The sequence below is a fragment of the Cupressus sempervirens genome, chromosome 3, assembly GCF_028749045.1.
Source record: "Cupressus sempervirens isolate cs-2001-9-10 chromosome 3, ASM2874904v1, whole genome shotgun sequence".
Lineage (NCBI taxonomy): Eukaryota > Viridiplantae > Streptophyta > Pinopsida > Cupressales > Cupressaceae > Cupressus > Cupressus sempervirens.
The window spans coordinates 956,802,819-956,874,907 of record NC_143120.1 but is presented as its reverse complement, the minus strand read 5'-3'; positions in this window follow the sequence as shown (position 1 = coordinate 956,874,907).

The window sequence follows — 72,089 nt, the reverse complement described above, 5'->3', positions numbered from 1 at the left end:
ACCGAGCATCAAGACACAGTTTTAACCGAGTAAAGTTGCACTTAGTATTAACCGAGTGAGGAAGCACTCAATGATGGCTAAGTGGAGATGCACATAGTATTAACCGAGTGAGGAAGTACTCAGTGATGATCGAGTGAAGATGCACATAGTATTAACAGAGTGAGGAAGCACTCAGTGATGACCGAGTGAGGAAGCACTCAGTGATAATCGAGCTCAGGAGGTTATCAAAGAAGTTAGTTTTTATCAAGTGACACTATATCTACCGAGTCACCAATGGTTACCGAGTTCCAGGCAACATTGTATGACTAGTATGAACCGAGCCCCTACCTCTACCGAGTGCATGACGATGCTGAGTAACGTAGTGGATGCCACGTATCAGAAGGTCATCAAGTCTGTCTGAAGAACCCAAGTTTATTTTACCATTTGGCCAACTCAGTTATATTTTGTTCACTTGTGTTTGGCCGACCTTGCATGAATAATTATAGGAATGATATATATATATATATATATATATATATATATATATATATATATAATATATATATATATATATATATATATATATATATATATATATATATATATATATATATATATATGTAATGTATTATAGACATTCAAGCATAGAAATATAGACATATAGATTTTCAAGAAGACATACAAGATATCTAGATGATAGTGCGAATTCATCAGCAGAAATGAATACTCAGCAAGGTCTACCAGAAGTAGAAATGATTTCATCAATCACAGAAGGCGATCTACAATAAAGAACTCAGTCAAATTGTAAGTTGATCTGTTGGTTCATTCTAATAGGTGAATCATTTTTGTAAATCCTTTAACAGGGTAGATTTAACCGTCTTTATTCAAATCTCCTAACTGAGTGCATACTTATAAAGTATGTTTGTAAATCCTCTAACAAGGTGGATCTAGCAATCCTCTATGCTCCTAACAGGGCAGATCACCAGAAGTGATCACTGTAAGCCTTAACTGGCCAACTTCATACTGCAGTAATGAATCTTTGTGGGTATCATCCCCACCCTAGTTTTACTTTCTACTTTGGAAGGTTTCTGGGTCACCAAATCTCTGTGCATATATGGTTTTAATGTTTAACAGTTTTTATGTAGTAGGATAGATAAGTAAATGTTGTGTATGGTTGACTTAAAAAGGTTTTATTGTTACTGATTCACCCCTCCCCTTTTAGTAACCTATTATATCTTGAATATTTCCAACAATTGGTATCAGAGATTTTTGGTTCTCAAGACAAAGTTTGACAACTTGAGAAAATATCTAAGTAATGGAGATATTCAGACTGGAGAAAGTTATTGAAAATGAAAAGCTAGATCTAGAAATGGCCATGGTTCAACTCAAAGAAGCAAAGGAACATCTTTCTCAATCCCTAAAAATAAGAAAGGAACTTGCAAAACAAATGAATGACCATCACTATGTTGAAGAAAAGATTGAAGATTTGTTACCATCAAGTAGTTTAGAAGAAGCTGACAAGGCAATCAAAGAACTTCTAGAAAAGAATGGATCTCTGCAAGAAGAGGTAAGAAAACTCAAAAGAGAACAAGAAGTCTAGTCCATCAGGTTATGTGAAGTTTTGGAACAGAAAAAAAAGAAAATGAAGACTTAGAGATAAGGAATAATCTATCCCTTTAGCATGAAGATCTTATAGGACAACTATCTAATGCAAATGAAGAAATCATGATTCTAAGATCTGAGAATGAAAGTTTGAGAAATGATTTAATCACTGAGAGACAAATGAATGTAAGTTTGCATAGTGATCTGAGAACTGAGAGACAAATCAATGAAAGCTTGAAAAATGACCCAATCTCTATAAGGAAAGTCAATGAAAGAATGATGAAATCCCAAGCAGATATGAATCAATTGAATTTGCAAAATGAGCAGAATCTTCATAGACAAAAAGGTAAAGCTGGTCTTGGATACAATGAAGAAGGTGAATCTTCAAAACAAAGTACCCAAAAGAATCAAAAACCTACTTGAAATCACTGTGGAAAGTTAGGTTATACATCAAAAAAATGCTGGAGCAATGGAAAAGCAAAATTCAATGGTAAATGTTTCAATTGCAATCAGCATGGTCACAAAGCAAATGAGTGCAAAGACAAACCAAAATTTGAAGGCAACTGTCACAAATACAATAAACATGGTCACAAGGCATTCCAATGTAGATCCAAATCATTCAATCCAGTTGAAAAACTTGTCAAAGCCATATTTGGATGGGACTACAACACTTGGTGCAGATGTCACTATTGTGGAGAATATGGACATACTGGCATAAATTATGCAAGACATCACCTAAGGAAGAAGGACACTACTGTAAGGTGCTATACATGTACAGAACTTGGTCATATAGCTAGAAATTGTATGAATATAGAAAGAATTGAAGATGAAAAGAAAATCAAAGCAGACAACATCCGGAAGCAAATGAAGCAACAATGGATTCCTAAATCTACTGAACAAGATAAGTCAAGCAATGGCAATGTCACTCAAGAAATGAGTGACTCCATCATTTCCAATTAATATTCATAAAAGAAAGTATGGAACTGCATCCTCCAAGAATCATCCTAAGTAGTTCCAAAGGAAGAAAAATGATCAGATCAGTATGTAGATACACTTTGATCCCAAATCAGTTCAAGACTCAACTAAGTTCAGTCGGGTGCAACAAAGTTTCACTCACCGAGTTGTATCTACCGAGTGAGGTTGGTTCATGACCTTACTGAGTTAAGTCGGTACATCAATATTTTGTTTTGATCGCTGAGTTGATAGTTTCTACCGAGCAAGTGGATGACAACTTGTCATTTCATCTACCGTCATACCAAGCATTTATGACAAATGTTTCGTCAAAAGGGGCAAAAATTTGATCTCATTCTTCACTACGAACTTTGAGCTAAGTTATCTTCTGCGATTCCAGAGCAAGCTTAAAGCAATTTCGAGCGAATTTTTTTTAAGAGCGAAGAATCTGTTCAAAATTTCTCTTCACCTATCGAGCAGCAATGGCATCTAGAAGTAGCAGCTCCAAGGCAAAGAGAGGCTCAGAAATGCTGGTTAAAGGTGTGGAATGGAAGGCGCTGAACTTCAAATTGACACCAGCAATTGCAGAATCACTTGACCCTAACAGTGTTCAGTCTCAAATTCCTTCAAAGGTACTCCTTATAAATGACATTCGCTCTCATTTCAAATGTTCCATTCAAGAGCTTGGAAACCTAGAAATTGATAATGCCCTAGGTGAAATGAGTGTAGATGGGAATTTGAAACCCGAGCATAAGCATCTTGAAACAAAAGGGTTAACCCACATTTCACATTTGCCAAGAAATTTTCAAATTAAATGGGTTAGGTATGTACTCAGCCGGGTTTACAATGGGCAATTGTGGTTAGAGCAACCAGTGCTTATCACAAAGAAAATGATCAACAAGATTACTGGCCTTCCCATGTTGAGAAAAGATAAGACTACCGAAACCCTAGGTCGGGAAGAATTGCAAAGGCTAACCCAAGTAGAATGGGATGGTAGAGGACTTAAGCTCAGTACAATAACTGACGCTGAATTAAGATTTGGTATTCACGTCATTGCTCATAAAATTTACAGTTCCAGCCATCCAAACAGTGAACCCTGCGAAGTAGTAGATTTAGCATATAAGATAGTAAAGAAGAATGTTGAGTTTGATCTGTCTAAATTTCTTTTGTCTCAATTTAATAAAAATATGGAAAGCATAAGGACTTCAAAGAACAATTCCTGCAAATTTGGTTCACTTTTGATCTGTCTATTTTTCTATGTTCAAAAGTCTTTTCCATCAAAAGGATCAGTAGTATGGAGAAAAGATATTCCCATTCTCTATCAAATAAATGAGCTTATTGCAGAGTTAGGAGAAAATTTTGACAGTGTTTTGGATAATTAATTTGAAGATTTTAAGGAAAGAATGAACAATAGGTTCCGGATTCCAGCAAAACTGGTTGAGGAATATAAAGAAGATGTATGCTTTATGGTAGATCATGACAAAGTATACATACAGGAAGTCAGGCCCCGAGTTGCATGGGTGAAACCTCTACCTTATGAGGTTAATATTGATGAAACTAAAGACATCATAGAAGCACTGGTGAATGAACCAGTAGACCCAAAGAAACCAGTTTTTGGAACTTATGATGAAACTAAAGCCAAAATTGAGCTTTCAATCAAAATCCCTCAGGTCATTAGCAAAAGAAAGAGGAAGATTGCAAAGCTAAAAATAGAACTTGGTCCTCTGATGATTACTGAAGGGAAAGGAGAAGATGATGAAGAAGAAGAGGAAACCAAGTCAGAAAAAGAAGAGGAGCCTCAACGGAAGAAAGGTAAGGTGATTATCACCAAACTTAAAAAGCAAACTACTACAGTCTTCTCCAGGAGAACAAGACAAGGGAAGAAGGAACCTGTATTTTTCAAGACTCCACTCACATTTGAGGCAAGGATGAAGCAACTAGAAGAAGGTACTAGCTTCACAAACTTCAAAGCATTGAAGTTTGAGACAAGAACAGAACAGGAGAAAATGCAGATTGAAGAATTGGTATTGAATAAAATGGGAAGATGGAAATACTCTCCTGAAGAGATTGCCTCTCAGATCCCTATAGAGCTATTGGAGAGGTTACAACCAAGATGGGAAATTGCAACCAAAATTGTCAAAGATATCTTTGAACAAACCCTAAAAAATCTCCTGCTGAGTCTCACTGATATAGAAGTGAAGAAATCACTGAAAGATCATGAAGGTAATATGATGATTAGATTTCACACTTGTTTGATACTTATCAAAGACATTGAGCATGTTGTTAATGATGCAACAAACATGTGGAAACATATCTATCATCTACATAAACCAAGTGATGATATTGTTGAAATCAAGGACAATGACAGCAGTGATGATGATATTGAAGATATTCCAGGGGATCTGCACTCAATGATGATAAATGTTGAGGAAGAATTCAAGGAAGATGAAATGGAGGAAGATGATCCTGTAAAAATTGCAGCCAAAGTCATTGCATCTCTTCCTCACTCTCCACCTAAAGCAGCTACATCAACTATGGAGATAGCCTCTACTAGTGAGATTGTGTGCACAACAGCTTCATCAATTGCTCAATCTTCACCTGTCTCCTCTCAGCTCCAGGCACCATCTATGCAAGTGTCTACCACTTCATCAACCGAGCTGCAACCATCTTCATTGACCTAGGCATCATCAGCTACAGCAGTAAGTTCATCAGGCATATCAATTTCTACTACAAAGTGTTCAATAAGTGTACCCACTAGTACTTCAATTTTGACAACTTCATCTGCTCCAATTTTTGCATCTATTAGTTCTCCCATTCCAACTTGTACATCAATCTTGGGAGGAACATTAATTTTTGATACTGTTAGCACTTCTCTCAATTTTCCTCTAGCTAGTCCTATTCCAGTTTTGTCAGCCAGTCCAGCCTCATCAACTATTGTTTCAGTCTCAAAGGGAAAAGGTAAAGACACTGCAGGAAAAGCAAAAAGATACATGATTTCCAGCAAGGCAGTGGATGAGGAAATAGACTTGGATAAGGACATTATCATTCCTAAGATAGATCTGGATAATGCATCAATTGATGAAATGAGAATGGTCAGTCAGCTTTTAGATCAAAAGGCAAGACAAAAACAACTGAGGCATGAGAGAGACTAGGAATATAGTATTATTGAAAGTGCTAATAATATTCTAACAGAGGCTATAGGTGTTGAAGTAGATTCTACTCAACACATTTTGATTCAGTTAGAAGAGGATGTATATAAATTCAATGAAGATACCTCCGGCCAAGAAAAATTGATTGCAAAGGCAGAGAAGAAATTTGACAATAAGGTGCTTGAGCACATTGCTCAGCATATTGCATTAAAATAGGTAGAACTATCTACAATTTTGAGTAATTTTGAACATTCTTTTAATAATGTAACTTCACTTTTTGGAAAAATTTGTGATGTTACTGAGTGTACTAAGGAAATCAAAGAAAAGTTGAATAAAATTGATGAAGATATGAAGGTCAGTGCACAAATGTTGTAGCTTGACCACAGCTCAAGTTCATCCCATCATCTTAGAATAAGATTTTTGTCAAAAAAATAGGCAGAATTGTTGAGAGAGGAAGCAAGGATCAGGTGTACCCTGATTGACATCCAAAATATGATCCTTCCTGTCATGGACACAATGCAGAAACATATTGCCCATTCCAAAACATTGATTCATGACAAAAATTTCTCAATTGCAGATCATATGATTGAACTATCTATAGAAGTTCAAATAGCACTCTCCACCAGCAAACTTTTGCAAGAAAATTGGGATAAGACATTGGCTCTTATTCTCAAGGTACATTCTAAGTTTATCTCTCATTTTGGACTCTCTGTGTAAATATACATTGTTTAATTTGGCATTATTGTCAAAAAGGGGGAGATAGCAAACTTCCATGAGATAATTGTGAAAGAGATATGTGTAATAACTTGTAAATACTGTGCATATTGTATGGGGGAGATACATGTAAGAAAGATATGTGTAATAAGACTTGCAAAGATCAATTTTGAAAATTCAGAACTGTATGTCTATTATTTTTTTCACATAATTGTTTTTGTCACTAATGCCAAAGGGGGAGATTGTTGGCATAAAGTTATTTTCCATTAGTGACAACACTCATCTTATAGTTCTAATCGAGTTATACAGTTCTAACTGAGTAATACAGTTCACACCGAGTAATATAGTGTAGACCGAATGATGGCAACACAGTTCAAACTGAGCACTGGAGACACAGTTCAAACTGAGCACTGGAGACACAGTTCAAACCGAGAACTGAAGGCACAGTTCAACCAAGCATCAAGACACAGTTTTAACCGAGTAAAGTTGCACTTAGTATTAATCGAGTGAGGAAGCACTCAGTGATGACCGAGTGAAGATGCACATAGTATTAAACGAATGAGGAAGCACTCAGTGATGACCGAGTGAAGATGCACATAGTATTAACCGAGTGAGGAAGCACTCAATGATGACCGAGTGAGGAAGAACTCAGTGATAACCGAGCTCAGGAGGTTATCAAAGAACTTAGTTTTTACCGAGTGACACTATATCTATCGAGTCACCAATGGTTACTGAGTTCCAGTCAACATTGTATGACTAGTATGAACCGAGCCCCTACCTCTACTGAGTGCATGACGATGCCGAGTAATGTAGTGGATGTCGCATATCAGAAGGTCATCAAGTCTGTCTGAAGAACCCGAGTTTATTTTACCATTTGGCTGACTCAATTATATTTTGTTCACTTTTGTTTGGCCGACCTTGCATGAATAATTATAGGAATGATATATATATGTAATGTATTATAGACATTCAAGCATAGAAATATAGACATATAGATTTTCAAGAAGACATACAAGATATCTAGATGATAGTGTGAATTCATCAGCAGAAAAGAATACTCAGCAAGGTCTACCAGAAGCAGAAATGATTTCATCAATCACAGAAGGCGATCTACAATAAAGAACTCAGTCAAATTGTAAGTTGATCTGTTGGTTCATCCTAACAAGTGAATCATTTTTGTAAATCCTTTAACAGCATTGACTTAACCGTCTTTATTCAAATCTCCTAACTGAGTGCATACTTATAAAGTATGTTTGTAAATCCTCTAACAAGGTGGATCTAGCAATCCTCTATGCTCCTAACAGGGCAGATCACCAGAAGTGATCACTGTAAGCCTTAACCAGCCAAATTCATACTACAATAACGAAGCTTTGTGGGTATCATCCCACCCCAATTTTACTTTCTACTTTGGAAGGTTTCTGGGTCACCAAATCTTTGTGCATATATGGTTTTAATGTTTAACAGTTTTTATGCAGCAGGATAGATAAGTAAATGTTGTGTATGGTTGACTTAAAAAGGTTTTATTGTTACTGATTCACCCCTCCCCTCTCAATAACCTATTATATCTTCAATATTTCCAACATGTCCATCTCTTTGCATTGTGTGTCATTCTCTGCAATAGCAATTTCTTTCCTTCTCTTCAATGACTTCTTCAGTTCTTCTTTTACTTTATCTAGTTGATGTAGAATGAGTTGTATTTCAATTCCTTGATTCTCAATAATTTTTCCCAACTTGTAGACTTCCATTTGAAGATCTTTCCTCAAAGTTGCAAAGCTTCTCTTTTAGAGAACAAGGCTCTACTACCAATTGTTGGAATTGCAATAGGAAAGGTAAACTTTTTTTTTTGTGGGGGGGGGGGGGGGGGAGTGGGGTGGGTTAATCAATAGTTTAAACTTGGACCCATAAAATTTTCACCACACTTCCATCTCATACATTCAATGAGTAAATTGAAATAAAATGTAAAACATGTATATCTAAAATATGTAAACATATAAGAAATCATACACATATGACACCAAATATGATTACCCAGAAACCCTCCAATGACAAGGTAAAATTGGGGTGGGGATGACACACACAAATCTTCACTACTGTAGTAATAAAGTGTATCCAATGAAGCTTACAATGTTTTGACCATGAAACATGATCTACCCTATGAAAGGTTTGCTATGTTAAAGGCTTACAAAGACTGTTAGGTCTCACCTTATTAGAGGATTTCAACACCATGTTAGAAGTGTGCCTTTCTAAAGGACTTTAACTCACAATTAAGTAAGCACCTTGTTATAGGATTTCGTATAGCCTGTTAGGACTACTCCGTTAAGATATTTTGACTGAAATCACTTGTTAGAATGTCTCAACTTTGATCTTGAGGTTAGCACTTGATTGCTTGATGATAGATCACCTCTAAATAGATGTCTTCTCAATCCTTCTTGCTCATATGTCTCTTTTGTGTATACTTTTCTCTATCCTTTGTTATGCTCTAATTGATTCTACAATGAAATCTCACTTCATAACTCCTTAACCACCATGAATGCTCTATTTGCACATGCAAACTTCTCTATTTTCTCCTTCAATACCTTACACACTCATAGAGAGTTTAGGGTTTGTCCTCCTTAAGAAGACTTACGTGACTTAAGGTTAGGTATGAATCTATGGCTATGATTCATCTATTTTGTTGCCTAATCCTTCCCATTTTCTAATTGGATTCATGTAATTACATTGGGAATCCAACTTGAGATTTTTCCTTATCTCCAAAATATCAAAATTCAATCTTAAGTTGGCAAAAATGGTTTACATAGTTGTTTGTGCCTTTACAAATAAATATTTTAAAACTATGTCACTCAACATCTGAAATCTTTGATGCTTGGCATATATTGTTCTCAATGGTGTGACTTAGCATCTATATTACTCAGTTATGCACCACTTACTCAACTCATATGTCACTTGACATACACTATCTGCTCAGAACTTGAGTGAATCAACACATGAGTGGCTCAACACTCATTATAGACTCGACATGTTCTATAATATACATGGTGTGCTCATCATGTACTACTTTTTCGACATGAACTAAGTAAATAACTTAAGTGTGTTGACACTCATCAAAACCACTCTAAGATCAACAAGGAAGATGAAAGGTTGATCTTGTTGGAGCATGATAGTAGAGAGTTTATGTGATTTATGTTGGAAATTTGTGTTCCTAGACTTGTCATTTGTTCGTGGTTGTTCATGCGAGGTGGTAACTTGTGATCTAACTTTCAAATAATTTGATTTTTTGTAGAGGGTTTGTGAAGATCTTGGAAGATTCTTCCAAAAATATTGGACACTATGATGATTGTGAATATCCATAATTAGTGAAGATGAGGATTAATGAGACAATTTCTTGGGTGGATGCTTCTTTTTCTAAAAGAGTTGAAGAACTGAATAAGAAAATTGTATGCTCTTGGAGTTGGAATCTACTAATTTATAAGAGAGGTTTTTGGCTAGTTAGAAGGCTTGTTCAAGAGAGAAGATAACATAGCAAGGTAGAGGAGGAAGAATTTGGTTTTGTTGTTTAGTTTGTGGAGTCTGATGTGAAACTTGTAGAGAAACTTGAGGCTGTTGCTAAGGATATTCCTAACTTTGTTGATACTAATGTTGATATTGGTTTTCATGATCATTTGGTTGAGTCTAACACGGAAATTGCAGATCTCTTGGTCATGGATAATCAAGTTTTTTTTGGTGATGAGTTATATGTTGCAGATCCTCTTGTTGTGAACAATGGGATCACTAGCTTTGTGAGTTTGGCATGTGTTTAGGGAGATCTACATATTGTTGTTGATGTTATTGGTATGGATTCACTAGTTGATGATTTGGTTTTGGATCTACATGATGCTATGAATTTTTATGTTCCCAATTTAATGATTGTGGACATGGATGAGGATTTATATGTTGCTAACATGGAGTACATGTTTGAGAATATTACTATTGCTTATTGTGTTAAGTTGTTGAGATTCTCGATGAAAGCATTATGTTAAGTTTGTACTTGGGAGTGAACATGTTGATTGGGTTGCTAAGATCATTTTATTCTAATGTTTTAGTTGATGAAGCATAGATGGTTGATTTTTTAATTTTTTCTATTTTCTTTGATGGAGTGGGAGCCTTTGGTAAAGATAAAGTTGGTTGCAGATTTTTCTTTGGGTATCAAAGTATGGGACATACTTTTCTATCTACTTGGGAAGTCTAATGCAAAAGCATCAAGCTTGGATTTTGGTGGAGTTATGATTTGTGTGGTTGGAGATTCATTCAAGGCATATTGGGTAACCTTTCCTTATGAGTGCATAAGAATTGGATGGATCATGTTGAAGTTAGAGTCATTTTACCTTGCAGTTGGAGCTCTATTTCTATTTTCTGCGTGCTAGTTGTGGGTCATGTAGCCATTGATTCTTAATGAATTAGAATTTTCACATTTGGGGTCTTAAATAGGACCTAAACTAATACCTTTATTTAATTGCACAAGCCCTAATTAATTTGGAGTTGGGAGATATCATTGTTTTCCTCGAGTATCGATTTTCAAATAATTTTTGCAAAACATGTAGATTTTTTTTTGTTTTTGTGCGGTTTTGTATGATGAAATGAGATCTTGTTAAGTTAGGGACATGTTATTGGGTCATGTTAGGACCTAAATATAACTTGGAATTGCATTTAATTCATATTTTTTATAGTTTTGGTTTACTCTTCCAAGGTGGACCTATAATCTAATTAAATGCTTGACTAGCCAACTTGTGGCTTAGCTAGCTATATAAGGAGCTTGAGTTCATGTAGAAATCATTCTTAGAGGATTATTATTGTGCATCATTATTTGGACAATTCAATATCATCAGTATAGGAGTAGCTGAGATAGAAAATTTGGAGAAGTGCTAGTGGCTGCAATTTAGAAACAAGGAGGTTGCTTGGTGGCTTGCGAGCACAAGTTGAGATCTTGGAGGTTTCTACCAAATTACTATTATATTATAGATGTGGGGTAGCTAGGATTTGAGTTGTATCTTGAGGGACCATGCAAAACTATTGTAATTGATTTGTATTTGGCCATAATCAAGAAGGCCTTACAACCTGACACATTGCTTGTAATCAATTATTTTATGAATAAAGAGTTGTAAATTGGTATTAGATATTGCATTGTTGTATTGTTTCCATTGTGTCATTATTTTTTGGGGGCTAGGACATATCCTTTGGGGATTCTCCCACTTGGCACTGCATCAGGGAGAAAGTACAAGAAAATAAAGTAAGGCTTGAGTATGTAAAGACTAAGGAACAAATTGTTGATATATTTACCAAGCCATTGCCTAAAGATGCTTTTGAGTATCAAAGAGGTAAACTAGAGGTGCTATCCCTATCCAAAATATAATAGGTGAAGCTGCATGCTTCATCAATTTATGGATGAACTGAAATATCTTTTGGAGTTGATGCATAAGTGTTCACACTTTGAGAGTATTTCTAAAGTTGTGAAGTTGACTATGATGGAACTAATGTAATATGTACATGCAAGGTACAATGGTAACTATAAGGTTTTATAAGTTTCATGATGAAATTTATAATGACCTTTGGCATTGTTGTCAAAGGGGGAGAGGATATTGAATGAGAGAGAATTATGTCAAATGGGAAGAGAAACAATGAAGATATTGAATGAGAGAAATAATGAAAATACAAGCAGAGAAGTCTACCCAAATGGGGAGCTACTATATATGATAGATGACTAAACCTAAAACAAGAAATCAAAATCAAATGGTGAGAAATATTTGAGATATTGAAGTTTACTGCTAAAGATATAGACAAAGAGCCAATTTGAAGTGTTGACATTCGAGTCATGTTTGTTATAGTGACATACACTTATTCAGATTGTGAGTTCATACTAAGCATATTGTATAGTTAACAGTGTTAACCAAGCATTTTAGTTGCTACTGAATCCTATGGATAGATTTAAGTTTGAACTGAGTAGTTACTATAGAGTTGAAGTTCAGCAGTATAAATCGAGCATCTCAGTGTATGCCGAGTTTACCAGTGTAAACTGAGTTGTGCAGTGCTTACTGAGTTCACAGTTGATGTGATGAGAGTCTAGTGTTGACTGAGCTACTTAGTGTTAACCAAGAGACTTAGTTTATACCAAGCTTGAGGAGATAGTATTTACCAAGCTATGTAGTGTGAATCAAGTGATTCAATTTATATGTCGAGTTTCACAATATTCGCCAAGTCACCAATATGGACCGAGTTCAAGACTACTTGGAGGTGATCAGTATGGACCAAGATTCTATGTCTATCAAGTACATGAAAATGCCGAGCATTGACAATGGATGTTGAGTGTCAAAACCTCACCGAGTTAGTCTTCAGAGCCCGAGTTTCTACACTTTGGCCAACTTTGTAATATTTGTGTAAACTTGTATTGTGGCCAACTTTGTAATTATGTAATTGGATTGATATATATGTAATATATTGTATCAAATCCAAATCATCATAATGAAGTAATGTAATCATCGAAGAAGAGCAAAAGAGTGAATTACAAAGGCTACAACAGTATAAGGAGTAGCAAAGATTCATCTATCACAACAAGGTGATTTGTACACTTAGAGGAATCTCATTCAACAAACCAAGTTGCAAATTAGAGATCAGCTACTATTTCATTTGAATAGGTGGACCAGTTAAATCCTTTAACAGGGTAGACCTAACAGTCTTATGTAAATCTCTTTACCAAGTGCATACTTCATTGTATGTTTGTAAATCCTTTTGCAAGGTGGACCTAGTAGTCCTTATTGCCCCTAATAGGGTTGATCATCAAAAGTGATAATTGTAAGCCTTAATAGGAAAAATTTATACTATAGTACTAAAGCTTGTGGGTATCATCCTCACTCCAGTTTTACTTTCTATTTGGAAGGTTTCTGGGTCACCAAATCTTGTGTTAAAGTGTTGTGTATGCTCTCATGTTTTTCAGTTTCTCATGCATGAAGTTAAATTAGAATTCACATAAAGGATTAAATGCTAATTAAGGACCTAGTGATTAAAGTTTTAGAAGTTACTGATTCACCCCTTCCCTCTTAGTAACTTAGCTTGTCATAATATTTCAACATGAAGAACCAGATTTAAAAAGTTGTATTGTTATTAATGCATACATTTTATTATATTATGTAAATATTTTGTAATGTAAAATGTTATGTTATGTGTTTCCATCAATGCTGAAGGGGGAGATTGTTAGCCCCAATTGATATTGTAATTGATAGTGGGATATTGTTAGGTGATGATTCTATATATGTAAGTAAGAGAGTCACATTAGTTGTTATATTGTCATTGATGTCAAAGTCTTAGTTGGATAGACATTATGCTAACTTAAGAAAGTGCCATATCATTAGATTGATGAAGAGGATTTGAAGAAAGTATGATGAAGTCAGAGTTGATATGTAAGGTATTCAATGGGTACTCAAATGAACTAGATAATGATTATGTAATATTGGTTTGATTATTTTACAATCATGTATTGTTGTAATGTATTTAAGATCACAAGGTTAATTAAGGGAGACTATATTCACCAAATGACTATAGATATGCTTGAGCGATTGGAAAAGAAAGAAGAACATAGTGTTGCCCAAGAGAGTTAGTATTAACTGAGTTATATGTTGTCTGAGTAAATGTAATGTTTACCAAGTTATAGAAAAATGAACAAGATTGGGAAATTGGAATTTGAGGGCAACTTTTGATGGAAATTTGGGAAGTTTGAGAAGGTCTAAAGCAAGAGTCAAAGTTTTTTACAAGATCAATGATGGAGAAAATTCAAGAAGAATCTGATGAAGGAAATTGAATGAAGATAATGATGGACAAAAAGTTCTATGTAAAGTTCTATTTTCTATCTATCTAAGTTCATTGTATGAAGGAATTATGTTGTAAAACTAAGATCTATGATTCTAATTAAGCGACAAAATATGGAAGGATTTGGAAGCATTGAGAAATCTAGTTGAAGACAATGAGATTGTTTTAGGTTGTTGGTTAAAAAAGATGATATCATAATGCTAATTTCATTGATATATTAAAGGCTAATAAGGAGTGCAAATTTGTTCAAGGAGAAGAGTTAAGTGTTGCTCCAAGTGAACTTAGAAGAGAAGAGATAAGAAAAGGAGAAGAATTTGTGAAGGGCATAGTCAACTGAGTGAGTAAAAGACAAAGCAAGAGCAAGAATAAAGATCTGAACAAGAAAAGGTAGTTGCTATTCTAATAGATCACTTTATATTTTTACTATTTAACCATTGTAGTAGAAAATATTAGAAGTACCAAGTGGGCCTAACAAGTCTATGAAATCCTATATGGTAACATCAATTAGTGGTGTTTGACATAAGTCCTTCAAATCAAGCCAATCTTTTTAGTCAAGGACAAGGAGTGATAGAGTCTAGATGATCTTTTAGTGAAATCCTCTAACAAGGTCACTTTAACAAAGTGTATATGACCTTTAACAAGGTAGTCTCTTAAGCATGATCACTCCAAAAGAGTGAAATTTTTGGGTTTCTAGTCCTAGGTGTTTTTTCCCTTAACATGGTTTCCCCATTAAAAATCTTAGTGTCAAATTGTGTGAATGTTATTTGTGTTGCAAGTTGACTTACATGTTTTAACAATAGGTTGCAACTCAATAATAACTAAGATATCACTAGGTAATAACTGGAAATTTACTAATAGTTGGTAATGCAAGGAACAATTTCATAATAATTTGGAAAGAAGTGATTATATGAGTTAAATATTAAGTTGGATGTGTATATCGAGTGGTTAGATGTATTGAAGTTATTTTTGTTGATGTTTATGATACTTTTTTGGTGTTGAAATGTTTGAAGGTGTTGACATTAAGGTCAAATTGTCTATCAGTGACTCAACACTTAGTGAAATGGTTACATTACTATTAAGCTCTATAGTTTCTATCGAGCTTATCATTTAGTTTGCAGTGTTTTCCAAGCTCTACAGTGCTTACCGAGCTTCAGAGACAAAGTTTAGTGCAAACGAAGCATAGCAAAGGCTATGAAGCTATTCAATGGAAGTGAAGAAGATCATAGTGTTAACCAAGATCTATAGTGTTAACCAAGTTCTACAATGTCTACCAAGCTCATAGTGTTAACAATGTGAATCTAGTGTTGACTAAGTCATCTAGTTTCAACCAAGTAATTTAACTACTACTGAGTGTCTTAGTGTTCACCGAGTCACATAACATCGATCGAGTTCAAGCTACTCAGAAGTGATTAGTATGGACTAAGCTTCAAGTTCAATCAAGTGCCAAACTTTTCTAAGGGTTGATAGTGTTTTCCATGTATTAGAATATCACCGAATTTTCCTTTAGAAGCCGAGTTACAATAGTTGGGCTGACTTTGTGAATTATGATGAAATTGGTATTATAGCTGATTCTAGTAAGTTGTGAATTGGATTGATATATATATGTAATGTCTTGTATCATATCCAAATATGTATAAAAAAAGGAAGTATATGATGAGAAGGAGTGCAATAAAGCAGGATACAAGTAGTACAAGGGACATCAAAGATTTATCTATCACAATCAGGTGATCATTGTAATTCAAGGAATCTCATTTAGCAAATTAGAGTTGTAGATCAGATATCAACCAATGGTTCATCCTAACAAGTGCATCAGTTAAATCCTTTAACAAGGTAAACTTAATAGTCTTTTTCTAAATCTCTTAACCAAGTACATACTTCATTGCATGTTTGAAAATCCTTTAACAAGGTGGACCTCACAGTCCTTATTGCTCCTAACAGGGAAGATCACTAGAAGTGGTCAATTGTAAGCCTTAACAAGTTAATTTTATGTTTCACTATTAAAGATTGTGGTTATCATCCCCACCCTAGTTTTACTTTCTAATTGGAAGGTTTTTGGGTCACCAGATCTTGTGTCAAAGTGTTATGAATGTTTTATTACTTTCATTCTTTCATGCATGCAATTAGATCAGAATATTATATGAAGGATTGATTGGTGAAGTAAGATAAAGTTTTATTGGTTCCTGATCCACCCCTCCCCTCTCAGTAACCTTGCCTACCTTATATTTACAATAGAAGGGATTGTGAGATAACTGGACATATCTGATTCACCCCCACCACCAAAAGTTATCTAATAAAAGGAATGACACATTGATAGGTGCAGTTAAGAATTTAGTATACTTTTTTGGTGAAACTTCCATTTCTTCAATAGAGCACATTCAATAATTTTAAAATGCTTGTAGTATAAATGGTGTTAATGAAGATAATGTTATTATTAGGATTCTAGCTTCATCACTAAAAGAAAAGGCCTCACAATAGTATCTAGGGGATAGAAATATAATTCTATTCATAATTGGGATGAGTTAGGTGAGGGTATTTGTAAAAAAGAAGAAGACAAAATTGATCAATTATCACTTTTAGAGAAGCAAAATACAATAAAAAATTATGCCATGAATTCACAATCAATTTTAACTATATATTTCAAAAGACATGGGATAGAATACCTATTTTGGTGAAGCCTTCCCCTAGTAATGCATTCATCTATCATCATAAGACATTTGATAGTAATATTTCTACTATATTACAAACTAGTGTAAGAGCACCTATACCTCCACTCTCCAAGGCATCCACTACAATGAGCTCTTCATGAGTTTCACTCAAGGGAATTCATTCCTAAGAGTCTTTGATAAGTTTTAGAAGTAGTTTTTCATTAAAAATAAGCATATTTGTAAGGCCTAGTCACCATTGGTGTTTTATAAACCATGGGTTTTTGATTGTGGTCATTAGGCACATCTTAATCCTAGGATAGGGTAGGTGTGTTCTTAGGCTTCTAAACATGTGTACTCGGTTAACACAGAGGATCCCTTTGTTAATCGACCCAACTCAGTTAGTACAAATTTCATGATGGCATTCTTTCATTAACCAACCACTCAATCAATACCATCTTTGAACTTGGTTATCATTGAACGCTTGACACATATGGGAAACTATCTCCGATGCTCGAGTGAGCTTGGTTATCAATAATTGCTCCATAAAGGCTTGGAAATTTGTGACTACACTAAACAACTTTTATTTAATCACTCCCCAATGGTCACAACCTTTGAAAACTAGTTGGATTAGTTGGGAAAGGTTTTCATATATCTTTTTCAGGTGAGTGGAAGACATAGAATGGAATAGAATGTAATTTTGCAATACAAGAATTGAGATGTACTCCAGGTAATACTTTGACCTTAGAAGGTATAATTAGTAGACTTACTACTTTTGAGATGTCTAATTTTGATAACTACACACTTGGTATATTGAATCTTCTTTCAAGTCACAATTGGTTCTTAGTAAGAGAAAAGGAAAACATGTGAAGAGTGACAATGGCAGTGATAGTGACAATTCTAATGATGAGATTGATGAACTTGAAGCACTTATTGCAAAAAATATTTGGAAGAGGAAGAGGTAAATACAAATGTAAATTACCTATTATTTATTTTTCATGCAACAAGGTTGGTCATATTGCTACTAGATGTCCTGACAGGGAAGACAAGGATGGACAAAATGAAAGAAAGTACAAAGGAAGAAGAGATGACCGAGATTACAAGAAGAACAAGGATGAAAAAGGTAAGAAATCTTGTTATATTACTAAAGAAGAAATTGATAATGAATCTGAAAGTAATGATGATAAAGTTATCTATGTTCCTATGAAAGAAGATTCTGATGAAGATGAGAAAACTACATTAATATCTTCTGTGAACAAGAGTGATAGATGGATAATTGATAGTGGTTTCTCTAACCATATGATTGGTGATAAAAGAAAATTTGAGGATATTGGGTCATAAAAAGGTGGATGTGTTAAATTTAGTAATGATATTCCATATGTTGTGAAAGGTAAAGGTACTATTTAACTGGCTAACATGATCAAGTGTGACAATGTTTATTAGGTTGAACGACTTAACTATAATCTACTGAGTGTTTCAAAACTAAACAAATAAGGATATAGAGTTGAATTCCATCACATAAAGGCCAAGATATATGATGCTTATAGAAAGTTGATTGGAAGTGGTGAGCAGACAAGAGGTAACTTGTTCTATCTAGATTTATCTAATGAGCAATATTTATTTGCACAACAAGAAGATGTTTGGTTATGGCACAAAAGGGTATGTCATGTGAATTTTGACAAATTGATAAACATTAGTAAAATGAAGAAAGTAACAGGGTTACCTAAACTAAAGAAGCCTAAAAATCCTATGTGTAAATAATGTCATTTGGGAAAAATGACCAAGTCTAGTTTCAAGAGAAAAACCTACACATATAGTGATAATTTGGAATTGGTTCATACTGACCTATATGGACCCATTTATATGGCTTGAAGCAAGAACCTTGGCAATGGTATCTAAAATTGACAGTTTTATGCATGGGCATGGATATAGTAGGTGCCAGTTAGATCATTGTATTTATTTTAAGTGGTTGGATGATGACAACTATATTATTTTATGTTTATATGTTGATGATATGCTTGTAGTTGGGTCTAAAATGGATCACACTAAGGGGTTAAAGGAACAATTAGCACATTCATTTGCTATGAAGGATTTGGGGGCAGAAAAACAAATCCTTGGTATGAAGATTTAGAGAGATAGGAAAAATAAAAAATTGACATTATCTCAAGCTGATTATATTGCGAAGGTGTTGCAACATTTCTCTGTGGAGAATGGTAAAGCTATCAACACACCTTTACCTAGTCATTTGAAATTCACTAAGGAGATGTGTCCAAAGACACAAGAAGAGGAGGCTAAGATGTCCAAGGTACCTTATGCTTCACCTATAGGAAGCTTGATGTATGCTATGGTATTTACAAGGCCATATATTACACATGTAGTGGGAGTCGTTACCAGGTATATGAGTCATCCATGAATTGAGCATTGGAATGTTGTTAAATGGATTCTCAAATATTTGAGAGGAAAATCCAGTAAGTGCTTACATTTTGGGGGCTCTACTATTGATTTATAGGGCTATGTTGACTCAAATTTGGTAGGGGATATTGATACCAAGTAGAGTACTACAAGTTATGTATTTACTATTGGTGGGGTAACAATGAGCTAGATTTCTCGATTGCAGAAGGTTAATGCTTTGTCCACTACAGAGACAAAGTATTTTGCTTCTACAGAGGCAACCAAGGAGATGGTATGGCTTCAATTCTTCATAGAATAATTGGGACACCCACAGAGGGATAATTATTTGTTTATAGATAGCTAGAGTATCATTCATCTTGTGAAGAATTATGCTCTACATTCAAAGATAAAACACATACAATTGCAGTACCATTTCATTCAGTTAGTTTTAGATGATGAAAAGTTAAAGTTGGAGAAGATACATGCAGATGATAATCTAGCAAATATGTTTACCAAGACAGTAACAAGGGAGAAGTTGATCTCCTCTTCAACTTTGGTTGGTCTTCTAGATTAAACAGAATAAAAGAACAACAAAGTCTAGGGTGATTTGATATTCCACTTGGAGCTACAGGTTTAGCGGTGCTATGATTAGTGTCCAAGTGGGAGGTTATTGTTATGGAGTCTGATTGGTGTCCAAGTGGGAGATTTTTGTGATGTGGAGCCTAATTAGACTTGGAGATTTATTCGGTGTGGTTTCTCCCCAGATTATTTCTATGGGGGTTTGGGGGTAGGCCCCTGTAGGGTTAGGTGCACTCCTTGTTGCAGTAAGCAGGAATTTTTTGGGGTAGCGCCCCAGAAGACAAAAATGATATTATATTTTAAAAGGCATTGGCTATTTTTTTTCCTACTGGACAACTTATTCTAGCCCTAATTTTGTAAGCAACAAAAGCCTATATAAAAAGGCTTAGGGTTAGGGATTTCATAATGTATGGTGATATTGTTGTTGAGATAATGGGTGTTGCACACATTGCATAATATTGTTATTTTATTATTATTATTTTATTTTATTTTATTATGTAATGTTGTACCTAGATGGACGTGCAACATGTAAAGATTTCCATGGAATATTTTTGATGAGTTGTATTGTAACATTGTGATAATATTTCATGTAATTATTTAATATTGGAGAAAAAGAATTAAATGCCCAATATTAAATGTGGGGTTAGTGAGTTAGGTAGCACATGGTTTTAGCACATGATTTATGTAATACCACTTAGTGGTTTTGTGGGACTTGCTACTATATAAGCAGCCACAAGGGTAGTTGTTGTAGAGAAAGAGTGACAAGGAGAAGACAAAAGGCAAGAGTCGAGTAGGACAAGGCTTGACAGGTTAACCAAGGAGAGCATTTGTGAAGGTTGAAAGCATGGCATGGGATGTGTGGATTCATGCTTGTTCACATAGTTTGCTCAGTTATGGCTATGGCCATGAAGGCTTCCATGGTTGTATGACAATGGTATTTTTTGCTGAATAATACATGATGATGGATGCTTTTGGAGGCTGGGTTTTTCCCTCAATGAGGGTTTCCCAGGGTATATCTTGTGTCACAATTTTGTGGGTATGTTGTCTATTCTCTTGCATGTGGATTTTAATTCCGTATTTATTTTAGATCTATTATGGGTTATGTGGAAACGGTTATATTCTTTATTGCCAAGTTTCCTTACAAGTGGTATCAGAGCTATGGTTTTATTATTGTAACCCTAGATTGAATCCATGAGAATGCATGAGAGGATAAAAGAAAGGGCAAGATATATGAATGATTTATTGCAAATCTAAGAGCTTTGGGTTTGCTATTGTGATGGGATGTTAAAAGATTTGGGCATGAGAAATTGTTGGACAAAAAGAGTTTTTCAGATGTTTCATTTAAATGAGGGTTTTGGGGGGTAGCATGTAAAAATGACCTCCTGGGTAAAAATAGACCTCACCATTGGATCCGGGTCGACATTTCCATAAAATTTGATATATAATATGCCCTAGTTTGGCCATGTTTAGAGGAAATGAAAGAGTTTTTTAGTTTCAGCCCATGATGGCCGTCAAATTTAATCCCGTCGGAATTTTCGTCACTGAAAAAAAATTAAAAATGAAAAATCGTACTAAAAATGGTAAAAAGGCTGTCTTAGTAAAATGGCCATAACTTTCTCTTAGAATATCAGATTTCAGAGTTCTTACAAGCGTTGGAAAGCTAATTCAGAGCACTACAAGATGGTGTAGGTTTGGTTTTGTGATTTTAAAATTTTGTTAGGTTTTAAGAGCCCTAAATTCAGATGTTATTTATTTTGAGCACGGATTAGGGCATAACTTGGGCATACGGAGTCAGATTTTGGACTTCGAGTAGTCAACAGAAAGCTCTTGGAGAGCTCTACACATTGGTTCAGATTTGGTGTATGTTTGACATGATTTATTTGTTGATATATTGATCTGAACAGGTTATAGATATATTTTGACTATGGTAACATTATGAGTTTATGGCATTAGAGATTTAAGTTTTGATGTCATTGTATACTCAGTTCATTATTCAAATTGGTCTCATAATCATATGGTTATCAGTGTTTGGTTTGGATATGCATGATGACTTGTTGGATCTACAAGTTGTGCAGTGTTGTAAGCGGTCTATACTTACAGGTTGCATTTATAGCTTGGTTATGGGTTGTCTTTGCCCATTGATCTTTCATTATTGATGCATATTCAGATTGGTGGCTTGGATTTGGGTTGTCTATGCCCTAAGTCACATGATTTTATGATTTTATCTTCATGTAGAAGGGATGAGATGTTGTTACCAGGTACAGTCATGGTGGAAGATTATGGTTGACTATTTTATGCTGACAAGTTGGACACTTTGAGAGACAGATGCTCGGTTCATGGATGTGATCATGGTGTCATGGATTTTGGCATGACATGATTGGATATATAGGTACATCCTTGATGTTCATTAGCTTGGATTTCTTATTCAGTTATGGTGGTCTATCTTCTTGGTTGAGGATCATGGTTATTTAGTTTCTTTTGAGGAGCTCATGATGTGCACTTTGATTTTTTTGATGGTTTGATGCCTTGGTTGATTCTCATGGTTAGAGGATGGGTTTTCATCATGATGTCATGGATAGCTTGGATACAAGGTTTAGTGGGAGCTTGTGACAGTGATGGGGTGACAGTGCAGGATTAGTTCCTGGTTTGATTTGGATCTTCATATAGGAGATGGATTTTATGATGCCATAGGTGACTTGGTACCACGGTTGAGTGGGAGTTGTTGGCATTGATATATTTATTGAGTGTTTGCAGATGTTGGAGATTTGTCTTAGATCCTGTTGTTGTAGAAGCGTATTTGACATTTGCATGGTGCACTTGTTATCTTCATGGTGTGTGGAGATGGTTCTTCCTGGTATGTGGAGATGGTTTTCTTCATGGTGTGTGGAGACGGTTGCATCTTGAGGACTCATAGGGTTATTGGAAAAGGTGTGGTTTATGCTTTTATTTGGCATGTTATCCTTGGTATGAGGATGGTTTCATTATTATGTCATGGTATACTCTTGATACGCGTTTAGAGTTGTGACATGTTATGGTGTGTTCATATGGAGCATGTTATCTCTTTAGTTGAGATGGTAAGATCATGTTGTCATGTTTATGTTCCTGAGGCCATGGTTGGAACTTTGACATCGATCTTGGTTTAGTTTCTTGGTATTGAGTACACTGATCATAAGCTGGATACTTCATGATATTGCTATGTTGCATTTGGAGTTGGTATGGATTGATTGGTTACAGGTGCTCATGGATACTTAGAGACAGTGGTGATGCTGATTTCTCTTGGATTAGAGAAGTATTTGTTGGGACGGTTGATGGTTTCAGCAGGAAGTCCAAGGGGCAATCACCTAATATGGACTTGAGAGGAGATTGTTCTTAGATGAGTCTTGGTTGGAGACTTGGGTATCTTGATGAGCATTCTCATTCCCCACTCTTGGTCTACTCAGCGGTTTGCTACTTGAGAGGTATAGCCCATTTTTTTCTCTCAGTTGCATTATATTTATGCTTGTCTTTCATGGATATGGATCTTGAGCTATGGTACATGAGTTAGTTCTAGAGGGTTCATTTGAGAGATGGTTTAGCATTGGTTATCTCCATGTGCATATGTTGTTATGCTGGTTGAGTTTGGGAGATGGTTTTATATTGGGCATTTTCCTTGGATTAGGAATGGTTATTCCTTGGTTTAGGAATGATTTTATGAGTTTGATCTTCTTGTGAGAGGCTTACATCCATGATTAGTTATATGGTATGGTTTGGGTGTTGTTGAGGCTTCTTGTTTGGGTTTTATGGAGGAGATCATACTTGCACAGTTTACATCTAGAGGTGTGTGTAGAAGGACATGATACAGGTTACGATTTGCATGGTTTCTCTGGTCTTGGTTATCTTCCTGGATGTTTAGTTTTTTGCCTACATTGAATTTGAGATTGGTTAGAGATTGTGATCACTGGTTTGTGCTCATGTATGTCATGTGAGAGATGACATGGTTATTTCTTTCTCTTTCCTTTGTTGGTTGTGGTGAACTTGGGAGAGCATTGGAGACTTGTTATGAGAGTTGTTCTTGTAGGATATTGGTTTATGTATTGTGGATGTCCTTGATACTACATGGATTCACTTCTTTGAGATGTTGTGAGTGGATTGGTTATAGATTTGACATTATCTTTTGCAGTGGGAGCTTCTTGGTATATATGTGGCAGGTATTGCTCTTGAGGCTTGTGATTGCAGGTTATAGATTGGATATGTCAGTGATATGAGATTCACTTGCTATACCTTTGAGGCATGGATAGTTGGATGGGTTTGGCACTTTGTTGTGGGTGCTATTTCAGCTATGGATATTTTGACAACTATGGATACATGTGATTACCTTTGGATCAGGTTATTTGTGCTTGGAATTTTAGTTGGTACAGGATTTTATGATCTTCTAATGCGACAGGTTGGGTGGCTTTCTCTTTGGATGGCTTCTATGTATGTCCAGTGGGAGTGGCATAATAGGAGGTGAGATCATTCATGTTTGAGATGCTGGATACTTTGATTTTGTTGTGGGTACCAGGATGGAGCACTTGGTGTATTTTGATCCATGATGGTGGATGTGCTGGGAGGGATTGTTCCCTTGTTCATTTATGAGGCTATGGATTGACCCTATGCAATGTATACAACAAGTGGGAGATTGTTGAGATAATGGGTGTTGCATACATTGCATAATATTGTTATTTTATTATTATTATTTTATTTTATTTTATTATGTAATGTTGTACCTAGATGGATGTGCAACATGTAAAGATTCCCATGGAATATTCTTGATGAGTTGTATTGTAACATTGTGATAATATTTCATGTAATTATTTAATATTGGGGAAAAAGAATTAAATGCCCAATATTAAATGTGGGGTTAGTGGGTTAGGTAGCACATGATTTTAGCACATGGTTTATGTAATACCACTTAGTGGTTTTGTGGGACTTGCTACTATATAAGCAACCACAAGGGTAGTTGTTGTAGAGAAAGAGTGACAAGGAGAAGACAAAAGGCAAGAGTCGAGTAGGACAAGGCTTGACAGGTTAACCAAGGAGAGCATTTGTGAAGGTTGAAAGCATGGCATGGGATGTGTGGATTCATGCTTGTTCACATAGTTTGCTCGGTTGTGGCTATGGCCATGAAGGCTTCCATGGTTGTATGACAATGGTATTTTTTGCTGAATAATACATGATGATGGATGCTTTTGGAGGCTGGGTTTTTCCCTCAACGAGGGTTTCCCAAGGTATATCTTGTGTCACAATTTTGTGGGTATGTTGTCTATTCTCTTGCATGTGGATTTTAATTCCGTATTTATTTTAGATCTATTATGGGTTATGTGGAAATGGTTATATTCTTTATTGCCAAGTTTCCTTACAATTGTAGCTTCTTGTGATGGTATTGAGCTATAAGGGATTCAGATTATAATCACTGGATAATAACAATATTGGACTTGTTGGTGGATGTAGCCCAGGTATTGGGTGAACTGTTACAAGCTAGAGTTGTTGTTGCACCAAAAGATTGACTTGTTAATTCTCGATACAACCACTAGACTAATAGAACATAGGTGGTGGTTAAGCCATGTCACGAATCACAAGGGGGAACATTGGAAGTTATTCCAACAATCCCCTCTCAATGTTACCTGAGGAGATTTGAACCTGTGACCAAGCTCTAATACCACTTGTTACAAGCTAGAGTTTCTGTTGCACCAAAATATCAACCTATCAATGCCCAATACAACCACTAGACTTATAGAACACAGGAGGTGGTTAAGCCATGTCATGAATCCCAAGGGGGAACATTGGCGGTTAGTCCAATATGAACCACGTTAAATCTTAGTGTCTTGTGTTCTCTTTTGTGCAATCTATTATTTTTTGATATTATTTATATTTGTATGTAACTGTTATTTCTATTCATGGTTAATCCTAACATTATAAGCCCAATTAAGATACAAAATTATGCTAAAATAATGAATTGAAATGAAAGATGGAATACTCACCTTGAAATATGTAGAGGAAAGTGTGGTATTGCATTAAAACGTGTGGATCCAGTCCTGTAATTGAAAATTTGACTGTAGATATTAAACAGAATAAAAAACTTAGAAAACCGCAAAAAATGATTTTTCGATCGAGGTCAGAGAATGGATCAATTTTGTGAAAATCCTTCCAAACTCCATGAAGTTTTTATCTTCTCGGGGCACTGCCACTAAGTCAACCCAAATTCATGAGAAAGCTTTCAATGACTTATTTCCATATCTGCAACCACAAATTTTCTATCCTACTACTGCACATGTTAAGCCTTGTCTTGGTTAAGCCCTAGATTGAGGAATCAACTTGAATTAAAATTTAAATATATGTAATGGGAATGCTAACATGTAGTAGGATTGAATACATAAAATGAAAGATAAAACTACCTTCATAGATGCAATTGACTTTGATATGTGACCAAGCATGTGAATGTAATAACCTTGGCTCAAAGAAACCAAAAGGAAATCAAAGAAGACAAAACCTTATGTAAAGGAACACATGTGACATGCCATGGATAAATGAAAGAAGAACTTGAGGAAATTGGGATGATAGATCCCCACCTTGGAAGCCAAACTCAAAGAAGACAAAACCTTATGTAAAGGAACACATGTGACATGCCATGGATAAATGAAAGAAGAACTTGAGGAAATTGGGATGATAGATCCCCACCTTGGAAGCCAAACTCCACGGCCACTTTGAAGGAAGAAGCTTGATGCAAAGATGAAATATTTGGACTTGATAGATGGTTGAAGATTATCACTTTCTTGAACTCCTTGAGCTCTTGAGTACCTTGAATTCTTGATGTCTTATGAATGTGTGATGATGTCTTCTTGTGAAAATTAAGCCCTCAAGTATCCTTATATACTAGTTTTTCGGTAGGAAAACAATACAAGCCAATTAGGAAGCATATAATTAATAATTGGAACCCCATGACATTTTGGGCCCTATGTCCTGCAATCGCCAAGGAAGAGGTTGACCTCTTTTGAAATAGGTCAACTCGAGGTTGACCTCTTGTAGAAAAGGTTGACTTGGATCGATTTGTTCCTAGAGAAGAGAAGAGGAAAGGCCTCCAAAAGTCTTAAAGGGAGTGTAGACATAATTTTGAAATAGTGGGCCTATCAAAAGATGTGACCAAAAAAGTGGTAATGCAACACTTAAAGGACCATATCACAAGACAAGGGATGATATAGAAGTGTGATGTGAATTAGAGAAGGATAAAGAGAGACCAAAATCATAATAAGGAGGGCTAAAAGGTCTCAAAATGAAGTGTTCCCATTTTAAGATAGTACACCCACTTGGGTTTATTGATTTATTCTTGCATGCATACCAAGGCTCTAGTGTAGTGTCTCCCCCTTGTGTATGAACTTGCTTTCAATGAAATTACTCTATGCAAGCATGTCAACTAGAGCATTTGCATGGTATTTATCAAGAGACATTACTTATTCAACTACCTCCTAAAGTTTTATAGGTTGTTCATCTCTATAATGCACACTCTTTTATACTTTGTTACCTATTTTCAAGTCATACATAGATTTTAGTAATGATTAACCTTCATATCTCTCTATACATTTGAAAATAGTATGTGTATATAATTTGAAGGGCATTATTATTGTGGAAGAAGATTTATTGTTATTGAAGTGGTATTATGTTATTAACAAAGATCATATTTGGTTATACAACTGATGATAACTAATAATGATGGATTTTGATAAGAAGTCCATAGTACAGGTTTAGTCAAAGGTTGTTTCATAATGTTGACATGTACGCAAAGAAAATGGGTTGTCTATAGAAGGTAATTTTATTTCACTAATTTTTTTACATTAGACTATATAAGTGTTTATGCTAAAGTGCACTCACGCTTAGTTTGAACTTTATTAATATTGGATTTGGTATCTAGATGCAATTTAATATATAGGATTGAATGATATTGGTTTTTTTTTGTAGTTGTGTATAGTCAATTGTCAACCTCATTTACTTCTCTAATTGGCATTGATAACATTTTTATTTTCATGTATTATGCTTAGTCATGAGAAATAGAGGTGCAAAAGGGAGGTGACAAACTATGTATATAATTGTGTACATCTAAGAAAAAAGTGAAGTGAGAAAACTTGAGAGAGAAGAAAGAGATAAGAAAAAAGGAAAAAGAAAAGTCACATGCTCCATGGTATGTAAAGGGTGGAAAAATATATGTTAGAGAATATTTAGAAAGAGAAAAGGAGATTTTTTCTTGAAGAGAGTACACTTATACATGAAAAATAGGAGAGAGAATAATTACACTCCTTTTATTTTACGTTCTTTTTAATAATTATTGACAAAGATAAAAGTTAGTGTTTTTATCTATCTTCAATTTATTATACTAAACTTACTTGACATGATGCTAATTGTTTTGTGTTTCTTAACTAGATTAAGTGAAATTGCAAAGCTAAGATAACCTACTAATACAAAAGATGAATTGAAAAGTGTTAAAGGTGAGGAGTTACTTGAATACATGCAAGATTTACATAAGCATGCAAGATAGTAGTTGGAATAGAGTGACCAAGAATATAAAAACTATATCTAGATATTGAGAGAAGATACAAATATTTCAAGGTTGGAAATGCAGTGCTTGGTTATCTCTTAAAGAAAAGGTTTTTGAAGATGACCTACAAGTTTAAAAAAGAAGAAGGTCGAGCATTATAGGTTTGTGAGAAAGTTAATTGGATAGCGTTTGGTTTACATTAATTCAACTTTTAGTTAGAAGGAAGATCTCATTAATTCCATTAACTTAGAAGGTCTAATGTGCGTCCATCTAAGGCTTTTACTAGTTCATAATAGAGATCAAAGATGTGTGCTTACTTGTATTATTAATTATGTATTTTGTATTTTACTAATGAAATTAAAACTTGCTATAAAATTTATTTATTGGTTATAAATTTGGTTATCCTTGCATAAGATGGTAATTGGTCATTAAAAATTATACCTTCTTGAGGAAATGCACAAGGGCTCATGAAGTGCCTAATTGTTGTCGAAGATTCAATGCTATTGAAGTTTTATTATGTTGTTAACAAAGATTATATTTGACTATATAAGTGATGTTTACTAATAAAGGCAGGTTTAGATAAGAAGCCCACATTGATAACTTAGTCAAAGGTTATTGAGAAAATTGGAAAGTACACACCAAAAAAAGGGTTGTTTATAGAAGATAATCCCATTTCACCCAAGTTTGTATAATAGACTATAGAAGTGCTTATGCTAATAAAGTGCACTTGGGCTTATGTTTGAAATTTACTAATCTTGGTTAAATGGTATCTAAATCTAGGATATGATTATTTGAAATTAACTTCTACATATACTTGTGCATGGAAACCCACCTAAACTCATTACTTCTCTTCTAAGCGTTGACCATTTTTTTTTTTTTTCATTTTTTGCCTAGTATAGTTAGACACGAGAAATAAATATGATAAAGGGAAGTGAAAATTTACTAGTAAATTAAATTTGTGTACATCTTAATAAAATGTGAAGTAAGAAAATGCAAGAGAAAAGAAAGATAGAAGGTAAAAAGGAAAAAGAAGAGTCACATGTTACATGATTGAAAAGGTGCAAAAAGACGTGTTAGAGATATTCAGAAAGAGAAATTGAAATTTTGCTAGAGAACATACCCTTATACATGAAAAGAGGAGAGCTGAGAGCTATAGTTGTTTCATTTTATGTGGTCTTTAATGATTTGTCCACAAAGAAATGAGTAAGCATTTTTATCTCTCTTCAATTTGATATGATCATTTAGTTGATATAATGCTAATTGTTCTACATTACTTTAAGCTAGACCTACTATAACATCTTTTATTTAGGTAAACTTTTTAATGTGATTTATGATGCATGCATGCAAGTACCACATGAAATGCTTTGTATCAAGAGCTAATGGACTAGTGAGGCCACAAATGTGGGATCTCATCCGAGATTATCAATCTTAAAGTTCAAATCTATTAACATCAACAAGAACACAAGCTTGTAATAAAGAATAATATTATAGAAATTTGAACCTTAGACATCACATCAACACCCCACACCTTAAACAACTTTGTCTACCTTTGATCCTCTCTTCATTCATTCATTCCATTTGACGGGCCTTTTATTACCTACAATGAATGATGTAGTGGAGAAGGTGTTAAAATATACAACTGATTAGAAAGGAATAATAAGTAAAATAAAATAAAAATTTCAAGAGTGATGGGCAGCGAATGGTTTGGGGGCACCAAATATGATAAGACAAAAGCAATGGTTGAATGGCAGAATAAAATGTCATTTTCTAAGCGGCGAAGTGACTGCCACAAGGCATTCATTCATTATTCATCTCAAGCATGGGGAACAACTCTTCCACGTATCATAGCAAAGCGAATTCGCTGACACGTGTTGTACTCGTCTGAAATATCTTGGTGGGTAGTAACTAATGTAACGTCCCGCCAATCATAGTGCAGCTTCAGATATATTTAATGTATCCAATCCAACGGCTGCGCTTCATGACTCATCGATCTTTTGACACGTAGGTAATATGTTTACTGCAACTCCCAATAATAATAATTATTAACATTACGATGTATTGTTGTGTTTTCGTTCTATTGGCTGTCGTACTGAAAATTTTGAAAGGTATTGATTTATTACTGGACGGTTTGCATCTGTCACTTCCCAGCGGACGTGTGCACTCATTATTTGCTGATGTTTAATTGATGTTTAATTCCGTATATACTCTATCGTTTTTGATGTTTGCCTTATTTTGACCGTTTAGACGTTGGAACACGCAACCTTGGGAAATTTATGTATTGAGGCAGAAACGATCACTTATCACCATCGTTCCACCGTAGCACGTGGCCGCGAGAAATTGGAAGGCACGGTAAAAAGATTTGCCAAATATTAAACATATGAATGAATGGAGCCGCTGGGAGTCCGTGGGAGCCCATTGAGGGTTGGATTTTGCGGTGGTGTATAGATGGATACTGCTTTGTCAGTTTTGTGTGGTGGTTGTTCACTAAATGGATGGATGGATGGGTAGTCTAAGAGCAAAAGCTAGTTTTGTAAAAAAAATTACACAAACAAAAATAAATCTATATGTATGTGCTTACATATATGTTCACTATATAATAATAATAATAATAATATCTATTATTCTATGATTTACAATTTAAAACATAGGATTTGATGATGACGACTTTTGTGTCATACTTTTCTTTAAGATTTCTTCTGCTCAAAATAATTTGAATAATATTGATTTTAAAATTTGTAGACCATAATTGAAGGTGATTCAAACACACTAGCGAGATTTGATGGGGAAGCTCATAAAACAGGCTTGGAGAGAGGGAGGTGCATCACATAGCCAAGCAAGATGCTCCTGTAGAAAACATGGATGCCCTTCTTCCCACTATTTCATTCAAATTTATGTGCATTTGTTTTTCCCTATTTTTCTTTGATTTCATTTTGATTCTCTGAAATTTAGTTATCTTTGATGGGCTTCCAAAAGGCCATCTTTCTTAGTTCTTTTTATCCTCCTTTCAAACAATTTTCAAGCATACATGAATTTATGGTTTTCAAGCATATGAATTTGTGGTTTTTATGTATATGTTATATACATGTGAAGAAATGAAATAGAAATATGGATAGTTTAAAGACATGATATTTTCTTGAATTCGTGAACCAGAATGGTATAATGCAGTAGTTATACATGCTGATAAATGTTTCCCTGCCTATGCTATGTTTTGGGTAGTCTTCCTCTTGTAGCCGCAGGACTTGCAAGAGTGTTAATTGGAACTTTACACCTATTTCCTAATATTGATGATAAGAATATATATGTATATGGAAGATTGTGTGCACATTGATTATTTTGCAGGTGTTTACTGCGGGCATTCAAGGACCAACATTGTGGCGCTAGAATAGTCAAAGCCAACCGTGAATTACAAGACCTTTCCAAGCGGGACAAATCAATTATTACTTTCTGTTGCATGCAACACGCGGATGTAGTTCCCTCAACATGCTATATTCCTAGAAGATTTATTCTTGTTTAATGTTGTTTCTGTTCTGAAACTTTATGAATCTCTAATTGATTGTCATTTATGGAGTGATCTTAGATTTAGGAGGTAGTTGTAAGTTTTTCTTCAAATAAACAACTATCATAACTTTTTAGAAGTAAAGTCGAAGGAGTTGATTTTCATAATAGAACTATTGTGATACTATTTTTCAATCAAGTGTAATCTTTCTCTATGAGTGAATAGAATGCACAATTCAAGGTTATATCTTTTATCTTGATTGTATTTTCTGTTCACTCATCCAAGGGGGGCTACTTGGTGAGTGAATTGTTCTATTAGAGTATAATTCATTTTCCTGTTCATTTCTAAGTAAGGTAGAACTCTACGTTAATCTCAGATTGGTTTTGACATATGAGTGACAGTATACTTAAGTCATTTACTTTGTTCATGTCGAATAAATAATACATGCTGAGCATAAGTTGTTAGATAGTGTATGCCGAGCGAGAGATATATAGTACCTGTCGAGTAACTAGTAAGTGTCGAGCAAATAGTATGTGCAGAATTATTCAGATCTCAATTGATCAATGGGTGTCGAGTCATTTAGAGGCCAAGTTACAACATTGAAATTGAAGTTGATGTCGAGCAACAGGGACTTCAAGTGCTGAGTAAGATAGTTTTGACATAGTTGTTTTTAATGGCACAAAATTCTATGTAAACCATTTTTGAGCCAACTTAAGGATTGTTTTGCAATCTTAGATGATAAGAATGAATCTTTATTGTGAATCCATATGAATTACATGCAAAAAATCAAAAAAGGGAAGGTTTAAGAGGCAACATGGATGAATCAAAATCGTTGATTCATACCTAACCCTAAGTCACATAGGTCTTCTTAAGGCTAAAAAATTTAATGAATGTGTAAGGAGAAAAGAGAGAAGTTTGCATGCACAAACAAAGCATTCGTGGTGACTAAGGAGTTGTAATTTGAGATACATTGCAGAACCAGTTAGAGGAGAACAGAGGAAAGGAATTAGAAGATAGTAGAGATACATTTGATCAGTAAGGATCATGTACACATCAAGAAAGATGTAACCTATTATCTAGTAGCAGAGTGCTAACTGTAGGATCATTGTTAAGACATTCTAATAGGTGAATTAGTTAAATCTCTTGATAGAGTAGTCTTAATAGGCTATTGTAAATCCTTTAACAAGGTACTTACTTCATTGTAAGTGTTAGGAACCTGTGTGTTCCTTCTGTTTATTTTGTTAGAGTAGAGTTGTTGGACGCATATGCTTTGTAAGTCGTCCCGTGAGTTTATTTTATTATCCCACATGCATAGGTAGTATTACTTTTCTAGATCGTACCCAGTATATAAGAATAGGTTGAGGCCCTTGATGGGTACGGACGAATTTATTGTATTGAGCTTGCTCAAAGGAGGTTACCCCCTCGAAGTGGCCTGCGATCAGTAGATTTATTTTGAGTTCTGCTATCACTTTGTATTCTGTTATTTCGAGCATTCTCACGATATTGCTATAAGGAGGTTCTTCTCATCTGGTATCAGAGCACTCTCTTGGGCTCGCTGGGTGGAAATTACATCAAATTTTTTTCTGTCGTGGCCTTCAGGTTCCTCTCACTTCTAATATCTTTTGTTATTGCAATAACTCTTTTCAGTTGTTCTGTCTGTGAGTGAATTTTTTTTAAGTCAACTGTTCAGAAAAAAAAAAAAAAAAAAAAAAAAAAAAAAAAAAAAAAAAGAGTAAAATTTTTTCTGTTTTTTAGTCGTAGCTTCCTTGTTTGCTTTCTGTTTCTGCTCATACTTCCGCAGAACGTCTGCAATATCATTTCGCATACTTCCTTCCTTGGCGACCCAACCCCAAATTTTACATATCAAAGCCCTAAAACCCTCATTTATCTAATTTTAGGGTTTGCCCTATCTTTTTCACCTCTCATCCAATCGCCACCAAACTGAGCCACAAGATTCAATTCCTCATTTTGCTCCCTTATCCCTCTTGGACTGTTCGCCTCATTTCGCCTCCCTACCCTTGAAACCCTCATTTTTCTTTTTCCCTTGTCCCCAGATAGTCTCCCACCACCCGTCGAACACCCATTTCCTATATGAGTTTTACCCAAATCCAAGTTTGCCGTAACTAAAAAAGTTTTTGTTTCTCATCTTCTACCCATTTCAAAAAAAAAAAAAAAAAAACTTGTTTTATGGTTGTTACGCGTACAGGAGCAAAAATCATGGAAGAGGAAATTGCATCCCTCAAAACCAGACTTCAAGATCTGGATGACAAAATTCTGGGTCTTAACTTTCAGCAGTCAGCCATGAGCCGAAACCATTCAGGAGATACTGGGTCCTCTTCTGGCAATTTCCGTGGACCAAAGCTTGATTTTCCACGCTTCGATGGTTCTGATCCGACTGGATGGATCTATAGGGCAGAGCAGTATTTCAGCTTGCATAATACTTTGGATAACCACAAAGTCTCCCTTGCATCTTTTCATTTGGAACATGAAGCTCTTCAATGGTTCCGTTGGTACATCAAGGCTAATGTAGGCCCAACGTGGAGCGAATTGTGCACCCTCATTTTGGAGTGCTTTGGCCCTAGTTCCTTTGATGATTTCACAGGAGCACTCACTAAACTGCGTCAAACAGGCACTGTAAGAGAATACCAGACAGAGTTTGAAAAATTAGCTAATCACACAGAGGGCTTGTCTGATGAATTCTTCCGTAGTTGTTTTGTCAGTGGTCTGAAGGATGCACTTCGCTCAGAAGTCAAAATGTTTCGACCTACTACAATGATGGAAGCCCTTGGGTTGGCTAAGTTAGCGGAAGACAAGATTAGTGCTCTACAACGCTCCAGATCTAATTTTGTTCCATTCAGAAATACAGGTTCTCACAACCCTCCAGTCATACCAGCTCCCAGAACTACTCCGATCAAGCACTTGTCTGAAACAGAGATGCGAGTTAGGCGAGACAAAGGGCTTTGTTATAATTGTGATGAGAAATGGTCTCGGGGCCATAGATGTGTTCAGCAAAAGCTCTATCTCTTGGATGTGGATTCTCCACCGGAACTGGAAGAATATGTAGATGCTCAGGAAACAGTGGATGCTGAGGTTGAGCCTCACCAGCCTGAACCTCCTTCCCCAGAAGCTCCACCAGAGATATCTGTCCATGCTTTGGCAGGAGTCACTACTCCACAAACCATGCGGGTCCAGGGTTTCTTCAAGAAGATCCCTCTTACTATACTCATTGATTCTGGTAGCACTCATAACTTCATTGATCCACGCATAGCCAAACAGGCTGATTGCTTTATCCATCCCTGCTCTAGCTTTGAAGTCATGATTGCCAATGGGGGCACTTTACCTTGTAAAGGGAAATGTCGCAATGTGCGTCTCTCTATTGGAGATTATAACATGCGCTCTGACATGTTTGCCTTACCCTTAGGTGGCTGTGATGTGGTTTTGGGTGCCCAATGGTTACGCACTCTTGGCCCCATTCTCTGGGATTTTGCTGAACTTTGGATGCAGTTTTCAGCCGAGGGGCACCAACACACTTTGAAAGGCTTACAACCAGGGTCTCTCAGCATCATCAGTTCACACCGTATGGAAAAACTTCTTAAGAAGAATTCACATGGTGTCATCGCTCAGCTCCATTCCATTCAGATGTAGCCATCAGCAGTCTCTAGCACTCCTGCCGATCTCCAACACATTTTGGACAAGTATTCTGGTATATTTGCTGAACCTGTGGGATTACCTCCTTCTCGTCCAGAGGACCACCGTATTCAGCTCCTTCCTGACAGTGTTCCGCCCAACATCAGGCCCTACCGCTACCCATTTCATCAGAAGACCGAAATCGAGATACTTGTCCGTGACTTACTGAAGCAAGGTATTATTCGCCCTAGTACCAGTTCCTTTTCTTCTCCAGTTCTGCTTGTTCGCAAAAAAGATGGGTCATGGCGACTCTGCATTGATTTCCGAGCACTTAATCATCTCACTATAAAGGACAAGTTTCCCATTCCAGTTGTTGATGAACTTCTTGATGAACTTCATGGGGCTCATTTTTTCTCCAAGTTAGATCTTCGTTCTGGGTATCATCAAATTCGGGTTAATGAGGAGGATATACCTAAAACTGCCTTCCGCACACATGATGGTCACTATGAATTTTTAGTCATGCCCTTTGGCCTCACGAATGCTCCTTCAACATTTCAGGCAGTGATGAATAACATATTTCGACCATACCTCCGGAAATTCATTCTGGTCTTCTTTGATGATATCCTCATATATAGCAAAACTTGGGCTGAGCATCTCCATCATCTGGAGCTTGTCTTGCAACTTCTCTCTGATCATCAACTCTGTGCAAAACTATCTAAATGTGTGTTTGGCCAGGAGGAAGTGGAGTATCTCGGGCATATTGTTGCACACCATGGAGTGCGGGTGGATCCTACAAAAATAGATGCCATGAAAACTTGGCCGCATCCTAAAACTCTCAAGAGCCTTCGGGGTTTTTTGGGGTTGACTGGCTACTACCGCAAGTTTGTCCAAGATTACGGGAAAATTGCAGCACCATTGACAGCTCTGTTAAAAAAGGATGCCTTCTCCTGGACCCCTGTTGCTGAGACTGCATTTGAACAACTGAAACAGGCTATGTGCAGTACACCTGTTCTCGCGATGCCAGATTTTTCCAAACCCTTCACTATTGAGAGTGATGCTTGCGGCAATGGATTGGGTGCTGTTCTCCTGCAAGATGACCATCCTATTGCGTTCACTAGCAAAGCCCTCTCTGGTAAGAATCTAGCCCTCTCTACTTATGAAAAAGAAATGATGGCTATTTTGCATGCTGTACAGAAGTGGCGGCCATACCTCTTAGGGAGTCATTTTTGCATCAGAACCGATCACCAAAGTCTGAAATACTTCCTGGAACAACGGGTATCCTCTCCTACACAACAGAAATGGGTCAGCAAACTCATGGGGTATGATTATGAGATCACCTACAAGAAGGGTAAGGAGAATATTGTGGCAGATGCTCTTTCTCGCACATTTGATAATCAAGCTTCCCTTTCCGCTATTTCTAAGCCCATTCCCAATTGGTTAGCATCTGTTCAGCAGGGCTATGATAGTGACTCTTCTTTATCTCAAATCATTCACCAGCTAGCCAATAATCCTTCTGCTATACCACATTACTCTTGGGATGGTGCTTCTCTTCGATACAAGGGTCGGCTAGTGCTTCCTCAGAACCCAGCTCTACATCAGGCTATTTTTTATGAACTCCATGCTTCTCCTTCAGCAGGGCACTCAGGCTTCCTCAAAACTTATGAGCGAGCAAGGAGAAACTTCTTTTGGAAAGGAATGAAACAGACGATTCAACAGATGGTGGCTGAATGTGATACTTGCCAACGCCACAAGGGTGAAACGACCCTCCTTCCTGGCTTGCTCGAACCATTGCCCATCCCTACACGGATTTGGACTGATATTTCTATGGATTTCATTGAAGGGCTTCCTAAATCCGGTGGCAAGACAGTGATCTTGGTTGTGGTTGATCGTCTCTCGAAATATAGTCATTTTTGTGCCCTCAGCCACCCCTATACTGCCTCCTCTGTTGCACAAATCTTCATGGACCAGATATTTCGTCTTCATGGACTCCCTTCTTCCATTGTCTCTGATCGTGATGCAACTTTTACCAGTCATTTTTGGACTGAACTGTTTCAGAAAACTGGCACCAAACTGAAGATGAGTTCGGGCTATCACCCACAAACTGATGGTCAAACGGAAATTGTCAATAAATGCTTGGAAACTTATCTTCGTTGCTTCACTTCCGAACAGCAACATCAGTGGGCCAAGTGGCTCCCTTTAGCTGAATGGTGGTACAATACCTCTTACCACACTGCCTCTAAAATGACTCCATATGAAGCAGTCTATGGTCAGGCACCTCCAGTGCTCCTTCCCTACACTCCCAACAGCTCACCAGTCCAGGCAGTTGACATAGTTCTCCGCAGCAGGGATCAGATTCTTCGTACCTTACAGGATAATCTTCACATGGCCCGTAATCGGATGAAACAGCAAGCAGATCAACACCGTTCTGAGCGCTCATTTCAAGTTGGGGATATGGTTTTTCTTCGTCTACAGCCATACAAACAATCCTCCCTAAAGCTGAAAGGGCGTCATAAGCTGGCCCCAAAATTTTATGGGCCTTATCAGGTTCTGCAGAAGATTGGTTTAGTTGCTTATAAACTGGAACTTCCTCCTTCTTCCCGCATTCATCCCGTTTTTCATGTTTCTTGTCTAAAGAAAGTTCTGGGTACCACTGTCAGAGCACAAACTACTCTCCTTGAAATGGATACGGAAGGATCCATTATCCTAGAGCCGGTAGCAATCATTGACCAGCGCACTCGCCAGCTTCGCTCTCGCTCCATCTCTGAGGTCTTGATTCAGTGGCATGGCATGCAACCAGAGGATGCTACCTGGGAACCCCTTCTTCAGATTCAACAACAATTTCCACACCTTAAGCTTTGAGGACAAAGCTTTTTTCTAAGGGAGAGGGGATGTTAGGAACCTGTGTGTTCCTTCTGTTTATTTTGTTAGAGTAGAGTTGTTGGACGCATATGCTTTGTAAGTCGTCCCGTGAGTTTATTTTATTATCCCACATGCATAGGTAGTATTACTTTTCTAGATCGTACCCAGTATATAAGAATAGGTTGAGGCCCTTGATGGGTACGGACGAATTTATTGTATTGAGCTTGCTCAAAGGAGGTTACCCCCTCGAAGTGGCCTGCGATCAGTAGATTTATTTTGAGTTCTGCTATCACTTTGTATTCTGTTATTTCGAGCATTCTCACGATATTGCTATAAGGAGGTTCTTCTCAGTAAGTTAAAACCTTTTTACTAGGCACACTTCTAACAAGGTGTTGAAATCTTTTAACAAGGTAAGATCTAACAATCTTGTAAGCCTTTAATAGGGCATACCTTTTACAGGGTAAATCATGTTTCATGATCAAATATTGCAACCTTCATTGGATACACTTTATTACTATAGTAGTGGAGATTTGTGGGTGTCATCCACTCCAATTTTACCTTCTCCTTGGAGGGTTTCTGGGTAACCAAATATCTTGTGTCATACATGTGTTGAATGTTTTACTTTCAAATTATGGATGTATATACTTAATTTGGTATTTCAGTTTATATGCATAGATTGTGAGATGGATGTGTGGTGAATGATTTTGAGGTTGAAGTTTTAAGTGTTGATTCACCCCCCCTCTTAGAGTTTACTTTTCTCATTGTATTTCCAAAAAATGGTATCAAAGCCTAGTTCTATGGAAAGTAAAGCTTTGCAACTTTGAGGAATCTTAAAGATTGAAGTCTACAAGTTGGGAAAGATTATTGAGAACTAGACAATTTAAATACAACTTTCTCTACATCAGTTGAGTGAGGCAAGAGATGAGTTAAAGTGATCATTAAAGAGAAGGAAAGAGATAGCTATTGAAGAGAATGACACACATTACCAAGAGATTGACACTACTGAATTGTTTGAAGATGGAAACACATGTGAATTTGGTGCAACAGTTGCAGATTTGATAGAAAAGAATGGAGCCCTAATAGAAGAGGTCATAAATCTCAAGATAGAAGAAGAAGTCCAATCAGTATTACTATGTGAGGTGACCGAACACAAGAAGAAAGCTAAAGAGGAAAAAGTCATGATTGAAGATGACAAAAGGATACTGACTAATAGACTAGAAGAGAAAACATTAGAGGTGAATAGGATTTCTCACATGCAATTGGAAAAATTGAATCAAATGATGATTGCAAATCATGTATTCAATGGAAAAGATATTGAGGTCACAACACTGAAGTTGTAGAATGAACAACTCAAAAATGATCTGAAAATAAAAAAAGAGTTTGCTGAAAGTTTCAACAAACCTAGCGAAGCCATTAAGTATTTTGAGCAATTGATGAGATCCCCTAGATCCAACAATGATACCTCTGGATTGGGTTATACTAGTACTTGTAATACCCCAAAATTGGCTCATTGCCATTATACCAATTCTGGTCTATTTCTGATAATTTCTAAGTCCTATTCTAATAGGCAAAATTTTCTCATTCTGCTATTCGCTACTTGACTTAATTGTCAGATGCAGAAGACCCTAATCTGCATTCATCATATTTCTTATTTAATTCCTATAGTACGTACTCATGTTAGTCGCATTAAACCTATTGATTAATATTTAATTTAATTACTAAGTATTTATACTTTAATTAAATTAAATTATATCCTAAAGGCTAATGTACTACGGAATTAAATTTATTTAATTTAATAAATGTTCCTATTTTAATTAATTAAACAAAATTATTTAATTAAATGGGAAACCATTCCTAATTAATTAAATGAAGTTATTTAATTAAATAAGAAAAGTGCCTCTAAATTAATTAAAAGATTATTTAATTAAATAGAAAAGGTAATTATGAGAGCATATCTCATTTTATTAAATTAAATATTTCACCAAAATCTCTCTTCAGTTCAAAAAGGGAAATTTCTAGTTCACTATTGATAAAAAATGAGTTAAATCAGTTAACTCCTTTTTCTACTCAAATTGAATCAGTTAACTCCTTATTTTACTCAAATTAAATCTATTAACTCCCTTTAATTTGAGAATCTCCCTTTATGACTGAACTTCACCTTTAATCCTAACCGTTGATTGAAATCGATCTCAACCATTGATGGATTCCAGGAAAGTCTATTTAAGAGACCCTCATCTCTTCATTTTGAGAGGATGAATTTGGAGAATTTGCATCGTATTGCTGCTAGAATTCATACTCACATTTGCTCATATTTTTACATACATTTTGCATTCTTAGTTTAAATTCATCTAGCTTAATAATGCATACATTTTTAGTTTAATGTTTTTTATTTCTTAGATTAATTGCTTGTACTTCATCTAGATTACTTGCATAATCATATAGATTAATTTCATTTCAAATCCTTCGTTCTTATAGGGTCTGGTTGCTTAAACACCTCGAATCTGAGGATATCTGACAAGCAATTCCCTTTAGATAGAAGGCAACAGGTCACTTTCCAGGCTGATTTTCGGACGAACAATTCGATGTTCATTCCAGGATGAATCCGCATACAATGACCGTGTTGAAGTGTGTGTGTTAGCAGAGGCCACATATTCACGCATACAGTACTGAAGAAGGAGAATCATCTAAAAATGGTGAATAAAGGAATGTCGATGGTAAGAACTCAAAACTTGTCATAATTGTGGTTAGATAAGTCATACTACCAATATTTGCAAAAGCAAGACTACAAATTAGAATTCTAAGTAGAAGTTCATGGGTACCTACCACAAATGCAACAAGCAAGGACATTAGGCACATGAATGCATAACCAAGACCATAAGCACACAAAGATTTGAAGGATATTTCTATAGCTGTCAGAAGTATGGACATAGAACATATGAATGCAAATCCAAGCCCAAATGGTCATCAAACAAGTAGACAAAGGTAAAGCACAATGGTAACTCTTATAATTAGGATTAGAGTACTAGGTATAATTGTCACTATTGTCAAGAGTATGGACATGTTGGTGAAAATTCCATAAGAACACATTTCAGAAGTGACTACAAAAGATGGTTGAGTCAAACCACATGTTTTGGTTGTTTGAAGACTGGTCACATAAGTTGGAATTGTCCAACAAGGTCAAAAACACCTAGCAGTGAATTCAACAAAGGCAAAGGAAAGGTAGATGTTGAGAATGTCAAATATGAGATGAGCAAGACATGGAAGAGAAAGGAAGATTACAACACATCAAGTTCAAATGAAACCACTTTACCCAATGGGTTAGGTGATCACACCACCTCCGATTAAGCAATCAAGAGGTATGTGCAGGACTGTGATGTAGGAGCACCTAGCTGTTGCATTATCCCCTTAATTTTGTTGGTTACTGCCAAGTTACAACAAGTACTGAGTGCTAGTAATTTTGTAGTGTAAGTTGAGTTGAGGTTATCCTACGTCATGTTAACACTAGGGTTAGCATGTTATCCCATCTCACTCTATAGTGTGTGCCAAGTTTTGTAGAGTGTGTCGAGTGACTCTTCATGTGCCAAGTAACTCTTCATGTGCCAAGCAACTCTTCATGTGCTAAGTTTTCTTGTTTATGCTGAGTGTCAGTATTTTGGATGTGATTTCTACATTTTTGGTGCAAGCCAACTTGCGGGATTTATTTCGATCGCATCGTTTATGCTAAGATCTTTTCTTGGGATGTGTCTAGACCGTTGTTGGGTCGGTCTACCTATTTTGTATGTTCTAGAATGATCTGTAAATCATTTGGCAAGTATAAATAGGGTGTTTGTCTTAGAGTTAAGAATTTTTTGGTAGAAGTTTTTGGAGCAGGATTTTGGAGTAGTGAATTTGGGAGTAGCTAAAGGGAAAATTTTCTTGAGTCTATGAACAGAGCACCGAATGTGAGGTAGTTTACGGTAGGATTGTCGTGGAGTTGTAAGTTTTGAGAAGAGCTAGTGGCTACAGTTTAGAGACAAGGAGGTTGCTTGGTGGCTTACGAGCACAAGTTGAGATCTTGGAGGTTTCTACTAGATTACTGTTGTGTTACAGATCTAGGCTAGTTGAGATATGGAGTGAGTTGGATCTTGAGGGATCTTGCAGATCGAGTTTGTGATTAGAGCCAGGGCTATGACTTGAGAACCAGAGAATAGCTTGGTTGACTTAAGGGTACAAGTGTGGATTCTTCTTGGTGTTCTTATCTAGTTGTGTATTTGGACTAGCTGGGATTGGGTTTGTAAGTTGGATCTTGTTAGATCTTGTAGAACTAATTGTTTTGTAATTGTTGTTTGTATTTGGCCCTAATATATAACAGTTACTTTTATGAATAAATTATTGTAATTTGGTATCAAATCTTGCATTGTCGCTTCTTGTTGTTGTGTTTCCATTGTGTGGTTATATTGTTGGGGGCTAGGACATCTCTTTTGGGAATTCTCTTGCCTTGCACTACATCAGATGGTATTAGAGCATAGTTTTTCCCAAGCGTGTAGATAGATCGTTGAAGTTGTGGCAATTTTCATGAGGACTTGAGTTGGAGAAGTAGATCTGATAAGATCTTGATCTAGTGGTGTATTGTTCTTTCTAGAGTCCTAGATATCTTGGTTGCAAGGTGGCATATCGTGGTTTTGACTTGCAATTGTAGAGGACTTGCAGATGGATTGATGGATGTGAAGATGGAAGATTGATCTTATTGAGGCATGATCGTAGAGAGTTGTGGATTGCAGATCTGTGGTCCTAGACTTGTGATGTGGTTCTTGATTGTTCATGCAAGGTGGCAGGTTGTGATTTGACTTGCAAACAATTTAGTTTATTCACAAGGAGCGTAGGAAGGATTTGTTGTAGAGGTTTTGCGAAGATCTTGGAAGATGGCTCTAAGAGGATTGGACCCTGAGATGATTGTGAATCTCCGAGATGTGGTGGAGAGGAATTTTTCTAAGATGTTTGCTTGGGTTGAAGCTAGTTTGGCTGATCGAGCTAAGGAGGAGGTTTCTCAGTTTGAAAGTAGTTCAGTTGATCGAGATAAGGATAGGATGAGGAAGGCATTCTGTAGATGTTTGTGGAGCTAGAGTCTACCAATTTGGAAGAGAGTTGTTTGGCTAGTTAAGAGACTTGTTCGTGAGAGAAGATGGCATAGAAAAGTCGAGGTGGAAGAGTTTGGTTTTGTTGATCAATTTGTGGAGTCTAATATAGAACCTGTAGAGCAGATGGAGGTTGTTGCTGAAGATATTCCTAACCTTGTTGATGCTGGGATGGACATTGATTTTCATGATTAGTCAATTGGGTTTGACATGGAAATTGCAGAGCACTTGGTTGTGGATGATCTAGTTGCTGTTGGTGATGAGTTGTATGTTGCAAAGCATCTTTTTGTGAGCAATGAGATTGTTGCTGTTGTGAGTTTAGCATGTGTTGATGGAGATCTGCATATTGATATTTATGTGGAGTTTTTTGCCACTAGTGTGGATTCACTAGTTGTTGATGTGGATGAGGATTTGCTAATGAAGTATTATGTTTAGTTTCTTCCTAGGAGTGAGCATGCTAATTAGATGGTTGAGATTCTAGTGTTTGACAGAATGATGCAGATATGGATGATGTACAAATTGGTTTTCTTGTCCATGTTGGAATGTAAGCCTTTGGTGAAGATGAAGATGGTTGTTGCTCTTTCTTTGGCCATCAAAGTGTGGGACACACTTTTCTAATTACCTGAGGAGTTTGATGTAGGAGCATCCTACTTCTTGCGTTATCTCCCTAATTTTGTTGGCTACGACCAAGTTACAGCAATTGTCAGGTGCCAGTAATTTTGTAGTTTAAGTTGAGTTGAGGTCATCCCATGTCATGTTAACACTCCGGTTAGCATGTTATCCCATCTCCCTCTGCAGTGTGTGTCGAGTTCTATAGAGTGTGCTGAGTGACTCTTCATGTGCCAAGTAACTCTTCATGTGTCGAGTAACTCTTCACGTGTCGAGTAACTCTTCATGTGCCGAGTTTTCTTGTTTATGCAAAGTGTTAGCATTTTGAACGTGATTTCTACATTTATGGTGCGAGCTGACTTGTAGGATTTATTTTGATCACACTATTTATGCTAAGATCTTTTCTTCGGATGTGTCCAGACTATTGTTGGGTCGACCTACCTATTTTGTATGTTCTAGAATGATCTGTAAGCCATTTGGCAAGTATAAATAGGGTGTTTTTCCTTAGAGTTAAGAAGCTTTTTTGGAGAAGTTTTTGGAGGAGGATTTTGGAGCAGCAAATTTGGGAGTAGCTGAAGGGCGAATTTTCTTAAGTCTATGAATAGAGCACCAAATGTGAGGCAGTTTATAGCAGGATTGTGGTGGAGTTGTAAGTTTGGAGAAGAGCTAGTGGCTATGGTTTAGAAACAAGGAGGTTGCTTGGTGGCTTGTGAGCACAAGTTGAGATCTTGGAGGTTTCTACTAGATTGTTGTTGTGTTATAGATCTGGGCTAGCTAGGAAATGGATTGAGTTGGCTCTTGAGGGATCTTGCAGATTAAGTTTGTGAGAAGAGCTAGGGTTGTAGCTTGAGAACCAGAGAATATCTTGGTGGACATAAGGGTACAAGTGTGGATTATTCTTGGTGTTCTTATCCAGTTGTGTACCTGGACTAGCTAGGATTGGGTTTGTAAGTTGGATCTTGTTGGATCTTGTAGAACTGATTGTTTTGTAATTATTGTTTGTATTTGGCTATAACTAGGAAGGCCTTACAACTTGACACATTGCATGTAACAATTAATTTTATGAATAAATTATTGTAATTTGGTATCATATCTTGCATTGTTGCTTCTTGCTATCGTGTTTCTGTTGTGTGGTTATATTGTTGTGGGCTAAGATATCTCCTCTGGGGATTCTCCTGCCTTGCACTATGTCAGACTGATATTTAAAAGATATTCTATACATCAATTCCAAGGATTTAGTTCTAAAAATATTACATTTGCATGAAGAAAGATGCGAAGTGTTGTTTAGAATCTGAAAGAAATATTTAAGTTATGTTAGTTTTCATGTTACTGCCAAGCACAAAAAATTTCATTGTGGTTGCTGAGTGAAATATAGTTAATGCCAAGCTATCATAAGTGATAGTGTTGATCGAGCTCATAGTGGTTTTTGAGTGTAAAGGAAACTTCATGGAAGTCGAGTGAGTTGAAATTTCTATTCAAGCCGAGCTTACAATTGTGTAAGCACTAAGAATTAAATGCAAAGTTTTAAGGTCTATATGATCAATTTTTGACTCATTTAACATCATTCAAAATTGGAGAGAGCATGGAGAGCTAAAGGTGAATTTTAGAGATCATCCCAAACATTTTTAGATTGAATTCAAACACCATTCAACACCATTCATCAAATTTGAGAAGGAATTTATCGTGTGTTGAGCTACATTGTTTTGAATTTGTGCAAACCCTAGGTATTAAAATGGTGTCTAGTTCTTCTATTGCTAAGGTCAAAGAGGGATAGGAAGTTTTAAATGTTCAATTGATTAGCAATGAGATTAAACAACCAATTTTCAAGGCAATTCCTGACAATGTTTACAAACAAGACTCGTCTGTTGTGTTATCCATGATACCACCACAAGTTCTAATGATTCAAGATGTGAGATGTTGTTACACATGCAAGGTGGGTAACATAAGAGACATGGAAATCAAAGACCTATATGGAAAACTATGTGAAAATGGAATATTGAAGGAGGAATATAAAATTGTAGGAACAAAAGAGTTAACCTATGCCCTAGATTTTCCAAATGTCTTTGAAACAAAGTGGATTAAGATTGTCTTGAGCAAAATTCATGACAATTTTGCGTGGTTAGAAAATGGATTGATCGAGATCACTAAGAAGATTGCGTAGAGGGTAACAGGGTATCCAAACCTAGACATACCCAAAACCATTAGAAGTGAAGCAAAAGAGGTGATTGAGAAGAACACAGGGGCTAGGTGGAACAAGAGAGGAATGACAATTGACACCATCACTGATCCCCTAATTACTTTTGCAATAAGGATTATTTTACAAAAATTCTTTCAATCAAGCATGTTGAACAATGTAGCATGTATTGTTGTTGACGTAGGCTACAAGATAGTGAAGAAGGATCATACTTATGACCTCACCGAGCTGCAATTGCAACAATTATGAGAAAACTTGGGAGCTATAAGGAAAAAAAGAGTGCAAAATGCAAGTTTGGATCAATACTTGTATGTATATTTTTCTATGTGCAGAACACATTTCCTTCCTTTGGAAAGGTAGCTTGGAAGACAAATAGATCTATTGTAGTGCAAATAGGTGAATTCATTGAGTAGATGGGAGAGAAATTTGAGTCTACTATGACTAGTTAATTCGAGGATTTTAAGAACTCTGTGAAACAAAGACACATGATTCTAGTGTCACTAGTTGTGAAACATTTTAATGGTGTTTGCTTTCTAGTTGATACTGATTTCACATATGTTTAGGTTGTAGTTCCAAGGGTAAGATGGTTAAGACTTCTAGGATATGCGATCAATGTAGACGAGGCATTTGCAACAATTGCAACTTTGCTTGTAGGAGAAGTCGATACTAAGGCTACTACCCTTGGAAATTATGATGTTTCAAAATCAAAGATAACTGTGGACTTAAAGACAAAACATTATCAAGAAAGAAGAACAAAATGATCAAGAAACTTAAAGAAAAATTTGGTGAAGGAGCAGAGGAAGACGAAGAAGAGGAAGACAATGAAGATGATGAAGAAGAAGATGTTCCCGCTCAAGCACCACTAGCCCTAACTCAAGGTCAAGGAGAAGAGGAAGCCAAAATTGAAGAAGGTGTTGATGAAGAAGAAGCCAGTGAAGCACTTATAGCCATAGAGAAGAAGAAGATGAAAGTAAATCTCTAGCAGTTAGCAAACCAAAGAAGGTTGTAAAACCTAAGCCTATAGTTCTAGCCACCAAAACTAGCACAAGATCTACTGCTAAGAAAGCTCAAGAAGTGGCAAAGCCAAAAGATACAAAAGATAGGAAAGCTATACAAGTTGATGAGTTTGTGAAGAGACAAAGGAGAAAGTATGTTGCTCTAGAAAAACTAGATGAAGAGAGGACATAACCTGATGATAATAGCCAATTCAAAGTGGTAAGTCATAGTCCTTCTTCTAATTTAGATAATCTATGAAAAAATATATAGAATAATGCAGATTTGAGTGGGTTTTCACATGTTGAATTTGATAAACTTGGAAAGTTAGATATGGATAAGGTAGAAGAGTCACTATATGCCATGATGGAAACTTCTAAGATGAATCCAATTGAGATTTCCAACTCTCTACCAAAGGAGTTATATGATAGAGTTGAGCAAAGGTGGAAATATAGTCTCACAATAGAGAGAAACATAAGAGAAACTACACTTGCAAGAGTGATGCTAGATTTAGATAAATCTGAGATGACAAAGGCCATTAAGAAGTATGCAGGTAAATTTGCTCCAAAGTATCGAGCCTTTAATATTTTGCAGAATAAGATTAAAGATTTTGTTCAGCAGAGTACTCGATTATGGAAGGTAATTTATGGGCTAACAACATCGAAGAGGTAGGTGATGAAAAAGATGAACAAGAAGTAACTAAGGTTACTACAGTTGACACTGAGATAGTTGCACATGTGGAAGGCACTAAGAAAAATGTAGATACCCAGGCAACAAGTGAAGATGAGCAACAAACAGAACAAAATATACTAGATACACAAATGTTGAGTGCTAGTCCACAACATGTGACACAAGTAGACATTGAAATTATACAAATCAAGGATGTTTCTGATAATGTGCCTCAGAACATCAATCCCATAATAGAGGAGGACATGTAGAAAATATTGCTAGACACCACCACCAAGGGACAACTACATAGTCATCCTATATTGGTGAGTGTAGACAAACTAATGAAGGTAGAGGAGACATTTGCAGAGGTAGAAACACAAGAAATATCAAAAGCACCTCAATTTACTGTGATACAACCTACATTACCCCTTGTAGTGTATCAAAGAAAAGAGACAACCATGACCAACATCAAAAAATTGGTGCACACTATGTATGTACCTGAAGTTGCTATAGTTTCATAGGTTGAAACACAAGTTCAAGGTGCAATTGAAGTTGCAAGGAAAGAAGAGAAGAGGATTGAAGAATTAGACTTGACTACACATCCTGAGGAACAATTAGCAATACAAACACTAGTTACTTTTCCAAGAGCTGCTACTCCTCCAATTCAAGCACTTTACAGGACGAATGTCAAAGCTACACCATTGTAGTCATCATGAATGAGTCATAATACATCCAAGGTAGATGCGATTACATCATTTGGTGATGTCAACTTGGATGAAGTGATTGTTTTACCATAGTTTGATCTTACAACAATCACCATTGAACAAATGGGCATACTCCAAGATGCACTTGCAAAGAAAAAGCATCAAGAACTACTTAGAAGGGAGCTTAGGCAAAAGCAAGCATTGCAAGACATCAAGGATATCTTTCTTGATGCATTTAGCTTGCCAACACCTAAAGAAGACAAGGCTATAATAGAGCAGTTGGTAAATATTGTAGAAAAAATCAATGATGCAGACCTGAATTCAAATGTAAAATTACTTGAATGGTCTGAAAGGAAATTTCAAACTAATTTAAATGAAAATATCAATTTCTATTGCACTTAGTTAGGTTGAATTAGCAACCAAAATTGATAGTGTAAAGAAAGTCTTAGAGAATATTTTCTCACTTTATGCCAAGTTGTGTGATACAACTTTGTTCACACAAGAAGTGCAATGCCATATTGACAATTTGGAGGGAGATATGAAGAAAATAGGTATAGCTCTACCTTATTCTCCAACTCAAAATGAGAAGCACTTCAGGAATTTGATGAATTCCCAAGGTCAGTTGGCATCTTTGCATGCTCAAGATGCAAACATTCAAGCTACACTAATCGACATCCAATCCATGTTGACCCCACACATGGAAATATTTCACAAGGAGCTAACCTTTGTAGAGACACTAATGAAGAAAGATCCCCATCTTTCTATAGTTAAAGGCTTAGTTGATGTTGCTGTCAAGTTAGCCATCTAAATCAAATCATTGGAGGTAGCTTGTGATAACTGGGATGCTGCTTTGAAAGTCATCCTTGAGGTCCATAAACCTTTCTTGGAAAAAGACACTATACATGTACAACCCATGACAAAAGTGTCAAAAAGGGGGAAATTAAGTTTTGGGAAAATAAATGAAGAGAGAGAATGCATGATAAGTAGAGAGATCAAACAAAGATAGAGTCATAATATGCATAATCTACTTAGAAGGAGTATTCAGTTTTTCAGTCTAGAATAGAACAATCAACTCAGGGAGAGTTATTAAATTTTGAGGTATGACTTTTAAGTTATAAGTTTTGTAAAATTTTAAAGTTTTGAAACTTTTTATGTAGATGGATATTATCTGAGTTATGCTTGAAATGCTAAGGTTATTCATGCATGACCAATCACTTTTTCACTCATGTCAAAGGGGGAGATTGTTAATATCAGATTGATTTTGACATATGAGTGACAATATACTTAAGTCATTTACTTAGTTCATGCCGAACAAGTAATACATGTCGAGCATAAGTTGTTAGATAGTATATGCCGAGCAAGAGATATACAATATGTGTCAAGTAACTAGTAAGTGTCGAGTCACTCAAGTGCCGAACATATAGTATGTGCCAACTTATTTAGATGATGAGTGATCAATGGGTGCCGAGTTATTCAGCAGCCGAGTTACAACATTGAAGTTGCAATTGATGCCGCGCATCAAGGACTTTAAGTGTCGAGTAAGACAGTTTTGACATAGTTGTTTGTAATGACACAAACTTCTATGTAGACCATTTTTGAGCTGACTTAAGGATTTTTTTGCGATCTTAGATGATAAGAACAAATATTTATTATTTATGCCTATGCATTACATGCATCCAATCAGAAAAAGGGAAGGTTTAAAAAGAAATATGAATGAATTAGAATCGTTGATTCATACCTAACCATAAGTCACCTAGGTCTTCTTAAGGAGGAAAAACCCTAAACTTTTTAATGAATGTGTAATGAGAAAAGAGAGAAGTTTTCATGCACAAATAGAGCATTCACAATGACTAAGGAGTTGTGATTTGAGATACATTACATAATCAATTAGAGGATAACAAAGGAAAGGAATTAGAAGACAACAAGGATACATCTGATCAGTAAGGATCATGTACACATTAGGAAAGAGGTGATCTGTTATCTAGTAGCAGAGTGCTAACTACAAGATCATTGCTGGGACATTCTAACAAGAGAATCAATTAAATCTCTTGACAGAGTAGTGACACAGGCAAAAGATGAATAACTAGGGCCAAACACTCACCCAACTATCCAAACCACCCTGCATGAGTTAACAAAATGGAAGAAAACACAAGGAACGACAACCAAAGGAGGAAGAAAAGTGAAATACTTTTATTGATTCATCAAAACATCTTCATACATGCCTAGCTGTAAGACCTTCTGGGTTACGACCAATTACAAATACATTCACATTCAAAATCCAACTGCAAATTTGCACTTTTAGTTCTACTCTCCAATCTGCTCCCCAAAAACTTGCCTAACTCTAAGCCTAAACACTCTATATATACTTGCCAAAATGACTTATAGATCATTCTAGAACATTACATAAGAGAAAGGCTGACCCAACAACAATCTAGACACATCCCAAGAAAAGATCTTAACATAAATGTCATGATCAAAATAAATCCTGCAAGTCAACTCACATAAATCACATCCAAATGCTAACACTCGGCATACATTGGGTAACTCGGCACATGAAGAGTCACTTGGCAATACACTGGGTAACTTGGCACATGAAAGAATTGCTCCAGTAACTCGACACATGAAGGAATTGCTACAATAACTTGGCACATGAAGGAATTGCTAGGCACATGAAGGAATTACTAGGCACATGAAGGAATTGCTACAATAACTTGGCACATGAAGGAATTTCTAGGCACATGAAGGAATTGCTACAATAACTAGGCACATGAAAGAATTGCTAGGCACATGAAGGATTTTCTAGGCACATGAAGGAATTGCTAGGCACATGAAGGATTTGCTAGGAACCAACTTGTAGAATGAACAAAAATGAGTAGGATAACAAGGCAACCCAGGATGCTCCTGCATTAGACAATTGGGGTTGAGAGAAATGATTCTCCAGAATCATTGAGATGTCACAACCAAAGCTGAATCCAACTCAAATTGAGAAATCCATGAAGCATCTTCAATAGGTCTTTTATTTCACTTCACTAAATATTCATAGTAATCTTTTCTTGTTGTGCTCTTGCCAACTCTCTGATCCAATATCTATTAAACTTCTTCAATCTGCTTCTTAGGATAATCATCTGATACAACAACTTCATCCTTTGACTCATGATACTTATACAAATCAAAAATATTGAATATAGGAGATATATCCATGTCATTAGGTAACTCAAATTCATAAGCATTACTATTGTCAAACTTCTTTAAGATCTTTCAGGGTCTAAATTTCTTCATCTTCAGCTTATTGTATGTTCCAACTGGGAATCTTCTTTTTTTCAAATGAGCAATCACCTCATCACCAACTTGAAAATCATGGTGTCTTCTAGACTGATCAACATTCTCCTTATACTTCTGATTACTTTGTTCCAACCTAAACTTCACTTCCTTATGCAAAGACTCCATAAAATTAGCAAATTCTTCTCCTGCAATGCTTTTTTTTTTTTTCACCAACAACATCTCTCAAATATGATATACCTTTAGGATGCATTCCAATAACAATCTCAAAAGATGTCTTCCTTGTACTCCCATTCACATAATTATTATATGAAAATTCAACTTGTGCCAATACCAACTCCCAATTACTTGGCTTATTTCCAATTAAATATCTTAGCAAATTACCCAAGCTTATATTCACAACCTCTGTCTGTCCAACTATCTATGGATGGAATGTAGAACTAAACTTCAATTTAGTACCCATCTTCTTCCACAAAGTCTTCCAAAAATAACCAACAAACTTACTATCTCTGTCAGAAATAATGCTTCTTGGTAATCCATGCAATCTCACAATTTCTTTAAAGAAAAGTTCAGCAACATGCTCAACATTTGATGTCTTCTTACATGGTATGAAATGAACCATCTTAGAAAATCTATCTGTTACAACAAATATGGAATCATACCCATTCACTATCTTAGGTAATCCTAGAACAAAATCCATACTGATGTTACTCCAAGGTTTCTCAGGAATAGTAATAGGTGTATACAAACTAGTATTTTGACTCACTCCTTTTGCAACTTGACAAACTCCACAACTCTTTACAAATTTTTGTACATCCTTATACATTTGTGGCTGATAATACTTCTCTTTTAGCAAATTCATTGTCTTATCAGTTCCAAAATGCCCAGCCAATCCACCACTATGCTTTTCTTTAATCAGATTCGACCCCATAGAACTTCTAGGAATACACAACTGAATGCCTTTGAACAACATACCTTCTTAAATGAAATACTCATTACACTTACTTATGTGATCTATCAAATTTGGTGCTTTTCACTCTCTCCACACCTTAGAAAAATTAGGATCAACCTCATATGTCATGTCCCCTTTTCAAATAATTAAAAATAATAATCTTTGCTAAGGCAGGCAGGCCCAAAAAGGTGAAGTTTGAGCAAAAGGGGATAATATTTGGAAGTGAATGGACTAATAAATGAGAATTATTATTAAAATAAGTTTTATTAACCCCTCTTGGACGTGAGTTAGGGTTATGCCCTCTTTTAAGGGGTTTGGAGGCATTTTGGGCTCATTCCAGAATTTGATTTTCGCTTATTGCTTTGTTGTTCTTCAGAGGCTGCCAAACCTGTGGAGAAGGAGACCCAAGAATGGGAGTTTGTAGGTTTCTAAGAAGGCTAAGGATGGGAGTTTAAAGCCATTCCATGTGCATGCTCATGCATATTTTTCCTTTGTGCTGAACAGTGCAGATTTGTAAGTTTTTGAGTGTGTTTCTTTGGTAAGAGTTTGGTGTTTCCAGTTGAGTATTTCATATTAGTTTGGGTTGCTGCTATATGTCAAAAATTTAGATATTAAAATAGCGATGAAAATATGTATTTGGTCATGATTATACTTTTGTGATAGATTATTAGTGTTTTTGTGGTGTTTCCGGCTATTTTGTGTTATTTTCGGGAGCCTGATGAGCATTCCGGTTGAGTATTTCATATCAGTTTGGGTTGCTACTGTATATCAGAAATTTAGATTTTAAAATAGAGCTGAACATATGTATTTGGTCATGATTATAATTTTTTGGTGTTTCCGGCTATTTTGTGTTGTTTTCGGGAGCCCGATGAGCATTGTTTTTGTCCTCCATTTGGGAGTTGTTGTGTAAATGTTATACAGATCTGAAAATGTCATTTTGGAGGCTGTTATACTGCTGAAAGTTTTATAAAAAATTTCCACTTTTAGATTTATTAATAATATGTGAAGTTGTGAAGTTTTTGGCACCATTTTCGGCATACCCGATTTGGGGTTTATTGAGAAATTGGTGGATCTTTGTAATATTGGTTGTTTGATTTTGAAAATCTGATTAGAGGCTTGAAATATCATATAAAACCAGAGAAAGAGAAATTTTAGTGGTATCAGAGCTATGATCTTGCTAGCCTGAGGGTTTGTAGAAGTTTGCATGCAACTAAGTGAAAGAGAAAAGAGATATTTGCAGTGAGAAAAGAATAAAGAAATTTTGATCAAACCTCCAGTTGAAAGTAAAAGTACAAAATCCAAGGAAGGAAAAAGTATGGCTGATCAAGATGAGATGGCAAAGAAATTCTTCCAAGACATCCAAAATACTCAAAAGCAAACAGTGGATAGTTTGGCAGAAACTAGAGAGGCTTTGCGAATATTGATAGAAAAATTGCAAAGAGTTGCATCTATTAATGAGAAAGGAAGCACTTCAGAGGAGCCAAGAAATCTGAAACCCACACCCTCTAAATTAACAAAAACTATTTTTTTGCATGCAGATGAGCCACCAGTGCCAAATCCAACCCTTAATCCCATGGAAGATGTTATAGGTAACTTGATTGCATTAAGAGCTACTTACAATGGTTTAGATGATGACTTTCGCAGTTCGGTTCCTTTTAGAGAATATGTGGATATGATGAACACTTTGATGCCCAAGAAAGAGTATAGGAGGGAGCATGACATAAGTGGAAGAGAGCTCAAAAATAAAATAAGAAAGTTTATAACACCTACCTTTGATGGAACAAATAAAATCTAAGCTAGAGCATGGCTACAAAAATTACAGACCTTCTTCACACTTCAACCCCATGAAGGAGAGTGATGTTGTTCAATTTGCAAGTCTACACTTGGAAGATGCAGCCTATGATTGGTGGTATCATGGAATGACTACTCAAGGTCATGATCAGGTAACTACATTTGATGATTTTAGTTGAAGAGTGATAGATAGATTTGACCTCAAGCATGATGATTATGAGGATGTTGTTGTGCATGATAGTGAGATACCTGGTAGAGATGAGCAAACATTGAGCATTCATGACTTTGCTGAGAGAGAGTACCAGACACAGTTAGATGCTTTGTCACATGAGGTTGAGGCTGGTAGTACTTCACATGATTTATCCAGCCAGCTGAAGGTGAGTGAAGACAATATTGTGACTACATTATCTCATCATGATAAGTATGTGGAGTTAGTTGGTATTGGTCATATTACTCAGGTGAGGAGTTGGCTTGAGTTACCAGTTGATTCTAGTTTACGGATATGGACTCAAGATTGTTATATTGGCATTTGGGATTTAGTTGACTGGAAATCTTTAACACTTTTTGGTAGCAGTGATTGTTTGGGTGCTATCATGGATTTGATTAGCAGATTGCACGGTGTTGTCTTTTCTTGTGCTAGGAGCTTATTAGATGTTGGTATTAGTTTTTATACATCGATGTTGGGCTTTGTTCATATATCCAGTCGACCATTTTTGCTAGAATGTGTTGATGATCTTTCATATTTGGTAGTGTGTACAAATGAGTCCCAGGATCATATTGGCATTGATGACATCCAGAAGGATGCAGTGGGTAGTTTTGAAGACTTAGTTTCCTTGGGGGTTTCTTTTGGTACAAAGGAGTTGGATAATAGTGCTATAGTTTTTGATAATCTATATGTTGATATGAGCTTTGGAGTTGATTCACAGTATATGGATGGTAATACTCTAGAGACCAGTAACCCTAAGGATACTCCTTTAGATAGTGCATCAGAGGAGGTTTGTAGGATACAGTCTAGCCAGTGCCATCATGTTTCTAGTCAGTTGAGAGTTAGTGAGTGAGACATTGCTATCACTTGCCAGCATTTCGATGCTGCTCGTCAGTTGTTAGTAGTTTATGGATGGGGTTCTACTACTAGTGATGAGAAGGGAGGCAATTATCTTTCCTTGATAGATTTCCACTCTTTATGGGAGGCTATCTGGATTCTAAGACAGGATTATATGCAGTTGGTAGTTGACAGAGATTATCTTATGGTGTGGGGGAGTATAGCATACGATGCATTATTGGCCAAGGAAGATGAGGTGAGTGAGCTTGCTCAGCAGCTCGAGGAGACTTCTGAGATTCTTGAGAGTACATAGTTGGCTTTCAAGGAGTCACAGTTTCATTTGGCTAAGGTGACCATGGAGTTAGAGCAGCTATAGTCTTTACCAAATTCTGTACAGTCACAAGCTGTGGTTTCTGGTGATCCGAGGATGTCCATGCTCAAGATTGTCAAAGACAATGGAGATGGGGATGCATCAATCCTTGATACTAACATTGGCATATCGGGTTCATCCCCACTAGAGTTAGGTTCAGTTGAGTTGGGTGTTGCACCAGATTGTTGTGGTATGCTTGACATGGTGGTGGCCTCTAGTACTGATGGCACAAAGACTAGAGATGTTGTATCAAAGATCATGTGTGATGTTGGTGAGCCGGTAGTTGGCATGGTTCTTGCTAGTAATACTACTCCCTTGGTGATGTCTTTGGAGGTAGTAGTTAGTTCCAACTTGGTTAGTGATCGATTGTAGTTAGTTACATCTGGATTATAGTCTGAGCCATTGATTGAGATTGGCACATTTTATCGGCATTACACTGTGAGGTATGCTCATCAATTTACCTTTGATGACCATGTTGATGAGATGATGATACAGAGATGTACTTTGGTTCCTAGTGCTTGTCATCAGTTATGGGATAGTTTGATGCCTCAAGATGAGAGTTGTGATGGGCATGACATGGCAATAGGTTCTGCAGTTGATAGCTTGATAATACATGACTTAGAGCAGGACTTTGGGAGTGATGTTTCAGCAGTTGTTGTTATTGATTCTACTCCTTTGGCTATGACATCTCTTGACTTAGTTGGTGATCAGTCACAGTGGGTTGTATCACTTGTTCATGGTGAGCTGTTGACTAAGGTTGATTTTTTTTATCAACATTATACTACAGGGTATGTACATTAGTTAGCATTTGATCTTTGTGTTGAGGAGTTGATGGCAGGCAAATTTGGTTTGGGTTCTATTTCTTGCTGTTTATCTTGTGATGTCTTTTCACCATCAGCGGTGCATGGGAGTTATGGTTATGAGACAGTGGCCAGTGATCTGCAGAGTTGTGTTGACTACAAGAGTTGTACAGTGTGTGGATTCTCCATACTTGGTATAGTTTCATTCGGGAGCGTTCACCATTGTTGCAGAGTTGGATTGTACATTCCGTATAGGCCAGTGGGATGCGTTGATGGTATTTATTGTGTTGGCAGTTTGATTTGTCCACTTTACTTGGGTTTTGATGTTCTAAGATTTTGTGTCTCATGCATTCCTGACTATGGTAGTTGTGATTTTGGAGTTTGGTTGAGCTGTAATTTTCAGTTTGATTATGGATTCCTCTTGGTTATATTGCAGAGGATATTGCAGGAGCCTATGTTAATTGACAGTATTATAGTTCATGACTACATTTGGGATCCAGGCAGATTGATTGGTTTATTGTTCAGCCATTGCTTGAGGACAAGCAATATTTGGAAGGGGAGGACTTGTCATGTCCCCTTTTCAAATAATTAAAAATAATAATCTTTGCTAAGGCAGGCAGGCCCAAAAAGGTGAAGTTTCAGCAAAAGGGGATAATATTTGGAAGCGAATGGACTAATAAATGAGAATTATTATTAAAATATGTTTTATTAACCCCTCTTGGATGCGAGTTAGGGTTATGCCCTCTTTTAAGGGGTTTGGAGGCATTTTGGGCTCATTCTAGAACTTGATTTTCGCTTATTGCTTTGTTGTTCTTCAGAGGCTGCCAAACCTGTGGAAAAGGAGACCCAAGAATGAGAGTTTTTAGGTTTCTAAGAAGGCTAAGGATAGGAGTTTAAAGCCATTCCATGTGCATGCTCATGTAGAGTTTGCCTTTGTGCTGAACAGTGCAGATTTGTGGGTTTTCAAGTGTGTTTCTTTGGTAAGAGTTTGGTGTTTCCAGTTGAGTATTTCATATCAGTTTGGGTTTCTGCTGTATATCAAATATTTATATGTTAAAATAGAACTGAATATATTTATTTTTCCATGATTATACTTCTGTGATAGATTATTAGTGTTTTTGTGATGTTTTCAGCTATTTTGTGTTATTTTCGAGAGCCCGATGAGCATTCCGGTTGAGTATTTCATATCAGTTTGGGTTGATTTCTGTATATGAGAAATTTAGATGTTAAAATAGAGCTGAAAATATGTATTTTTTCATGATTATACTTTTGTGATAGATTATCAATGCTTTTGTGGTGTTTCTAGCTATTTTGTGTTGTTTTCGGGAGCCCGATGAGCATTGTTTTTGTCCTCCATTTGGGAGTTGTTGTGTAAATGCTATACAGATCTAAAAATTTCATTTTGGAGGCTTTTATACTACTAAAATTTCTATAAAAAATTTCCACTTTCAGATTTATTAATAATATGTGAAGTTGTGAAGTTTTTGGCACCATTTTCGGCATACCCGATTTGGGGTTTATTGAGAAATTGGTGGATCTTTCTAATATTGTTTGTTTGATTTTGAAAATATGATTAGAGGCTTGAAATATCATATAAAACCAGATAAAGGGACATTTCATCATACAACTCTTTCATTTCATCAAAACGAAGAACTTCAACCTTCATTTCAGTCAACAAAGAATGTCTTCTACTTAATGCATTAGCAACTCTGTTAGTAACTCCAATCTTATGCTTAATGAAAAATGTAAAAATATGCAAGTACTCAACCCAATTCATATGTCTTTGATTTAATTTATGTTGACTTCCCAAGTATTGTAAAGCTTTATGATCAATATACAACACAAACTCCTTAGGAATCAAATAATGTCTCCACTTCTTCAAAGCTTGAACAATAACATACAATTCTTGATCATACACATAATAATTCCTTTTAGCATCATTCAACTTTTCACTAAAGAAAGCAATGGGTTTACCTTCTTGACTTAATATAGCTCATATTGCATTACCACTTGCATCACATTCAACTTGAAATACTTTGTTGAAATCAAACAAAGCCAATATAGGTAATTCGACAACCTTTTGTTTCAAAGTCTCAAAACTCTTATCAAATCCATGTGTCCACTTGAATTCCTTTTTATCTCCCCTCATTGTCTCAGTCATAGAATTACAAACAACACTGAAATTCTTTATAAACTTTCTATAAAAACTAGCCAAACCATGAAATGATCTTACCTCACCCACATTCTTAGGTGTAGGCCATTCTAGAATTGCTTTAACCTTCTCAGGGTCCATCTTCAATCCATCAGCTAAAATCACAAATCCATAAAAGAACTCTTTTTCAGATTAATCAGTAACTTTTCCTCTTTCAACCTCTATGATACTTGTCTAATATGCTCAAGATGCTCTTCCTTAGTCTTATTGAATATCAGAATATCATCTGAATATCAGAATATCATCCAAATAAACAATCAGAAACTTACCCAAAAATCTTTTTAGAACTTTATTGATCAACCTCATGAAAGTACTAGGTGCATTAGTCAAAAGCATAACCAACCATTCATACAAACCATCTTTTGTCTTGAAATTAGTCTTCCATTCATCACCTTTTCTGATTTTGATCTGATGATAATCACTCTTCAAATCAATCTTGGTAAAATATTTTGCTCCACTCAAACAATCCATTATGTCATCTATCCTCGGTATGGGAAACCTATATTTCACTATTATCTTGTTAATGGCTCTGCAATCAGTACACATTCTCCATTCTCCATTCTTTTTAGGTGCTAATACAACAGGTACAACACATGGACTCAAGCTTTCTCTAATCAAACCTTTCTGTAACAACTCATGCACTTATCTGTTAAGTTCTTCATTCTCTGTAGGTATCAATCTATATGGTGCTTTGTTTGGCAAACTAGCTCCAAGAATCAGAGCCATACAATGACTTATACTTCTTACTAGAGGTAAACCATCAGGAGTATCATCAACAATACTGTCTTTATACTCATTAAATAATTCTATAATTTCCACTAGTACTCGACTATCACTAGCTTTTGTTGCTCAGTCATTACTACCAACACTCGGTCCTCTAGGAACTATGGCAAAAGAGACTTGATTCTTTTTCATTTCCTTTTCAAATTGTTTCCCATTAACCATGCAAATTTTTACAGCAGTACAATTAACCTCATCTAGACTTTCAATTAAAGGCAACAATGTTTGTTTCTTCCCATTTACCCAAAGAGTATATTGATTCAATCTTCCATCATGTATAACATATCTATCATATTGCCAAGGTCTACCCAACAAAATATGACAACAATCCATGGGCATAATATCACACAAAACTTCATCAAACTAATGTCCAATTTTGAACTTCACAAGGCATTGCTCACTTACCAATATCTTATGCTCATCTTTGATCCATGAAACATGATAAGGTTTGGGATGTTTTAGCCTCTGCAACTATAACTTGGTAACCAACTCTTTTGATGCCATATTTGTAGAACTTCCACTATCAATGATCACTTTGCTCCATTTTCCAGCCATCTTACATCTTGTCTTGAAAAGACTTCTCCTTAAAATAAGTTCCTCATCACTTCCCTTATTACATAAGGCTATTCTCACTATTATATTTTCTCTAGCCTGAGGTCCACTTGGTGAACCCTCATCATCTCCTTGAATCACATCATTTATGTTACCTTTCCCACTTTCAGAGGATCTACATTCAAAATATCTATGTCCCTCTTTTCCACATCGGAAACAATTACCATGAAATCCACCTCTAGAATAAGAATTACCTCTTCCTTGGTAAGAATTAATATATCCTCAGTAAGAATTACCACTTTTCCATTTGGTCTTGCCTTTTTCATCATTCTTCCATTCAAATTTGCCTTTATCCTGTACAAAATTGTCAAATTTGCCACCTTCACCATAAGATCTACCTCTGCCTCTCTAGAATCTACCACCTCTACCTCTTTGTCTTTGTTCATGCTTCTTTGTCAAGATCTCCTCAGCTTTCAAGGAATATTGATATCCTTCTTCTACACTTTCCAACTTCACAAAACTTATTTCATCTTGTATTCCAGATCTCAATCCATTAATGTACCTTGCAATTTTCTCAACAAGCTAACTTGGTAATTAGCAGGAAGGAATTTGTTCTTTACCTTGCTCACCATCTTTGGCCAAGTTCTAATCTTCTCCTTTATCTCCTTTGTCTATTAGTTTACAAGTGCTCCCACCATAGTGATGCATGACCTTTCAACCTAGTGACTGCAATCTTCAGCTGTCTATTATCATGAGTGTTTTCATACTCAAAGAACTTCTCCATATCAAAGATCCAATCTAACACAACATTGGTATCCAATTTTCCATCATAAGGAACAACTTCTATAGAAGGCTTTGAATTTTCCCTAGACAACACTCACAACAATCTTTTCTCATATTGATCTTCTTCAGGTTCTAGATTATGGTTTGATGCTGCTGCTTCATCATCACTTACATCATCAAGATGTGCTTCTCTCCTTTGGGCTATCTCAATAGCATCTAATATGACCATAATTTGTCTCACCTGATCCAATATAGCATTATCAACATTATTTCCTCTACCATGAACCATCTTTACAAATCAGGTTCCTACAAGATTTTAACCCTCTGCAAGTTATAGGTCAAATTCATAGATCTGCAACCCTATAACCAAATCCAAATTAGGGTTCTACATGATTCAATATCCACAAGGATGAACCTCATGCTCTGATACCAACTGACACAGGCAAAGGATGAATAACTAGGGTCAAAGGCTCACCTAGCTATCCAAACCACCCTACAAGAGTTAACATAATGGAAGCAAATGCAAGGAACGACAACTAAAGGAGCAAGAAAAGTGAAATAATTTTATTGGTTCATCAAAATATCTTCATGCATGCCCAACTATAAGGCCTTCTGGGTTACAACCAATTACAAATACATTCACATTCAAAATCCAATTGCAAATTCTCACTTTTAGTTCTACTCTCCAATCTGCTCCCCAAAAACTTGCCTAACTCTAAGCCTAAACACTCTATATATACTTGCCAAAATGGCTTATAGATCATTCTAGAACATTACATAAGAGGAAGGCTAACTCAACAATAGTCTGGACACATCCCAAGAAAACATCTTAACGTAAATGTCATGATCGAAATAAATCTCGCAAGTCAGCTCATAGAAATCACATCTAAATGCTAACACTTGGCATACACTGGGTAACTCGGAACATGAAGGAATTACTACAGTAACTTGGCACATGAAGGAATTGCTACAATAACTTAGCATATGAAGGAATTTCTAGGCACATGAAGGAATTTCTAGGCACATGAACGAATTTCTAGGCACATAAAGGATTTGCTAGGCACCAACTTGCTGAATGAACAAAAATTAGTAGGATAACAAGGCAACCCAAGATGCTCCTACATCAAGTAGTCTTAAAAATTTGTTGTAAACCCTTTAACAGGGTGCTTACTTCATTGTATGTTAAAGTCCTTTTACTAGATACACTTATAATAGGGTGTTGAAATCCTTTAACAGGGTAACATCTAACAATCTTGTAAGAGAGTTTGAAGCATATATTTTGCGAATGACATTCCAAGTTTACGTCCCTGGTTGATAATTAAATGAGATTGAATAATTTATTTAGAAAGCAACTAGGGTGTCCAATCTTGAATAGGCAGTCCATTATTGTGGGTTTTTGATACCATTATTTGGCTAAGAAATATTGTTTATGAGATTAAATGACATTGAATGTCTTTATTGTAAAATGGAAAACAAAGGACAATTATTATATGAGTTGCAGGTAGAAGGGAAAAACTTTCTTCCTGTCTAGTCGAAGATAAATAGAGATTTCAATGTTGAGGAAGCCTATGAGACTTTTTCAGATCACATGCTCTGCCAAGATTACAATTGGAGATTGTAAGGATTACAGTCTCAATAAAAAGGTGCCACAATAATAATATAAAGACAAAGGAGTTAATCAACACAATCAAAGGTCTAACCCACATATCAAAAAAAAAAAAAATTCTCATTAAAATAAGTATTAAAAAGGTGCATGGTTCAACCAACATGTTGAATAGACAAGAAAATTTGTCGATTGTTGGAAGTCTCTTTAGGAAGAAAGATACTAGGGGGTGGGGGGTGAATCAGGATCTATACAACTTTTAACTCCTTGAAAAATAATAATAGATTAACTACATTCACTCATAATCCATCTCATATCTTAGATCATACACTATGTAATCATAAACTATAAAATTATCTAACTATGCATCACATCCATCAACATGAAAAAGTAAATGTAAACACATAACACAAAGATTCGATAACTTGAAAACCCTCCAAGGTGAAGGTAAAATTGGGGTGGGGATGACACCTAAAAATATTTAGTACTAAAGCAATAAAGTTCGCCTATTAGGGCTACAATGTTGATCACTTATGATGATCTACCCTATGAGGGGTTTGCGCTTTTAGGAGATTTACAAGATTGTTAAGTCTACCTTGATTAAAGGATTTAAAACTCACAACAAAGTAAGCACTCTATTAAGATATTTTCCCTAATACACTGATTAGAATTTCTCAGTACCTGATCCTTTGGTTAGCACATTGTGCTAGATTACAAATCTTCTCTATCCTTGTGTGAATTGATCTCTTAATTTGATGAACTCTATACTACCCTTCACTGCTAGGTTTTCTCTGTTTGATCTCTTTCTCTGATCATCAAACTTAGCCTTCCTTCACTTTGTCCTTAACCTTCTCGCTCATACATGACCATCCTTATGATTTAGGGCTTGGTCCCTTTTTAAATAGATAATTATAAAAGGTTAATTCTAGATCAAGATCAACGATCCATAATTCTCCCTTTTGCTGCTTAAACCTTTTAATTCTCTAATTGGTCACTCTACCTTCCTAGGGATTAGTGTCACCTTTGAAAAATAATGTAATTATCTCCTTAACTATCTCCACCATCCATAAATATCACATAGAAGTCAACTGAAATGATTTACATAAGTGCTTGTGCCATTACAAACACATATGCCAAAATTATTTTAGTCGACAATTGTATATCTTGATGCTCGGTCATAATTGATATTCATGTTGTCCCTCAACTTCTACATACTCTATAGTTACTATCTCACTTGGAAAAAATTATCTTCACATTGCTCAACTTTTCTTATCCTTTACTTGACATATATTGTAACTCGGTCTACATTGGGGTGCTCAACAACCTTAGACTTGCTTGACATGTAATGAAAATATAAATAGGTCCATGTAACTCCACCTTCATTAGGTGGCTCGATCATAGTAATGACCAAGTAACACTGCCTAGAAAATGACTAAGTATTGGACACTAATAGACAACAAGGCTCAGAGATCAACAATCTCCCCATTTGACATTAGTGGCAAAAACACTTTTTCATAACTTATCAATCCATTCAAAATAACAAAAATAACCGTCCCCCTTAAACTATGATTCGGTCTCCAAAAAGACTTGACTTCGCTATATAAAATATATGTACATGTCTCTTCATATCCGTGATCTGTGATATATGATATTTCATTTCATATATCCAATTTTGATTTTGATTTCTCTCTTTATTGTGTCATGATTAACATTCCCCCCTATTTTTGACACTTATGTCTTGGGGTGTGTAGGGATTAACTAGTATTTATCCAAAAATATTTTGTGATTTAGTAAAATCACCTCTAATCCATGATTCCATCTCAATTTTTCTAATTCAATTACCTAAATCAAGATTTCTAGCTAGGCAGCTAGATCTACTTAACTATCTACAATAGAGAGATGTGAATCTCTCTTGACTAAGTCTGTTGTAATTGATAGTTCATTTTGCATTACCTCCATATGAGGTATCAACATAGTTTGAATAGAAATAAATTTGGTTTTAATGTTGTTTTCTTTAGCCATCAATTTGGCTAATCTTCCTTGACCGAATGCCAATTTATTAAACAAATGAGAACTTGAACTTGTGTTCTTTCTCAAAGAATTGGCACTAGCCTTCAAATTTTCTTGTAATTGATCACTTGAGAGTTGATTCTCCATTGTGAAGAAATCAACATCACAAAGTTTTATAAAGAAAGAATGAATAATTTGCAAAATTCCTTCCAAACTAGTTGCAAGTTTTGAAAGCTCAACATGTTTTATTGTGATTTTTATTGAGACTTTCTCCAAAACAAAATTTTTCTTAGACCATCTCATCAATTTCTCATTGGTCTCTATGTCCTCATTATTTACCTTCTCAACTATATGAACAAATTATTCCAAAACTGGTGCTTGCTCATTTACATTTTGAATCTGAAATGCATCTCAAAAATGTCTTTTATATCATGGAGTACATGTTTATGCTTAAACTCCCTTATGAGTTGTTCTTGTTTTGTCTCATGACTCAATAATACTTGCAGAATTTATATTTTCTCTAGTGTCATAGTATCATGGTCATACTTGGGCATTGTAATGACCTCATCTAAACTCACTGGAGTCTTTGGTGACTCGTTATTCTTCTCCATTATTTGAGACTATAGGGTGTTGATACTCAACAATGATATTTGTAATTGTTTCCCCTTAGCACTTTGTCCAAGTGTTTTTTGTTTGGTATAAGTGTGCCCCTATTGGGTAGGTGTAACTTGTTGAATAGGTGTAACATTGGATGCATCAATTTGTACTCGAATAACACTCGACAATTACTAACTCACTCAGCATAAACTATCTTCACATTTCTTGGATCTGCTTATCCTTTACTCGACATATATTGTAACTTGGTCTACATTGGGGTGGTTGGCAACTATTGGTCATTTTTTCCCCCATTTATCCCATCATTCATAGCTGATCTGAGAGATCTTCAATGGGTTTGATTCTTTGATATGGGTTAACATGTTTTTTGGTCGGGTTAACATCTCGTGTTAACTTGGGTCCTTCATGTGCCGAGCTAGTTCAATTTTGTCATGTGCCAAGCTAGTTCAGTTCCTTCATGTGCTGAGTTGGTTCATTTTTCCTTCACGTGTCAAGTTGCATGTTAATGCACATTTTCTGTCAGGGTTAAAATTTCACGTTAACCATTCTTCACTATTTTGAGAAGTGACTTTTATTACTTCTGTGAAATTGCAAAATTGTATGTTGCCTCTTTGACCGTGTATTGGGGAACATACCAACACATGAATTAGTGCCAAGTGGTGGGTTAGTTCCTTTAATGCACTTTGCTCACCGTTAGATCAAGGACCATCTATGGTTGTTGCTTTGTTACTATGCAAAGTTGCAAGGTAGTTATTTCATGTGACATATTCAACACTTACCAAGTGGTAGGTGGGTCCTTTTCATGGTGTGGTGGATCTTTGTCTTGTTGGTTGCTTTTAATTAGATGGTGGTTATATTTTTGCATTGCTTACTTTTTCTCTTGCTAAGATATGATGTTCATTAGATCTTGGGGTTTCTTTGGAGATTCCTCACTTCATCTCAGTCGTTCATGGTTATAAAGGAAGATCTTGATCGAGGGGTGTGTTTTATTCATCAGTTGGGGATATTTTTGTAGCATCTGAACTATTCATTTCAAATGAAGATCTACATCAATGGTTCATTCATTTTCTAGGAAAATCAAATTGATTCCATGTGGGTCAACTTTGTATTTTCATAGCGGGTTAACTTGCGTGTTATCCCATCCCATGTTTTCTTTGACATAGGTGCAGATTTATTTAACCAACATGGCATGTTGCAAGGATTGATTTTTAATGTTGAACCAACATTTTGGTCCTTATTCCATAGTGTTAATACATCTCCATGCCTCATTAATTATTGTGATGATTAGATCTTTTGGATTTGATTTTCTTATAGTTGGATGCACTAATTTTGGTTTCTTCCTGCCACTAATGCATTTGGAGTTGTTTCATGACTAGATTTCTGCCAGATTTGTAGGATTGTCCTCTGCAATCTTAAATGGTAGTTGTTGAGTTTGGTTTAGGGCAGAAAATATCTTAGTTGTGTCTAATCTCTAAATTCTAATTTTGTAAATTTTGAAAAGGTTGGACCCTATCTATTTTTGTGGCAACGCTCTGGCTTGTTGTTCTAAATCCCCTTTGCCTCCGAATAGTATGACATTTTGCCTTATCTCCTTCAGCCATTGATGTATTATGTAAGAACTATTTGCCTCTCATTAGTGTATTGTGGATATTTACAATTTTTCAAGACTATATATCTCTAGCCTATGAATGATATATAAGTGAATCTCATTTTCCTTGCATCATTCATTTTGGTTTATTGATTTGCATGTTGATTGTTAGATTAAAACAAGTCTGGATGTGTATATATTTTGGTGTTATGATGGTTCAATAATGCATATATGGGTAGAGATTGGTTTGAACATTCTATTTTGGTGCATCGCCTCCTTAGAATTGATTAAGTAGATTTTGTTTCTTGCATCTCCTTCTCCCTTTTCTTCTCAAGAGTAGTTAGGTGCATCCTGATAGCAAAGGAAACCAACCTTCTCTGGAGATTCAACCTCAGAGAAATGGTCCCACACTTGGAGGTCATTTCCATGTTTCACAAGGTTGTCCTTAGGTAAAAAATTTGGACAAGGGTGCAAACTTTTGTGACAACAGTTTTTGGCATGCTCGGTGGGACACCGATTCAACTTCATAAGTCCACTGCTTAGCCAGTTGCAATCTTTATCCATTGAGAATTTGCATGTTATTCTCAATGTCATAAGCCTTTGGAAGCATTTATATAACACCATGGAGACTTTAGTGCAAATCTACTAGTTTTAGATAGACCCAGTGCTGGTATGTAAAGATCATTCTTGATCTTTTGGCAATTTTCAATTTTTTCTATGTAGTTTTTATGAAACTCTAACCATGGACCCATTTCATAGAAATAACTACTATTCCCCCCCATATCATGACAATACTATTCCTCAGCCCTCATATTTTCGAGCCCAATCTCAACCCCAAACTATTTATGGTCCTTCTACTCAAAATTAATACTCTTCTCCTACCCCTATTCCACTAGTCCCAACATCCCCATATAAAGAGCTTAAAGAGATGATGTTAGAGGCCCAAAGATAGATGGATTTCCTATAATGGGAATTCCAAGAGAGGAGTGAGAGGATGGATGCAAGGAGTAAGCAAATGGATGCATGGAATAAGAAAGTGGATGAAAGCCATGAGCAATTACTAGACCTTGATAGACAACTTGATGAGCTTGCAAGGCAATAGGAGATTGAAAGACAATAGGAGGAGATAGCATACCAAGCCTATGTCCAACAAGAAGAAGAGAGGGAGATACATAGACATTTTGAGGAGAATCTTGCAAGGCAAGTTGCTGCAGCAAGAGAGGAGGAAATGAGACTCCAATTAGCCCATTTTTAGACCTGAGAAGCAGAGGCAACCCCTTCTCCAAAATATGTCATTCCAAGCTTCAAGAAGCCCCCTCCATTACAAGAGACTATTGCTGTAACTTCTCCACTCCCTATGTGAGAAAACTAGTTGGGTCATGAGCCTTCCACACCTATCACCATTTCACTCTTTAAGGGTGGACCGATTGTATGGACTCCTGTTGGCCCAAACATGGAGTTTTGGGAGAGTGAAAAAAAGCCCACAAAGCTACAAAGGGAGGAGTTATAGCCTATTGAGGATGACAAAGAGGTAGTTGTTGAGAAGAAGGAAGAAGAAGAAGAAAAGGTTGTTCCTTTCTTTGAGGAACAACTCGTGGCTCTTGAGCCTTTACTAGAAGATGAGGATCTACTACTGGAGAAGGAAGAAAATCATTTATTACAGAGGATAGTCCTCCATGATGTGGAGGATGGAGAGGAGAACCTCAAGGATAGCTCTATCCTTTAGGAGGAACATGCTAATATGCATGAATTTGCCCCTCAACTTATGCATTTTATTGCAACAAAGAAAGAGGATTCTGATGAGGAGACCTTTTGTGATGAGCTAGAGATGATTTGTTTATCCTTGGCCATGAAAAAATCCACTCCTTTATCAGATAATCATGAATTGTAGTAGCAACAAGTGGAGACTCACACCATACCAGTAGCTCCAAAGGAAGTGGTCCCTGAGTAGCATGAAAAAGAGGTGGTGATTTTTTCTTCACAAGAAGAGGAGGAGCCACTTCCAAACCAACACGATACCAAGGTTACAGAACATAATGTGGTCAAGGCTAATTTCTTAGACCTGAAACCATCAAGATGATGTCCCATAAGGCATCTATCTTTGCAACAAATTAGAAAGTTTCTCCCAGTCATGCTCATTTCAGAGCATGAGGAAGAAGATCACAAGGAGGAGCAAGTATGTTTTGCTCTATAAAGTAATCCCCCAGTGCTGGAAGGATTCATTATTTTTAGCATTGTGAAGGAGGTATTCCATGTAGCAATGTGTTTGCCATGCTTTTTGGTCTTTTTAATACCCTCATGCATGGAAGAAAAAATTAGCTTGTGAGAAAAGGCAACTACTTCAACAAGCTATTCAATGGCTTTGTTTAAATTTTATGTATTGTGAATAGTTGTACATTGTAGAGTAGTTTTTGTTTTCAGTTGTTTTCAACTTTCCAAGAAGTGCATGAGCACATTTGCTCCTTTTCTGGAGTGGTCTTGAGCTTTTTGGAGCTCCCCGAAGATTTTTTTTTGTTGGTTGCAAATTTTTTGCTAGTTGTAGGTGGGATACCATGTCAATTCTTGGTAGTGAATCTATGCCCAATGGATTGCTTAAGGCCACTAGCCTATGCTCAGTGGGCAAGCATCCCCTCTAAGTCACCAAGAATGTTGGCCATTTTTTCCCCCATTCAGCCTGTTGGTCTGACTCTCTGTGTATCAGAAGTCTTTTGTTCAATTGTAGAAAGTCAGATTTTTTATTTCTAAGTGAAACATAGGGTTTTTGGATAATCCATCCATTGAAAAAATTCATGAAAACCCTATGTTCTCTCTATTCATAAATTGTCGGGCGCAAAATTTTTGATTTTTCAAATGAGATGAATATTCTGTCACTTTTTATCTTCTGTTCCCCTGAGACACCTTTCTTCTCATTTTTCCCAACCATCAAATCCAAGTAGATCTACCACTGTCATTACCTCGCTATGCAAAATTGCATGCTTTTTAAGTATGGCGAGGTAGAAAATACTGAGTATTTTATGAGGCGAGACTGCAAAGTCAAGATACGACGGTCGGAGCTTTGTTTTTTGATTGATTTTTGTGCAGGTATACGTTGCAACTACCGTCCAAACAGGAAAGGGGACCCAGTAGAATATTTGAAATAAGAGCTAGAATGATGATTTTTTCGATGCTTCGCCTCCTCGCTATCAAAAAAATTAGACACTTCGCCATTAGCAAAGTAGCGAGGCCCTGTGAAATCAAGAGGCAGTGACATTGCATTTTGCCGATACCATGACTACACCAGGTGGCGTGACAAGTAATAAATGCCGTTGTCAGAAGCAATTTTAAATAACAGAAATAATTATCTGCTACCCCTTGCATTTTATGGTACAGAATTCATTAAAGTGTCGGAGCTCGCTACCTCGCTATCGAAAAAATCAGATACTTTTCCGTTAGCGAAGTAGCGAGGCCCCATGAAAATTGAAGGTTAGCAGGACCTTTGGTGACGTGGAATGATAATTAGGACTATAGTAAATTTTTGACAGGCGCCAACTATGCAGAAATCCATTTTTTTATTAATGCCCTTCTGATCGAATGTACAAAGAGATCCTGAACGTTAGATTGGAATGGAATCAATAGTCCTCGCTACCTCGCTTTGAAAAATTACATGCTTTTTAAGCCATGCGATATAGCGAATATGAATCAGAAGACCCCGTGCAGTTTCCTCACCCTTGATTGAGTATATGATCAACGACTGTCGTCTTCTCGCTATGAAGAGTTGCGAGGGAGATAATTATAGCAACATAGCGAATAGGGCCCACCGTCTTCTTTCTGAGCAAACCCAGTAACATATCATTTGACAGATTTTGGATCAGATCGACGATTATTTCTGCTTCGCTATGGCAAGGTGCTCGTTCTTTATGCATAACGAAGTAGCGACATGCTGACACGTGTCCTCAGTTGTCAATGGGTCCAGATACAAGTGCCATCAAGGAAAGAACTATATATGTGGTAAGTTCTCATTGGGTAAATTGACTGACATGTCAAATACAACTCCTTGTTGTTCTCTCCATATCACATGATCGTAGGATCTTTGAAAATCGACGGCGCAGTTTTAAACATAGAATGTAGTGCCACTCCCTATATTAATTAGACATGAAAGCATCATCTGTGAGAAAAAATAGAGTATAATACAGAGAGATTTCATCAATTTCATCTTACGCGAGCAAAGATTTGGAGCCATTCTTGTGCAGAAGCAATTACTGAAGGAAAGTGTGCCAAAGCCTGGTAGAAATTGTGAAGTTGTCTGTTCGCAGAAAGTTTGCGGAAATACAGAGGAAAACAAAGACAAAATTCAAGTAAGTAGTACTACCATAATCCTCGTAGGCTTTTCAGTTCTGTAAAAAATAAGTCCAAGATGCCTCCGAAGAAGGGATTTTCAGGTGCAGTAAATTATTTGGATAGGAATGTTCATGGTGATTTGCTTGAGTTGCTTCCTGAGTCTACTGTAGAGACAATACAAGTTAAAAGGTTAACCTCATTGAACCCTAGGCTAAGGATAGCTGATGGATTGTATGATAAGGGTAATTGGGTTCAGGATGCTCAGACTTCTCAAACTGGTTTGAGTTTGTTCAAAAAATGGTTCGCAGAAAGGAAATTATATGCCCCTCATGCCAATATATGGAATTTTGATCTTGGAAAGCTTGTTGTTCCCAGTGTGTTTATGGATTATGACCTACTTGAAACTGTAGCGAAAAGTTATGATCAAGCCACTAAGGTAGTGAGAAGAATGGATGGTGAGGTTTTAATTACCATCAGTCCAGAATAAATTAGGAAGGTTTTCAGTCTGGGACCTCTCACCATGTATCATGTGCCCATTAATTTGATAGAGTTAGAAAAAGAATATATGTCCAAAAGGGATGTAGTTAGACAAGGTGCATTGAAAAGCCCACATAGGCAGAATTGGAAACCTACCAGCAATAATATCATCTTCTAAAGAACCTTTCAAGAAATCATGCTTTAATGCCAGGGCAGTAGAAATATACAGGACCCTGTGCAGAGTCTTCGGAGAGGGTGAAGAAGATTT